This window comes from Cryptomeria japonica, chromosome 7 (assembly GCF_030272615.1).
Source record: "Cryptomeria japonica chromosome 7, Sugi_1.0, whole genome shotgun sequence".
NCBI lineage: Eukaryota > Viridiplantae > Streptophyta > Pinopsida > Cupressales > Cupressaceae > Cryptomeria > Cryptomeria japonica.
Window position 1 is genome coordinate 50375815 of NC_081411.1, and position 72089 is coordinate 50447903.

Genomic DNA, 72089 nt, shown 5'->3' on the forward strand with positions numbered 1-72089 from the left:
AGATAATAACCATACGTAGGGATGAAAAAAACCTTACAACCTGTTTACCAATACATTTTCTTTCTCAGAAAAAACTTGTTTACCAAGGATTTAGCCTGATGAACATCTCCAAGATTCTTCCAAAGATCTTTTGTAGTCTTCTCTTCATGGACATTCAATTATACAGAGTCTTCCAAACAAAGCCTTATAAGGCCCTTATCTTTTTCGATCGATTGTATCCAAACATCTTGCGAAGTAGTCTAAGGTTTTGTTCCAGATATTGTCACCCATAGATCTCGATCCACGAGCATATCCTCCATTTTCAACTTCCACAGTTCGAAGTTGCTACCATTAAACTTCTCCATATCAACTTTTGTGGATGTGCTTGTCATCTTCTTCTTGCAACAAGATTTTGAAAATACTCTGCAAAGGCTCCCACTCAAACTGAGATCAGTACAAAAAACGTGCTACCCAACAATGGAACCAAAACTAGCCAGGCTTTGATACCAACACAAAGGAAGCTAAGCTACACAAAATTCTTTGTAACACTAATCTAGTAGGGGAGATTCTACAAATTTTATTTATAAATATTCTATTACAGGAATAGAAACACAATCATAGGTAGAAAATAAACATGCATAAAGATAAACACAATGAACACAAGATATATCATAGGGAAAACCCTTTTGGGTGAAAAACCCACACTCCAAAAGCACAGTACTTTGTATTATAGTAATCAAATTCTTACAATATAATGCTCGCACTTAGCTTCTTCAACAACCTGGATTAATTTTGACAACATAACACTTCACCTGCAAACATTAAATTACATAACACTCCTCAAGACTACCTTTTATAGAAAAATACAACTCAAGAGGAAAATTCTATATGAAGCATCAAGATAGGGTCGTGCATAACATTCGGCCCTATTTTTTGGCCACCAAAAAGCATGCAAATGACACATGTACATCTCCAAATGACTCTTTGTTCAAACCTCCTAAGTTGGGCACTCAAAATTTACTATTTCGAGGTATGACAAATGCTCTTACGCATTTTACATGTGTCATAACTTACAACACTTATAGTTGTAAGAGAATCAGTCATAAATGACTACTTTTAGCTTATTCTCTTACAACTCATCATAACCCTCTTCATGCAAAAGGTATCTTTTACCACTTGTCCATTCTGTCATAGAATCTATCATAGGCTTACACTTGTCAAGATCCTCATGTGGGATGCCCCCAAGCCTGTGGATCCCACTAGATGATTAGACATTTGTAGGAAATAAAGAAAATAATAAATTAATAAATAAATACAAAAACAATTTTAGGATTTGCAAAGTTTGACACACCTTAATCACAACAAGTGGAAGAGTCATTTAAACTACCAAGAGTGGGTGATAGAGTGATTCAAGTGATAGAGTTATTCTATTTTTCTGCTCCAAATGATTGGTCCATCGCTTTTGAGAATTATCGTGCACATTCAATCACAAGAATAGAAATTTGATTTCAAATGTGTGACCAAAATGCATGATACAACCCTTGAGAAAAATATAATGGTACATTCACAAACTTCACTTTGTAGTGTTAGCGATTTTACTGATATACAAATATGATACACATTCAGACTAATATTGGGGTACCAAACACAATATTGGGTGAAAACCATGCGTTCTAGCCTAGTATGAAAATGTAATGTGTATATATATAGTTCGTCCCACCTAGATTTTACACAAATGCAACCAAGTGGTAAAGTAAAACCATAAGACTCAAAAGCCTAAGTTTACAAACCATTGACCCTGTATTTAATATTGAGTACAAATTTTTTACTTTATTAATATTTTCTCAATATAAAATGAAATATATTTCTCCAATATTACATACAACAAATAAAGTGACCCAAGCAATGTTTTTTATTAAGGAAAAACAGGTTTTAAGGGACCCGGAAGCCACTTACAAATCATAAAGAAAAGCATTAGAGAAGCAAGAAAGGATAGAATGAAGAAAGAAAGGCAACAAAAGATCAGCACAAAAGACAGTAGCTAGAGAAAAGTACAGCAAAAGACCAGCGAGAAACTGGCACACCTAAAACAAAATTAGAACATCTAGGTGAAAAATTTTATGGTCTCCTCAACATCCTTGACAAGCATCATCATTGCATTTGCTACCTCTTTAAGGTCTTTTCTAGTGATGCATGTTATTTTCTAGTGATGCAATAAAGTGACCCAAGGAATGTTATTTTCTAGTGATGCATGTCCATCTTGGTCCCCCTAGGTGCAACCCATACATATTAATAAAATAAATATTATAAACATTATGCAACGTGTACAACAACTTATATCCCAATAGTTGACACATGAGTATGGTGTGACTTTGTCAGTCGTGTCATAGCTAAGATGGTTCCTTCTATAGACATTCTACGACTAGTGGGGGACATTTATAGGCCTTATCAACATATTACAAACACAATGTACCTCTAGGAGTTACTCACATTCTACAACATCACATAGAAATGTATTCCTCTCACGACCACAATCAGTAGGACCCGAGGGTTTGTTCCAAATATGAGTTCATATTGTCATTGATTTCAAACTTGTTGGTTTGGATGTATCACTTAGTAGTATTCTAGATCTAGATGTACTTCAATGTAGTGCGGTAAAGTGAGTTGGTACAAAAGGTGTGCAAATGTATGAAGCTTACTCACCAACATTTGGGATAGCCTATAATGATGTATTCTAGAGTTTCCAGAGCTTTGGTGATGATATTTGAGGTCCACGATCGTAATGCAAGTAATTGTGACTGTTCTAGTGAACAGTTTGTCCATCTGATTTTTGGTCTAGAGTGTGCCAGATATGTGTTAGATATTCATGCAGTTGCAGTATAAGGTTAATGGATGTATATGCTATCATATTTCAGTTTTTAGATGGTCATGTGAACTACAGTTGAAGATACTTGGGTTTGAGTTCCGAACATTCCTCTACCTTTAGTTGATTAGAGTGATGCAGTTCATTAGAGTGATGCAGTTCATTGATCTAACTTCTTTGATTTATCTCTCTTCTAAATTTGTAGATATTGTTAACAAATTTATATCTCCACCTCTCCACAGGGAGACTCGGAAAAAGTGGGAATAAACAATTGACACTGAATTTTCTTAAAACTCACTCTTCCCTTTAATTCGCCATCTTCCTCGTCCAATATAAAATTTCCTTCAAACTTGTCGTTATCTCCAACGGCTGGCGTACGCGCGCTAAGATGAAAGACTCGGTCAAAACATTATCTAAATCTCATGTCATCTTATTGTTGTTTATTTCGCTTGAAAGTGGGTGAAGTAGTTCTTTAAACTTGGTGGACACTGATATCTTCATTGTCAGTAAGCATAGAAAACTAATATTAAAAGTGTCGAAAGATTCGTAGTATCTCAGTATTCTAACAACCATAGAAAACTAAAATAAAAGACTCAGTCCGAGCAATATTTAAATGGGAAGGAGTCCACAAAAAGATTCGTGATATCTCAGCGTTCTAACTACCATGGACTCTCTCCGAACAATATTTAACGAGTCCGAAGAAGTTTCTATCACTAAAACAACCAACCACATATTATTGTCATGGTAGAGTTTTGCAATTGCATATAAATTATGCTATTGTGCTATTAGTATTTACTATAAGACAATATTCTAATCAGTTATTATTAAATTGTTTGTAGATTAATAGAAGTCATAATTTTTTTCATTTTCAAAATAAATTTTAATTTTCTAGAGTTAAGATATTTATTTTCTAACTTTATAAATTGGGGAAAAAAAAATTCTACATTATGATTGGTTTAAACATTTGTAATCTTATAAATGAATTTATGAGAAGTACAAATGAATGAGAAATCATAAACAAATTTACACTATTTTTTAGTTTATTTTGTTATGTATCTTAATTTCTTCTAAGCATATATTTTATTTTTAAACATATATGAATGTACTAGAAATTGGAATTAGTTGAAAATATTTTTAAAAAATTAGTTGCAATATAGTTATGGAGTTGCAACATGTACTTAAGATGCAAACAAGAACTTAATCAAACATAAAGTAACTTGGGCTCAAAAGAAACATGGAATTGAGACTAAGAAAAAACACTTCCACTTTCTTCTAGTAGGTGGTGGGAAAGTCGCCTACTTAGCTTAGTTTATTAGTTGTTGATGTAGCTATCAATGGCATCCATCTATACGAAATACCACTACCCCACTGCACATTATATATGAGTTTGGAAATGTTGGGATAATGTGCTAGTAGAGATAGTTTATATTCACCCAAGTCAACAAAAAGGCTACCCCCAACTATTCTATGGGATTAGCTTCAACAAAATTATCTCCCCCCACCACCCACTCAATTATTATTAAACTATTTAGGAACTAATATGAAGTCATTATATTTTTCATGTCAAAATAAATTTTATTTTGATGTAGTAAAAATGTTTCTTTTTAAACCTTATAAATTATGAAAGTTAAAAGTACAAAAAATATTTCTCTACATTGTAATTGATTTAAACATTTAAAATCTTATAAATTGATTTATTACACATGTGTATAAGAGCATGACCATTTTAGTAACAAATAAATGTCATGTGGGATAATCATCTCCAACATGTATTAACAACTTTATCTCTACTAATTTAGTTATCCTCAACCATTAAAGAATTATATTGGAATGCTAAACCCAATTACTATTTATTTATGATTAGTCTTATTCATACATGAGGAATTTTCTATGGTATAACAATGTCTTATTTATCATATTTTCAATGTGTTACTATATTTGATGTCGAGGTGATCAATTGTGTACTATTGAATAATTAAATATCATGAAAATCTACTTATATGTTAAGACCATTCTCTTTTTAGTTCAAATACAATAGGACTACTAGTCTATCATGATACACATTTATCAATCTCAAAGAATTTTTAATTAAGTTGAAGAAAATAATTCAAAAACTACTCTTCAAAATATCCATTGTTGTATCATACTTTCTCTTAAAGAACCTTTCTAGCAAGTGGGATATCCAGCTAGTTATTTTGATTTTAGCAACCTATTGCACTATATATTGTATCTTCTTTGCAGTACTTAATATGTATGCCAAAATGTGAGTTCAAAAGGAGTGCAAATAACCAATAAAAGCACTCAAACACATAGATTAAAGAAACATCAAGATTAAGCTAAATAAGGTCATAAAGAGCATATAAAAATTATACTAAAACCACATTTTTTTAGTAGATTTGTCCTTGATTATTTCGTTGGATGTACACTCACACTAAATGTTGGTAGCATAACGACACTCAAATGCAAAAGGAGTAAGAGAGGTAAAAATGGTTAGGGGTTGGATTTATAGGATTTGGATGATATTGGATGAATGATCAAGATTAAATATCAAGATCTATAGTGGAGGATTAATAAGAGAAATAAATGAATTAAAAATTTATTTCAAGGGTACTTGAGGGGACAAGCCCATGTGCTTGTGTAAGAAGCCCATGTGCTTGATGTGATGGGAGGAGTTGACTTTCACTTAATCAAGGATTAAGTGTTTGCATGTAATTTGTGTAGAGGATTATGATAATAGTGCAAGTGGGAGAGTTAGGAGAATGCAAGTGGATGAGGATGAATAGGATTTGTAAATTAATTTTAATTCAAAATTGGAGAAAATGGGGGATGAAGATTTAATTAAATAAACAAAGGTATTTAGTTAATTAATAGATGAGGGTCTAAGGGGTATACTTGTTGAATAGGTAAATTAATTAAATTAATTGCCTTAAGAAATAGAGGAATAAGGATGATTAATTAAATAATAATGAATTACTTAATTAATAGAAATAGATATAATAGATGAAAAATATGAATCAATTGATCAAACATAGGTGATCAATTTTAGGTGTCTACATTTTTCCCATATAACTTAATATTGTAGATAACATCGTCTTTGAATGGATATCTTCAGTTCCACGTCAACTCTATAATTACTTACTTAAATGCACAATATTATCACATTGTCTTATTTATATTACTTATCTTACTTTTATGAGATTTCTAAATAGTCTTAATGAGACATAAGGTATAACAATATCTTATTTTTCATATTTTGAATTTGTTACTTTATTTGATGTTGAGGTGATCAATTGTGTACTATTGAATGATCAAATACCACAAAACTCTCATTTTACATTAAAAGCATTCTCTCTTTAGTTTAAATACAATAGGATTTCTAGTCTATCATGAAATAGATTTGTTGATCTAAAAGAAGTTTTAATTGAGTTACTACTCTTAAGAATATCCATAGTTCTATCACTTTCTCTTAAATTTCTATCATACTTTCTCTTAAAGAAGCTTTCTAGCTAGCAGGATATCCAGTTATTGATTTTGATTTTAGTAGCCACTTGCACTATATTAAAAATTATATCTTCTCTGCAATACTTACATATTCCAATCTAGGATTCATTTTACATTCATTAAGCAATGCATTATATCTGATGAGCATATTATAATTGGCTTAAGAGAAGTGTGACACAATGTCTACCATAAACATGATATGTTTTGTTAATTTTCCATGGCCATGTGCTATTTATTCTTTGGTATGTTACTATGTTAATATTATATTTCTTGGTATCCAGTCTCTCTAGCTACTTCCTGGAGATGATGGTTTATTCCTAATATTGGAAATCTTCAAAAAGAGAAACACGAAATAAATATACTTTACTTGTCTTTCTACCATGTAAGTGGCTCATTTTTGTAAATTAATTGAACATAGATTTTAAAGCTTGTTGACTAGCAAAGACTCTCCTTTCCTTAGGATGGGTTAAAATTGTAAAGTTAGAACTTGTTTTGCTAGGTAATTTATGCCAAATTATCATAGGCTACAACAGACCACAATATGCACTACCCTGGTATTGCTTTTATAGATCCTCATGTTTTCCTGAATAAAAATGCATAGCAAGTTAGTCTTTCTCAATGACCTGATAGCTCATATTGTTTTGTTGGTATTGATTGAGAAATTGACCCCTAGAATCAAAGACATGTTCTCTTTGGTCTTGATATTAATTAAGAAAGTGAACCCTAGTCTTCTCACATAAGACACTTGAGTACATAAGAAGAACTCTAGTAAAGTATCTTAAGTGCAAGGTCAGTTGTACAAAATGAACTAAACACAAAAATTGTCTTTGAAATATTAGAAGACAATGTACTATTCCATAGATAATGTGCACCTTAAGTAGATAGTCCATCATTCAATTATGAAAAGTAAAGCAATGAAAAGTGCTAGCATGAAAGAAGTCATTTTTATGAGGATGCATCTTAATTGTGGTTCAAACATGTATCTTAGATGAAAACAAGCAGTGCTAAAGTTGTAAGCATTACTTGTCATATTACCATCCACAAGAGAGATAAATGAAAGCACTTCAAACCATTAATAAGTACTACTCTATCCCTGTTGACCGGACAGTGAAAGTGCAATGTCTCATTGACCACTTGGCTAAGTTTTAGTTTTTCCTTTTAAAAGTATGGCTAATTTTAAAAGCATGCATTTGTTTTAGTTTCTAAAATCATTTGTCTCATTAAAATTGGCTATGTGCTCAAGCTAACTATATATTTTGTTGAAAGTTTCATCAACTAAAGTCTACTAAATTATGAACCAACACTCATTACCGGTGTTTCAATCAAAGTAATCGCTGAGTCTAAATTTAGTAGAGTTTCTTTTTATGATTACAATACAATAGTATATTCTAGATTGGATATGAACTTTGACATAAAGTTACTTGATAAAATTTATCTTTCTTTCATGCAATCTATTGATTACCAACAAATATTAAGGGCTATAGTTCTGTGAATATAAAATTTACCAAGTTTACAAGAGTTAATTATTACTTGATGTTTTATAAAGAAATATTTTTAGTCAATCTTATGTCTGTATTTAATGAATATTTTTATTCAATATTATTGGTCTATATTTCATGAGTATAATTCACGCAAACTCATTTCTCATGAGCATGAACCATCCACTTAGCACTCATTATATGCAAGTGATGTTCACAAGGGTGAACCATTAGAACTTCCTAGGAGGTCACTCATCTTAGTACTAATTAGAATCAAGAACACTTAACCTTAGATATCCCTCCAAGATAATGCCAACTTATCTTATTACCCCATTCGAAGAAAAAGTGTGGGAACTGGGGTGCCTTGCGTGACCTACTCCTGGGATAGGGGCATTATGCGCAACCTGCTCTTGACACTTTCTACTCCAACGAATTGCAGTTTGTAGGTTTTCACTTGATTAGCCTATACCTATTTTTGTAGATGCATCACTCATTTCTTCACAACAAAAAGAGGAAAATATTGGGGGTAAAGGGGTTTGTTCAAGTCAAACCCTCATTTTAGAATCAACCTTGAAATTGAAACATAAAAAGAAAGTATTTTGATATATAGGAAAGACTATATTTAAGAATAGAATTGTCTTGCAACTTGATGATGCAAATGTTTCTTTGAAGATGATCATAAATGTTGATGCAATAGCATGACTCCACACAAAAGATTTGAAAGAACATCATAAAAGACAAGCTTGCATGAAGGTTGTTGAAGGTTGCCATAATGAAGAATATAGTTGGATGAAATGTCTTGAAAGCTTTGTTATCTTATCCTTTGTATAGTAATGTTACCCAAAATGAGGGAGGATACCTTACTTATACACCTCTCCCAAGCATTCGGGGGGCAAACAATCAGAATGGGCCGACATATATACATACAAAGGCCACCAATATAAAGCAACCAAGATTGTCAAATACAACACATAAATCCTACCAAATGAAAAGAATCCTAAACCCTCCAACATTTGGAAACATCAAATAGGTCAATTTATTTCTCTTTTCTGAGTTAGTGATTCTTTGGGCTCAAGCACACCGACAACTACATCATCGGTTACCCAAGAATTTGTCTTTGTGAATGTGGAAACTAAGTTTTAGGATACTCCTAAGACAAAGTAGCTAGATGGAAAATTAAACTGGAACATGACACAGATTTGTCCATTTGTAATTAATCACATGCCATGAGTCTAAAACTACTATTAATTTGGATATAAATATTTTACATCCTTGCTAAGGGCAGAATTTGAGTTTAATCTCTACTCTTTCATAAGACAATTTCTTCTTCCCTTTCCCATAAAAGAGTGCATGATCATGCTTTCTAAAGGAAAATAAAATAAATGGGTTAAAGTCCATAACCTAATAAGCATAAAATCTAAAGGGATGAACTATATATATACACATTGCATTTTCATACTAGACTATAATGTGTGGTTTTCACCCAATATTGTGTTTGATACCCCAATATTAGTCTAAATGTGCATCATATTTGTATATTGGTAAAATCCCTACACATTGAAAAGAGAAGTTTTTGAATTTTCCATTATCTTTTTCTCAAGGGTTGTATCATGCATTTTGGTCACACAATTGAAATCAAATTTCTATTCTTGTGACTGAATGTGCGCGAGAATTCTCAAGACTGATGGACCAATCATTTAGAGTAGAAAAACAGAATAATTCTAGCACTTGAATCACTCTATCATCCACTCGTGGCAATTACAATGACTCTTCCACTTGTTGGGATTAAGATGTCCCAACCTTTGTAAATCCTAACATTGTTTTTGTATTTATTTATTAATTTATTATATTATTTATTGTTTACAAATGTCTAGTCATCTAGTGGGATCCATAGGCTTGGTGGCATCCTACTTGGCAATGACTATATTGTTAATGCATGATAGCTTCGGTAAGATAAATGATTGAATGAGAGATAAATAAAGTCTCTCATTCAATCATTTATCATATCGAATAACCATCAAGAAAACATCAAGATATTTTCATCTGACAATCATTCCTCTCTATATCAAATCTACTTAGTCAATTAATATCGATATCATGGTATATCGGTGATCACTGATGGTTATTCGGGTTAACTATGTATTCTGATTTACATCGGATGTGTTCCCTGCGATAAACAAATAATTATCAAGTGCGTTCGGGTGACAAAGTATGCACCGCTTGGGATGTATAACAGTTACTTAGTGATTGGTGTCAATTAACATAGACACTGATTCCCATCGGTTAATATGCCATTCCAATCGCATCGTAAATACTGATTAACATATACTCTATGTTACGTGAACCCCAATTAGTATCGGGTTGGTAATAAGTTAAACACTGGTTGACAACATATACCAAGGGGTGCGATCAAGTAGTGTCTTGCTCGGTCATGTCCATAAGACATGACCGGTCAAGGCACTGCTTGATCCTCCCTCTTGCATATATGTATCATTTGATATTTGTGAAGAGGATGTTGAAATCAAAAAATACTCCTCTCAACTGTCAAATAAAGAAGATAGTCATATTCATAATAGAGATAGAAAACTACATAGATATAGAGAATACATTAAGAATACATCTTGCATATTGAATTGTAAATTGCACATCATTCAACATGGTATCAGAGCTATAGTTAAATTGAACCTGAGGCTGTTCAATTTTATGTAAAATTCAAATGAAGAATATATTCAACATCGCAACTCTCTCAATGGATAGCACTATCAGATTTGAAGACAGACTGAGAGGAGGTGATGACTTCTCCACATGGAAATTCAGAATTCAAATGATTCTAAAAGAAAATAATGTTGAATCATTTGTAAAGACTGAAACTGCAAAACTTGAGACTGAACCTGACAAAGCAATTTCGAGAGAAGGAAATTATAAGGCCATTAAAATCATAGCTTATGGAGTAAGAAATAATATAATTCCCATTATAAGGAAACATGAAACAACCTGAACAACATGTTCAAAGCACTTGAAGATGCCTTTGAGATATGTAGAACCTTGGCTTTAAAATGAGAAATAAATCACATAGCCATGATAAAAGGAGAATCAATCAGTGCCTACTTCATGCGAATATCTACCCTAAGGGATGAGCTGGCAACCCTTGGATATGAGATCCAAAGCAAGGAATTAACCCTCGTTGCTCTAGATGTGTTGCCTAGCATATGGGAAACATTTGTCCAAGACAATAGTGCAAGGGATGAATTCCCAAAATTTGATAGGCTAAAGGCTGACTGTCTCCAAGAAGAATCAAGGCAAAATAAGAAAGGGATCAAACAGAAGAATATAGATGAAGATCTTCAAGTTCTAAATATGACCTCAAACAAGAAAGGCAAGTAGACACAATTCAGGAAGAGAAAAGGTTGTCACGGTAAGAAATCCTTCAAGAAGGACCTTTCTCAGATTCAGTGCTATAGATGTGATAAATTTGGGCACTATGTTGCCAAATGTCCAGAAAGAGCTAAGCAAGCCACATTTGCTAAAATAGGAAAATCTAAAAGGGAAGATGACTCTGAGAAGTATGTACTCTACTCAACACTTAAAAAACAAGCATCAAACAAGGTTAACTCCTAGGTGATCGACAGTGGCTCATCTAAACACATTACAGAGCTTAGTGAAGTGCTAGACTCCATGATAGAGGAGAATGATGAGGAAGTGACTATCGGAGATGATTCCACACATCGAGTCAGAGGAGTTAAAACCTGCACCATCAAACTAAAGTCAGGCGTATCATTACAACTTAAAGGAGTACTATATGTCCCAAACATCAAGAGAAACCTAGTCTCCATATTAGCACTAGAGGATAATGGGTACAGAGTGACCTTCATGGACAATAAGGTGTTGGCTTGGTCAAAGAATTCATCTATCAAGAAATCTAAAACCATTGGTCAAAGACAAGGCTACCTGTATGAGTTGTGCACAAAGATCAACCTAGCCCTAATCCATGAAACTACAGATGCTAATGAAGTTTGGCATAGAAGACTAGGTCACCTGAATTTTTAGAGCTTTATCATCAATGGGAAACCTTGTCACAAGCCTACCTAAGTTAAAGCAATATCATTCAAGGGCATGCAAGGGATGTGCACTAGGTAAAAATGCTAAAGGTGTTTTTCAAAATAGTAATAGGAAAACAAGCGAAGTTCTAGAGTTAGTTCATTCTAATATATCTGGACCTATGTTTGCACCTTCTTTAGGGGGATGTATGTATTATGTAATATTTGTTAACGACTACTCTAGGAAAACTTGGATCTACTTTCTAAAATGTAAAGAATCAGAAGAGATCCTTAATAGGTTTAAAGAATTCAAATCACTAACAAAGAACTACACAGGAAATAAAATTAAAACCCTAAGAACTGATAATGGGGGGAAATACACATCAAAATTATTTAAAGAGTTTTTTAAAAATTTAGGGATTAAGAGGGAGTTAACAATACCTTATAACTCTCAACAAAATGGAATAGCTGAAAGGAAAAATAGGACAATTGTTGAAGCCGCCGAAGCTATGATTCTTGATCAAAATCTAAATGTCAATCTTTGGCCAGAAGCAACTACCACTATTGTATATATTCAAAACATATGTCCTCACTCTCATCTTGAAGATAAGACCTCTGAGGAAGTATTTACTAAATCAAAACCTGACATTAGCCACCTTAGGATATTTGGATGCCCTATCTATATTCATGTACCTAAGGAGAAGAGATTAAAATTAGAGCCTTCTAGAAAAAGGGGAATACTTGTAGGATATAGTGAAACCTCCAAGGCCTACATAATTTATATACTTGGTCAGAGGAATATTAAACTGAGTAGGGATGTAATCTTTGAAGAAGACTTAGCCTTCAAAAGATCCCAAAGCTCAATAGAACCTAAAGTCTATATCCCCACCCCTAGAATAGAGGAAGACTCTACTCCTGAGCTTCAGAGGGAGATTCTTGAGGAAAATGTAGGTGAAACTCAAAACCCACCTAGAGAGAACCTCAAGAAAAGACCACTATGGGCCACCAAAACTGTAGAAGAAGCTCAGAAGTATGCTACTCCTTCAGGAACCTTCAGAAGAAGTATACCTAGAGCAACTTGAAGGGTTTGAAATTTATAATGCAGAGTCTCATGTGTGCAGACTCAAGAAAGCTCTCTATGGGCTTAAACAAGCTCTCAGGGCTTGGTATGAAGGAATTGACACCTATCTCTCAGGACTAGGTTTCTCTAAAAATAATGCAGATCCTAATCTCTACTACAAAAGAAATAAAGGTGATATGCTAATGTTGATTTTATATGTTGATGACTTATTAATCATAGGAAATGATCATCTTATAGATCAATGCAATAAAGATCTATCCAAAGAATTTGATATGAAGGACTTAGGACTCCTTCATTACTTCCTAGGATTGGAAGTATGGCAGAATCCTGACAACATTATACTAAACCAAGGAAAGTATACCTTGGATGTTTTGAAGAGATTCATAATGATAAATTGTAGGCCCATGACCTCTCCTATGGAAACCAATTTACATAAACTTAAAGAAGCAGCAACAGAGGCACAACCCACTAACTCTACTCAATACAAACAGATGATTGGGTCCTTGATGTACCTAGTGAATACAAGGCCAGATATCTGTTATGCAGTTAATGCCTTAAGTCAGTTCACATATGAATCTAAGGAGATACACCTGGTTGTAGTTAAACATATCATGAGATACCTATAAGGTACTCTAAACATTGGTCTCAAATATGAGAAAGTTGACATAAACCTACATGGATTTACAGATTCAGATTGGGTTGGATGTGTAACTAACAGAAAAAGAACTTCAAGGTGTTGCTTCAGTCTAGGTTCAACCATGATATCTTGGATCAATAGGAAGCAATCCTCTATCGCTCAAAGCTCCACCGAGGTAGAATACATTGTAGCTTCTATGGATGCTTGAGAGGCAGTATGGCTTAGGAAGTTGCTTGTGGGCTTATTTGGAGAACCTATGAAACCCACTATTATACATTGTGACAATCAAAGCTGCATAAAACTTTCAGTTAATCCAGTGTTCCATGACAGATCCAAACATATTGAGATCCCATACCACTATGTGTGAGATATGGTAGACAGAAATGTGATTCAATTAGAATATGTTTGTACAGGAGATCAAACGACAGATATTCTAACCAAACCTCTTTCCAGAGTGAAGGTTGATCACTTCAGAAAAGGTTTAGGTATGATAGAAAGGTAATTTGCTTTGTAATCTGTATTTAAATATCAATAAGATGTTTAATGTGTAAACCTCTTTGTTATGATAGGACATTTTGGATTTTTATCCCCTGGGTTCATATCTAAGAGGTGACTATCTCTCAAGATAATGAACACTTGTATGGAGACATTATAAGGTGATGATCTTATAATGTCCAAACCAGTTATCATGTTGGATCTCTAGTGTGTCATGGATGAGCCATGATTGTGTTGTGGTAAAACATTTATATGAGATGTTAGTGCACCTACCACAACTTGGATAAAGATGAGAATTGAATATTTTCTCATATGATTATCCTTAAGTATTGTGTGCTTAAGCAATACTGATATCACATGCTAAGGTGATATACTATCATCGCAAGATTGATGTGATTGACACTTTGTATCACGTGTTTAGGTGATACTTCATATCATGTGATTAGGTGATATGATTCCCTAGAAAGTTAGATTGTGTGAAGGAATGCTAACTATCATTTGAATTGTGATGCTTGATATACTGCTCTCATTTATCTTACCGAGCTAAGAGGGAGTGTTAATGCATGATGGCTTCGGTAAGATAAATGATTGAATGATAGATAAATGAAGTCTTTCATTTGATCATTTATCATATCGAATAACCATCAAGAAAACATCAAGCTATTTTCATCTGATAATCATTCCTCTCTATATCAAATCTACTTAGTCAATCAATATCGATAGCATGGTATATCGGTGATCATTGATGGTTATTCAGGTTAACTATGTATTTTGATTTACATCGGTTGTGTTCCCTACAATAAACAAATAATTATCAAGTGCGTTCAGGTGGAAAAGTATGCACCGCTTGGGATGTATAACCGTTAGTTAGTGATCGGTGTCAATTAACATAGACACTGATTCCCATTGGTTAATATGCCACGCCAACCCCATCGTAAATACCGATTAGCATATACTCTACGTTATGTGAACCCCGATTAGTATGAGGCTAGTAATATGTTAAACACTGGTTGATAACATATATGAAGGGGTGTGATCAAGTAGTGTCTTGATCGGTCATGTCCATAAGACATGACTGGTCAAGGCACTGCTTGATCCTCCCTCTTGCATATATGTATCATTTGATATTTGTGAAGAGGATATTGAAATCAAAAAATACTCCTCTCACTTGTCAAATAAAGAAGATAGTCAGATTCATAATAGAGATAGAAAACTACATAGATATAGAGAATACATTAAGAATACATCTTGCATATTGAATTGTAAATTGCACATCATTCAACATGTATGACACATATGTTGCACATGTGGAGGCAAGCATCCCACATGAGGATCTTGACAAGTGTAAGCCTATGATAGATTCTATGATAGAATGGACAAGTGGCAAAAGATAGCTTTTGCATGGAGAGGGTTATGATGAGTTGTAAGAGAATAAGCTAAAAGTAGTCATTTATGACAGATTCTCTTACAACTATAAGCGTTGTAAGTTATGACAACTGTAAAATGCATAATAGCATCTGTCATACCTCAAAATAGTAAATTTTGAGTGCCCAACTTAGGAGGTTTGAATGGGGAGTCATTTGGAGATGTACATGTGTCATTTTTATGCGTTTTGGTGGCCAAAAAATAGGGCCAAATGTTATGCATGACCCCATCTTGATACTTCATCTAGAAGTTTCCTCTTGAATTGTATTTTTCTATAAAAGGTAGTCTTGAGGAGTGTTATGTAATGTAATGTTTGCATGTGAAGTTTTATGCTATGAAATTAATCTAGGTTGTTGAATAAGCTAAGTGATAGCATTGTATTGTAATAATTTGATTATTGGGATACAAAGTACTATGCTTTTGGAGTGTGGGATTTTTCACCCGAAAGGGTTTTCCCCACGATATATCTTGTGTTTATCTTTATGCATGTTTATTTTCTACCTATGAATGTGTTTCTATTTTTTTAATAAAATATTTGTAAAGAAAATTTGTAGAATCTCCCCCACTAGATTAGTGTTAGGAAGCGTTTTCCGCACCTTAGCTTCCTTTCAGTTGGTATCAGAGCTTGGCCAGTTTTGGTTCTGTTGTTGGGTAGCGGGGTTTTTGTACTGATCTCAGTTTGAGTGGGAGCTTTTACGGAGTATTTTCAAAATCTTGTTGGAGGAAGAAGATGGCAAGCACATCCCTAAAAGTTGATGTGGAGAAGTTTAATAGTAGCAACTTTGAACTGTGGAATTTAAAAATGGAGGATATGCTCATGGATTGAAATCTATAGGCGACAATATCTATAACAAAACCTTAGACTACTATGCAAGATGTTTAGGATATAATTGATCGAAAAGATAAGAGCCTTATAAGGCTCTGTTTCGTAAACTCTGTATCATTGAATGTCCATGAAGAGAAGACTACAAAAGGTCTTTGGAAGAAGCTTGGAGATTTTTATCAAGCTTAATCCTTGGTAAACAATCTTTTTTTGAGAAAGAAAATATATTGGTAAACAGGTTGTATGGTTTTTTTACATCCCTATGTATGGTTATTATCCATGCCTATGCTCATACTAAAAAAAAAATGTAGGTCATGTAGGAAAATGCAAAACAAGTTTCCTAATAGTACTAGTAATCAACATTGGCAAAAACCATTGGATGTAAACAACCTCTAGATGGATTGAAAACACCACATGTGACACCTATGAATAGGGAGTATCCCACAACATCAAGCTTTCATATCTGTGAAGATCTTACCAAGAACATGTAGAAGGAATCCACTATGGGCATACATATCCACATTTTAGATCCATTCATGGTGTTGTCAATGCATGAGAGGGTGCAAATTTGCAATTTGATATATAAAAAGTTGCTCAAACAATATGAACAAATGTAACATGTATCTATCTATGTAAATGTAGAAGCATATAAACAAATAGATCCACAGTCACATACATATAACCATATAAAAAATTCAATTCACTTATACATATTTCATAAATTGATAAATGGAAACCAATATTAAAGGAAAAGCAATATATAAAATTATAGGAGCATCTGTACAAATTTGTTGCAAAGCATGCATAGAGCTTGGGCTGGTCGACATAGCAATAAGTATTCTAGAGTTCAATCAATAAAGGGACTTTGGATAGTGCTTGCATTCTCCTTTGATTGATATTCATGAATAAAAATAATCTATACATAATTATCATAAAATAAAAAATATATGTGAGACTCACCTACATATACTCTCATTACAATGAATTAATGTATGTAACTTTTTATAGATATCTTCACACTCTATTATTTTCATTATCATCTTCACAAAATGTTTTCCAAATAGAATTTATAACTTAATACATTCACATCTTCATGATATATAGAGGCATGTTTGACAATCATATATCAATGCTTCAAGGGATTTTTTCATGCTACCAATATTTTATTTTCTTGTCTTTATATCCTTTGTTTAGCATAAACTAACTTTTTATTCTCTACAAAATACACTTTTAACATAACACCAAGTACACCTTTATGATATAATAATTGTTTGTTCCAATGCATAGTAGCTATAAAAATAAACAAGTGAAAATTTCATTTGAAACTCATTTGATAGAAGCAAAGGAAGTTGTGGATTGAATTCCAAACAAAACTGAAGTTGTTACAAATTATGAATTCAATCAATTGTAAACAAATGTCATACAAACATTTATCAAATGTCGTAAGACAATGTTGTGTGTATTTGAAGGATTTACTTTTTGTATTAAGTATCATAGAACAACATTACAATCCATCTCCTTTCAAGCAAACTTATTACAAATACTAGCTCCTTTCGAGCACCAAACTAGAAACAACAATTGGAAGACCAAGAGTCACAACTTCGAAATCCACTTTAAACAATGTGACAAATACAACCAATGGAAGACCAAGAGTCATAACTTAGAATTCCACAAAGATGTCCCTCATGGGAGTTGAACTTAGGTCTCTACATTGAGAACTCAATGATTTAACCAACTAAGCTCAACCCCTTGGACGAAGGGTTTACTTAAATATTATATACACAAAAATATAATAAATTAAACTAATATATCTTCAATGCACATATCAATTTGTACTCTCTAGCATGTAAGCTTAGATATAATTTTTTGTCCGATATGGCCATTTTACCCCCTTCCAATGAAAGTGTTAGTTAAATTCAAAACTAACTCAAAGTCACACATCCCAATCTCCATTGTTAATCTCTAAATTCATATTTTTTTAATTTTCAAACCTATTTTTTCTACTATAAATTAAGTTCTTATATGTAAAGATTAATTAAATATGCCAAAATAAATTTATTGCAAAATAAAACATCGTACAAAATTTATTTTATTCTATCAAATACCTAAATAAAAATAGCCTTAAATACAACTTTAACACATAACATTAGTCACACATAAAAAATTTAATTAGTTTAAATAATTGCAAATGAACTTGAAGTTTGTCGGTATCATTGATCACGTTAAAAAAAGTTTACCCAATACTTTAAAAAATAGTATCCTCCTTAAAGTTGTCAAAAAATTGTTGCTACTATTATATTATAGGAGAGAAGATCTATTAGTCGACCATCATAATTTTGTCTCAAAATCATATGTAGCATTTTCAAATTATTCCAAATATTTTACAATGGCTTACTTGCAAGACTCTTGATTATAACTAAGATTTTAGGCCCAAATCATCAAATATGCATTGAGTTATATCAGTTACACATTTTATTTATTCTCAATGTGGCATCACATGATTTGACACTTTTAGATCTAAATAATTCGTTTCATTGAATTATGAATACTCAGACCAACACTAACAACTTTATTAAATCTCACAACTATTAATATTATATTATTAAAAATATACATTAAATAAAAAATATTATCACAACTATTAAAACATGTCCAAGTATGAATCCTATCCCCTATCCATAAAGATGTTTCTCCCTCTCAGTAACATTCCTTGTATATTTTGCTTTAATTTGACAACTTTATTAACTTTGGAAAAGCGGCAGTAGGCTGCAAACTGCCTCCATTACTGTTTGTACTTCCCCTGTCACAAATAAAGCTTTCTCCACTAGCGCTTGTTCTCCCCTCCTCACAACCAAACCTTTCTCCACTTCTTCGTACTCTCCTCCATCCTCTTCTTCGGACCCTTCGGTGTTTCCTTCTTCGGCGTCCTCTTCTTCGGACCCTTCGGTGTTTCCTTCTTCGGCGTCCTCTTCTTCGGACTCTCCTCCGTCCTCATCTTCGCAGTCCGCTGAGAACTCTGCAGTGTGCCATTTGTACTGGGAACGTTGAGTGAAGACACCTACCCATGCCCACCTACCTTTTGCAAAGTTTAGAGGAGCTCCAAGCAATCCACCGTCTTTTTTCCATGTCAACTGTCCGCTTATTGAAGAATGACAATTTATCACAAAATACAGCATAAAGGCATCGCCAATGGAAGAACGCTTTTGCACCAATTTTGAAATGGACTGAATGTTCTGGTTGGAGATGGAGTCAACGATCTGGAGATTCGAACCCAGCTTCGGAGAGAGTAAGGGTTCTACACGTGAGGCCGCATCAGGGACTGCTCTACCTAGTATTTTTAAATCATCTGGCCATTTCTGCAAATTCCTTTCACAAAATTCAGCCAATGCGTAATCCGATGAAAAACAGGAAGAAATTTTTACTCCTGGAAACTATTATTACCTTTATCTTTTGAATAAAACGTTCAATAACTGATCCCTTGCTTGCACTGAGTTCCACCTGCTTCAAATTCTGCATGTGTTCTAAGCTTTCTACATCCAGCACCTCGCAGCAGAACCTAACAGCCAACCTTTCCAATCTTGAGCAATTTTCTAAACCTTCGATTTTCTCAATTTTTTGGCAACCTGTTATCTGAAATTCTCTGAGAGAAGTTAATTGTGCAAAACTTGGAATGTGTTCCAGCATTGAACAGTTTTCCAAATATATTGACTCGAGGGTTTTTGGCAGGGCGTCAATCTCTACTAAAGGATAATTATTAAGAACACAGAGACTCTCCAAGTGGGGACAACAGTCTTTCGAAAATGAAATCCTGCACACTTCTGTTTCTCCTAAATATATCCGCTTCAGGCTGTTCAATGCAGAAGGTAATGATGCCGACCCAAAATACACTTCACCGATTAGACAGCCGTATAAGTGCAGTGTTTCAAGATTATTCAGTTGCCTAAATGATTTTGGTGAAACTTCCAGGTCAGGACAAAATTCAATTTCAAGATTCGTCAAGGAAGACAAATCACCAAGAGAGTCAGGTAGACGTTTCAGCTTAGAACAATCCCTAATGTCAAAATTAATCAATGAAGACAAATTTTCAAGAGAGTTGGGTAAACACTCCAGCTTAAGGCAATCACTAATTTCAAGATCCTTCAAAGAAGACAAATTTCCAAGAGACTCAGGTAGACATTCCAGCTCAGGACAACGACTAATTGTAAGGTTTGTCAAAGAACACAAATTTCCAAGAGACTGAGGTAGACATTCCAGCACAGGACAATGACTAATTTCAAGTCTTTTCAAAGAAGACAAATTTCCAAGAGAATCAGGTAGACATTTCAGAATAGGACAACTTTCAATAAAAAGTTTCGTCAAAGAAGACAAACCTCCAAAAGAGGTCGGCAATCTTGTAAACGGGCTTTCTATTATCAACATATTTCTCAACATACTGAGTCGACCGATATCATCTGGTAGCTCCCTCAGACTAGAGCCCATGAAATGGAGCTCTCTCAAGGACGCCTGATTTGTGATGTGACGAGGCAACTCTTCCAATTGCTGGCACTCAGAGAGGTTCACGTACTCAAGCTTTGTTATGATTTCCAGAAAGCTCAAGTCCTCCGACCTCAGTTGAGAACAACCCACTAAATTGAGAACTTTCAGAAGCTTTAAGTTTTTAAATGAAACCGGCAAGCTTCTCAACTCAGAGCAAGAAGACAAATCTAGATGCCGCAGATTGCTCAAATTGCCGAAATTGCTGGGTAGTGATGATAGCCTTGCACATTCTTCTAACACCAGGTGTTCCAGGGATCGGAGAAGGCAGAATTCATCTGGCAGACTCGTAACACTGTAGCCCCCAACAATTACTATCTTTTTCAAATGATTGAAATGTCTTATTGATTTTGGAAAACCTTGAAATTTGCGGCAATTAGAAATAAGCAACTCCCTTAAATGCAGAGGGGCCTGCAAGCACATTTTCGAGTAGAGAAATGTAAAGCATACATCAACTACAAAATTATTGAAATATAGATATAACACAAGTAAAACGAACGATACTTACGTCACCGTCAGTCTCCCCCCACAGCTCTTCTAAGTGATGTTCCCCTTTCTCATAGATTTCTAAGACCCTCAAATTTTTCAATGATAGCCCCGGAGAAAGATTTCGCTGCCCAATTTGGAACCAGCGTAGCCAGACTAGCTTTCTCGATACTTCACCCAGTACGTCGTTAAAAGAATCTCCACTAATCACTAAAAATTTTAGTCCAACTAAAGAAGGTGAGAGCGACCAAATTCCCTCGTTTGTGTTAACCATGAGTTCCCCGTGCGAGCAGCGAACGCGAGCCTCATCGACCTTACCAGACTCATCATTTACTTCGGCCATTTCTGGTAATTTCTCTTTCTGGAGAGAAAAAAATATATATTTACAAAATAAAATAAAATATAGAACTGTAAACTTCTACAAACAATTAAAATCATAGAAGGAAGTAGAGAAACAAAAGACATGGCAAACAAACCCCATCATTAATCCACTCTATTCGATTTGAGGTCGCCATTATTCCTTGAATGCCAATTCTTTTCTGAACCAAGAAAAATAGAAAATCGAAACTTACTGAATAGACGAGCTAATACAAGCCAACACATACTATTTGATTGTAAAATTAATAAAATTTAGTAGACAAAAACATTTATGTATCAAAATGGATGTCTTTATGATCTAATAAAAGAGTTAATTGTGAGACAATTGAAAAAATATTAATCTTACCTCATCTTCTCTCTGAATATTAATACATTGTTGGGGAAAGCAAAGCCGATAGGGTGATTGTTTATTTGAGATGTCCTTTCCCATATCCCTTATATGGTCATGCATTCTTATGCAATTGTCATCATCAAGCTCAACCAAACACCTATGCAGCAGCTTTTCCCAATTTAGTAGACCACTCCACCTCAATCCATTCCATATTTCAATTGCCAAACTACAATCTTCTCCAATGAAGAAACATGCAGCATCAAGGAACATCTCTTTTTCTTCATCATCCAGACTATCATAACTTATTTTGAGTATCTTTTGAATATCAAAAGGCAATATCCCCATGATCTGATGCAACAAAGACTTCCAATCTTCTTTATCTGACTTTCCATAGAGTTGTGCTCCAATTACCTTGAGAGATAGAGGCAATCCGTGACAAGCTTCTGAAAAAATTTCAACAAGCTCCTTAAATCCTTCCTGAGGAGAGGCTTGTATAAAAGCATGCCAACAAAAAAGTTGTTTGGCATAGTATGGATCAAGTGCTTTCATTTTATATATAGAAGTGATGCCCCAAGATTTAAGAACATCATATTCCCTTGTGGTAACAAGGATGAGACTACCCCATTCCAGTTTGTCTTTTGCAGGCAACAAAGCATTAAGTTGGTCCACATGACCCACATCATCGAGAACAATCAACACTCTAACAGATCTCAAATGCCGAGCAAGAGTTCTCATACCTTCCTCAATATTGTCAAATGGTACATTTTGGACACGAAGATTTTCGAGGATTTCTTTTTGCTTCTTATACAACAGACCTTTGGTTGAGGCCTCTCGAATATCAGACACAAAACTGCGTTTCTTAATCAAAGAGGATTTTCTATTGTATAACTCTTTGGCAAGGGTGGTCTTGCCAGAACCACCCATACCCCAAATTCCTATGATTTGTACACTCTGATCAGATCGGAATATATTCATCTCGAAGTCCTTCACTACTTCTTCCAGACCTACAGGATGATTTGCAACCTCTAATGGTACGTTTATTTCTTGCACAACCCAATCCCTAATTTTCTTCAGCGGCCTCCACTCATCGCTGAACACAGTAAAAGCATTGAAAAATCAAAATACTGACACGTTACTATGCCATGCCAAAGTTAAATTACACACATGAAAAAGAATAGACATTTGTTAAAATATGGAGGTCGAATGTTGTATCACTTACTCATTACTTTTTATGACTTCACCAGTGTAAAATGAGACGATGTGGAGTGCCTTCTTCCACTTCAGAAGTTCTTCCACGGGGTATCCACCTTTCTGCTCGTGCTCCTTAAAGGCCTGGTCATACACGCCTTTCCCTTTCTCTACCCATCTTAGATCACTAGGATCTACATCGTAGAAAATGGGAATAATTCTGGTGCCAGTTTCTAGCATAAGTGATAGCTCTGCCAAACACCGGGGTGATTCTGCATAGCTCTTGGAAAAAATAGCGATATAAAGCAAAGCGCTTCTCATTGCTGCTTCTATTGTTGGGGGCAAAAAATCACCATGCTCCAACTCTTGTGCATCCCAAAATACAGAGAGTGCCATTCCAGTAAGCATGCCATAGAGAGCAGTAGCTAAGGTGGATTTGACGTCTGGTCCACGATGATTGATGAATACATCGTAGGATGGCTTTTCCATGAGTTTTGAAGCAGAAGTAGACGCCATGGAACTGGGTCGCAGTGAAAGGCGATGAAAGAAAGAAAGGAAAGCAATGGAAGCAAGCTTACAGTCGGGAAGGTGAAGGTCTAAGTAAATGTGAAAAAGGTGTACGCAGGTTACCAAGAGAAGAAATTATCAGAGTATGACGAATCACTTCGTAGTTGTGAAAGAAGAGGGAGTCGGTGATGGAGATGAGAAATGACCAAAAGCGAGCAGCGATTTGCGGATTGAAGGATGAAAGGCGTAAATGCTCCTCCATAAAATCCCATCTTCCCTATTTCCATTGGAGACGGTTTAGAAGAAATGCAATAAAGTGCCCGGGGGTAATTGGCGTACGAAATTACGTTGAAGAAACACTTGACAGTGTTAATAAATAAGATTTGTGTCGAAACATCATGTAAGAGGTGGACCCGTTTCGTATAGAAAGCATGTGGAAGACAGATTGACGACCATACTTTTAGACACCGGCAGGAAATTTTCATTTGTCGTTTATTCTGAAATAAAGCGAGTATGCAGGTAGGGTTATTTGCCTACGAAACCCCGTAGAAAAAACGCGGAATAAGTTGTGAGTGGCGTGAGATTTGGAGTCTGAAAATTCGTAGAAGTAACGCAGAATGATGTGAGATTGGTATTGTCCCACTGTGCAACTTTTCACAATGCCATTTCTTCCACAAATCGAAGCCACTCATTTGTTGCCTAAATCACATCATGCTTTTAGTCATTTCTTACCAACCATCCAGTCTGTTTTCCACACGCTTTCTGTATGAAACGGGTCCACCTCTCACATGATTCGTCATTTCTTTCACAAATTTCCACATTTCTTTCACAAATTTCCACATTTCTTCCATGCTTAATTTACACATTTAACCATTTCATATCATTGTTACCCGTGTAGGGAGTGGCTATCCACTATAAAGTACGTATCCAAGCCAATATGGATGTCTAGGCGTGGAAAGATTATTTTGGACACATAAGTATATTTATAGAACATTGAAGACATCCATTTTTTTTAAAAAATAAAAAATTATCATATAGGTCAAAAATAGAAAAAGAAAAGAGTAGGTATTGTGTGCGGGAAAAGCGGGTCAATAGAACTTAAAATGTGAAAAATGAAACTTAAGCCTTGCTCACACATCCACAGGACTTCTTGGTGCAAGCTATGTAGTCACGAAGAATGATTCAGCGTCCCAAGGTTGGTTCCATGGTTCTCTATCTCATAAGGTCCCTCAAACCAATGTCTTTGCTCTCAGATCACTAAGCAAAGTGGTTTAGGGATAACAAATGCAAGAACGAGGGATGCTTTGATTGATTTTATTATAAAATGCATCCTAAGCTATGCATGATCTTACAAATACAATAAACTAGATTATAAGATGACAAGATTAGTAGCAAGACTATCCTAGCATGATATATTAGTCTATGATTACGCTAAATGATAAGGAAAATACTCTAAACATACATATTTAGATTAATTCCTTTTTAAAAGAGAGGCTAAATGATGAGCATAAAATGAGATATTAAAGCTTAGATGGATTTGAGTATAAGTATGATGCTAAAGACTTGGATATATGAAAATGGAGGAATGAGAGCTCTATTTATAGCAAAAATAGGGCAATGGATGGCCAGGATTGAAAGAGATAATCAAGAGTTGAGTTTGAAAGTTGGGAATCCATGTTTGCAATTTGCACCAATGAAATGGTGACCATTGTCAACATAAGGTTGGGTTGAGAAGAGAGGTAGGAAGCATTAAATGCTTGAGAAGACCTCATGGTTACCTTAGGGTTAAGGGTTAAGGTTAGGTTAAGGTTAAGTTAGGGTTATCCAATAGACAAAGGTTTTACCCAAAGGATAAACTTTTGTGCAAAAAATTTAGGACTAACCATGGTCAAAGCAATAAATGTTTGATGAGACCCTTGGGTTACATGGAGGTTGAGTTTAGAGAAAGTTTCTAATCATGCAAGAGGGTTGAGTTAACCATTAATGGTTTGAAGACTTTTGGGACAAATTTGTAAGAGTTTTTGTTGAATGGATAAAGACTTTAATGCATTTGGAAGACTTTCCTCCAAATTTGAGAAGTGACCTCCTTAAATTTAGGGAAAGGGGATGATGGATGAGTTTAGGCTAATTGATTAGGTTTAGAAGAATCTAGAAGAATTTAGGAAGGGGATTAGGATGCAAGTGGGAGATATAGGAAAATGCAAGTGGGTGAGGGATAATTTATTTTAATTTGGTTTCAAGTGGAGGTTTTTAAATAAATTAGATTTATTTAATTGGGATTCCCTATTTAATTAAATGTAAATTTAATTAAAAGATCTAGAAAAATATATTTAATTAAATAAAAAGATTTATTCAATTAAATGACCTAAAATGAGTTAATTGAATTTAATTAAATAAATTAACTAATTTACTTAATTAAATAAAGGAATGGAGATAATTTAATTAAATAAAAAAATGAACATAAAATATCTATTTAGAAATATAGTCATTTTTATATGTCTACAGTTATATAGTTATATACTGAAAAGTGAAAGGAAGTAGCAACATCTTTCCTTCATTTTTTATTTTATTTTAAAAGAATGCTTTGTATAGTACTGTGAAGTGAAAATCTTATCAATTCGATGCCTTTACATGCTCTTCTGTCTTCCACATCAAGGTAACTCACCTCTCCCATGATTCCGCGTTTTTTCCACGCGCTTTCGTACGCCCTCCACTATTTCTTCCGCAAATCTGTGTGCTTTTGTCATTCCTGGTCCCCATCGCTGATGCTCTCTTCTCTTATAAACAAGAAAAAGCGCTTCCTCCTGCTTTCATCTCTTCTTTTTAACAATTACTTAGCCCTTCACCTTCCCAACACCAAGCCTGCTTCCGTTGCTTTACTTTCTCCATCCCCTTACTCTGCAACCCAACTCCATGGCGTTCACTTCTACCACCGGGAGTAAAGAAAAGGCCGAGATTATGGACGCTTTTGATGGAATCGCACCATCTGCACCTACTTCTGCCTCAAACCTCATGAAAAAACCTTCCTATGATGTATTCATCAATCATCGTGGACCAGACGTCAAATCCACGTTAGCTAGCGCTCTGTATGGTATCCTTACTGGTATGGCACTTTCAGTTTTCTTGGATGCACCAGAATTGGAATATGGTGATTTTTTGCCCCGAACAATAGAAGCAGCAATGAGCAGCGCTTTGGTTCATATTGCTATTTTTTCCGAGAGGTATGCAGAATCACCCTGGTGTTTGGCGGAGCTATCATTCATGCTTAAATCTGGCGCCCCGATTATTCCTATTTTCTTTTGTGTCGATCCTGACGATCTCAGATGTGTAGATCAAGATGAAGGAAAGTATGTCGAGGCCTTTAAGCATCATAAGAAGAAGTGTAGATACAGTCCGGAACAACTTGAGGAGTGGAAGGTTGCTCTCTTCAAGGTCTCATATTACTCTGGTGAAGTCATAAGCAATAAAGAGTAAGTGCTACACTTTCGGCCTCCGTATTTTAACAAATATGCATTCTTTTTCATATGTATATGTATGAAATTTGACCTTTGGCATGGCATAATAACCTGTCAGTATTTTGATTTTTAAATGTTTTACGAATTCAGCTATGAGAAGAGCTTGCTGAAGACAATTACAAGTTGTGTATTGCGAGAAATAAACGTAAACGTGCCATTAGAGGTCGCAAAATATCCGGTAGGTCTGGAAGAAACAGTTAAAGACTTTGAGATGAATGCACTCCAATCTGCTGAGGGTGATCAGGGTGTACAAATTATTGGAATTTGGGGTATGGGTGGTTCTGGAAAGACCACCCTTGCAAAAGAGTTATACAACAAAAGATCCTCTTTGATTAAGAGGTCTAGTTTTGTGTTTAATGTTAGAGATGCCTCAAGCAAAGTCCTGTTGCTTAAGAAGCAGGAAAAAATCCTCAAAGATCTTAATTTTGAAGATGTATCATCTGACGATATCAAGAATGGTATGGATTTTCTTTCAAATTGTTTGAGATCCGTTAGGATATTGATTGTTCTGGATGATGTGGATAATGTAGAGCAACTGGATGCTCTGTTGCCAATGAAAGACAGCGTTGAAAGGGGTAGTCTTATCATTGTTACCACAAGGGATTATGATGTCCTTAAATCTTGGGGCATCAGCTCTATATATAAAATGAGAGCACTTGATGTGTTTCATGCCGAGCAACTTTTTTGTTGGCATGCTTTTGCACAACCTTTTCCTCGAAATGGATTTGAGAAACTTGTTCGACAGTTCTCAAAGGTGTGCAATGGATTACCTTTATCTCTCATGGTAGTTGGAGGGCAACTCTATGGGGAGCTTCGCAAAGAATGTTGGGAGGATTTGTTGCATAAAATATCTAAAATATTGCCTAATGTTATTCAGCATAGTCTCAAAATAAGTTATGACATTCTTGATGACAAAGAAAAAGAGATGTTTCTCGATATAGCTTGTTTCTTCGTTGGAGAAGAGATTAGCTTGGCAATTGAAGTATGGAATGGATTGGGGTGGAGTGGTCAACAAAGCTGGACAAGACTCCTGCATAAGTGTTTGATTGAGCTTGACAATAACAATTGCATTCAAATGCCTGAACATTTAAAGGATATGGGAAGGCACATTGCAAATAAACAATCCCCTTATAGGATTTGGTTTCCCCACCAGATTATTGATGTTCAAAAACAAAAAGAGGTAATATTAATATTTATTTTTTATTGTCTCATTTAACAGAGTTGAACCTAATTAATCCTTTTATTGTATCACTAAGCAAACCTTTCTGCTGAACACAAACGAACTTGTGTCCACAAAGTTTTATTAATTTTACAATCAAATAACTGTCTAAGATGACAGTCTGGTAGCTAGAACTATTTTGCAATCAATAGCCAAAATCAACTTACCAATTTACTCAAACGGTATGTTTAGCCAACAAATTTCTCTTGATCTCAGTTCTGACTCTATTAGCACTTCTATTTTATCAGCTTTTAATTTGGCGTATTTTAATAGTTTCTAATTTGGTGTTTTATCTCTTCAGGAAAGAATCAGCCTTCAAGGAATAATGGCCTCAACTCAAAAACAGTGGATTGATAATTTGGTGTTTCTTCACCTCCTCCTAGTCATTTTAATTCTTTGTCGAAGTTCTTTGTCGAAGTTCTTTGGCTTTGTGTATGTGCTTTTCTATTTTCTGATTTTTTTATGTTTTTCTTGTATTCAGAAGGGAGAAGGAAAACCTTTAACAATACTAACCGAAATAACTGAATCAAGTGATAAGGTTGATGAGTTCAGCTTTTGGTGCTCGAAAGGGAAACTCATGGTTGAAACAAGTAGAGGAATTTGGCGGCTCTCCCCCTCTTTAGTTGGACTAAAGTTTCTGGCGATAAGAGGAGATTATTTCAATCAAATAATCGGTGAAGTATCAAGAGAATTGGTCTGGCTTCGCTGGTTTCAAATTGGGCAGAAAAGTCTTCCACCAAAGCTTTCATTGGAAAAGTTGAGGGTTTTAGAACTCCATGAAGGCGAAGCAGGGGATCATCACTTAGAAAAACTCTGGACCGAGACTGACGGCGAGGTAAGTATTTTCCATGTCAGCTGTTTTAAATCTGTATTTCAATCTTTTTATAATTACTGTATGCTCTACATTCCTCTACTGGGTAATGTGCTGCAGGTTCTTGTGCAGTTGAGGGTACTGGTTATTTGTCAATGTTACAAATTGCAAGGTTTTCCAAACTCAATAGGAAGTCTCAATCATTTGAAAAAGATAGTAATCATAAAAGCCTACGAAGTGGTGAGTCTGCCAGAAGAATTTTCCCTTCTCCAGTCGCTGGAACACCTGGTGTTATGTGATTGTTCAATGCTATCATCACTACCCAGCAGTTTCGGCAATTTGAATAATCTACGACATCTATGTATCTTCGGTTGCGGAGAGTTGAGGAAGTTGCCAGTTTCTTTCAAGAACCTGATGCTCCTGGAATATCTCAATTTAGGGGGGTGCAGCGAACTCGGATTCACGCCAGAGGACCTGAACATTCTGGAAAACATGACAGAGATCAAAATATTGAGTCTGGTTGGTTGCGAGAAAGTGCAAGAGTTGCCTTATCACATCATAAATCAGGAGTCCTTGAAGGAGCTCTATTTAAGGGGAACCAGTTTAAGGGAGCTACCAGTTAACATCGGTCAACTCAGCGGGCTGAAGGAGATGGTTGTAGGTAGCGTGTTGCTCACAAGCTTGCCGGACTCTCTTGGAGATTTGTCTTCCTTGACCAATCTTTCAATTTGTGGTTGTCCGCAGCTTACATGTCTACCTGATTCTGTGGGTGATCTGAATCTCTTAAAGGAATTAGAGATAAATAATGTAGGAGTGAATTCTCTACCAAAATCAGTTAGGCAACTGAATGGTCTTCGAAGATTGATCATATCAGGTTGTCCAATCAGTAAATTGGATTTTGGGGCGGCATTTTTACCTTTTGCATTAAGCAACCTGAAGTGGATATCTTTAAAAGAAACCGAAGTCTGCAGAATTTCAATTTTTGAGAACTGTTGTCCCAGCTTGGAGACTCTCACAGTTGAGAATAATTGTCATTTAGTGGAAATAGATGCATTGCCAACGACGCTCAAGTCATTGAAATTGACTGAGTGTAAAATGCTTAAGAACATTCCGAGTTTTGTAAGAACAACTTCGCTCAGAGAATTGGAGGTAAGAGGTTGCCACCAAATTGAGAAAATTGAAGGTTTAGAATATTGCAGAACATTAGAAAACTTGAGAGTAGACACCTGCCGGGAGGTGCCTGGTATAGAAAGCTTGGAATACATGGAGAAACTGAAGGAGCTGCAACTCAGAGCAAACAAGGGGTCAGCTATCGAACGTTGCATTCAAACGATACAGGTAATAATAGTTTCTAAGAATCAAAAGGTTTTTACTTTTTTTCATTGGATTGCGCATTGACCAAATATTGTGAATTTTTTTTGCAGAAATGGCCAGATATAATGGCAATATGTACCCGAGCAGTCCCTGGTGCGTGCTCACTTGTAGACTCCTTACTCCCGCGGGGTCTCTTTGTCGTTGACTCCTTCTCAAACAAGAAAATTCAGTCCAGGCCGAGATTGCTGCACAGACATTCCTCCAATGGCAATGCTACTATCCTCTGTTTTGTTTTAAATTGTGTGTCTTCACAAATGACTCTCGGCTTAGACTGTCGTGACATGCGGGATGGGTTTTCCGGCGTTCTAACCAAGGTTGAAAAGGGTCGATGGGCATGGGTAGGTGTCTTCACACAACGTTACGAAGGCTCACTTTTTATTTCAGAGGAGTTGTCAATAAGTGGGTACGGAGGAAACTGCGCGGAAGAGGACGAGATGGAGAAAGGTTTGGTTGTGAGTGGGGAGGAGCAAACAGCAATGGAGGCTGTTCGTAGCTTATTGCCGCTTTTTGAAAGTTGTTCGGCCAACAATCACGACCAGGTGTAAAACATGTAAAATGAATGAACAGGCTTCTTCCTTCTGTTGTTAAGTGTGGTGGCGACACCTAGTGAAGCATCCACCGTTTGCATGAATATCATTAACTAGCATCCACTTTTTTCACAATTTTTGTTATTTAATGATATATAATGTATGTAGTTATCTAAGATTTCAAATATATTTCTTATATAAATGATATTATTAACTAGCAATTGCATCTTGGTGTGCAATGGGTATGTCAAAGAGGTATGGAATTTCAATTAGATAAAAAATTGGTCTTTTTTGTATACATTTGTGTACTACATGATGTCAATTATTGGATCATCTAGCAAATGATGTTGTTTGTGTAATGAATGTGTTAATGGAGAAGTGATAGCTTCAAACCAATTATGCATCTACTTACATAGATCCAAAGATGACTAAAACAAAACCTTTGAATCAAGATGATAATTAGGGTCCATTACCAGTAAGCTCATATAATGTTTGCAATCAATAAAGAGAGGGAGAGAGAGGGAGAATATATAACCTGACTTAAACATCACCCACTAAGCTATGACCATTTAGGTAGATGGTATGGACCCGCTTAATCCGTTCTGTTTTCTTATCCGTTTCCGTTCCAATAAACACTCTTGTTACAGTCAGTGGTAATGGTCAGCGATCAGCAGTTCCCGCGCGTGACAAAACCGAACTCAAATTCAAATGTCATTCCCGCGCTGCTCCAGTAGTTTGGTGGGAGCCATAAAGTGTCTTTGTGAGGCAATCGGAGTGTTTCACCAGTCTCCAAGCCGATCAGTTCACATTTTTACCAGCGTAATCGCAACCTGTGCAAAAATGGGGGCATTGAAACAGGATTTAGGTGTTCTGTAAAAGCATGAACAACAGGCTACTTTCATCCAATGTAGTTGAAATTTGTCTGGTAGACATGCATTCAAAATGGGGAAGTATAGACAAGGCGCGTGAGGTGTTTGACCGAATGGCTCAAAGAAATGCGGTTTCATGAAATGACAAGGTCATTGCTATAAAAGCTCCTCACAAACAATGTGAAGGATGAACAAATGTAGGTTTATTTAAACACACAAAACTTTATTTTCAGTTCATGACCGCCTATATAGCTTCTCTGCTTTTATCTTTGATCTTTTAATTTTAAAAATGAGCTCTATATGTACTGATTGTGCCTATATACAAGTATTTTTCTGCTTCTTTTTTTCAAGTCTTATATATTTATAAAGGGGCATGCATCCATTACTTGGCAAAAATCTGGTCTGTATAGTATATTGCACACTCATCAATTAATCATATGGGTGCCTTCAAGGATCTTGAAAAACTGGTGTGGTTTTAGTCAAACGTAATCAAACAAGGAATGTGGTGTATGAACAGGTCTGCTTTTTGTTTCTTAAAATATTTTATGTAGACCTTCAAATGCAGACACTTATAATGGGAAAAAGCTTACATCCAACTTTCATACACTCTTCTAGTGACTCTTGCAGCATTGCTAAACCATTTACTTAGCTTTGAAGTCCATTAGGTGTAGAGCATTTAACTTAAATAGTGAATTAGAGAAATTTGAACACATCTTTTTTCTTATAAATGGATTCATAATACGATATTTGAATTTCTGTAATATCACGTCAATAATCTAAACAATTTTATTTTATTTGTTACTTTTTTTATAAAAATATTGTAGATTCAAAACATATAATGGATAAAAAACTCACAATAAAGTGTTTGGAAAATTTGATTTTGAAGGAAATAAAGTATTGTCTCATTTAATAGAATCATTCACATATATGTGGTAATTAAGGTTTTTAATATCTAACTTTATTATCTTACATTGATTTTGAATTTATATCATACGACTTTTCATTGGATGTCACATAAGTGATATACTTGAGTAAAAATAAAACATTTACTGGTCTAGATTGTCCACTTGAATGCTAATCATTGTATCTTAAACCTTTACTTAGATGATACTATATGTAATTATGATAATAAAATATGATAAACTAATTTGCTAGAACTTGCAATGTTAAGGGATGTAATGCTTGTGTCAATAGGACACATTCTATGAATGGATATGTAATACAAAATTCTCCTTGTTTTCCACTAAAAAATGAACATTGGGGTAAAATGATAATTTTGAGGTAGAGGGAGAATATATATGGAAGTAAGTATGAATAAAGGGGCAACAATGATGACTAGATAATGAATGAATGGAAAATGACACAAACATGAGTGAAATGGGTGTTATAGGAATCTAGCCATGAACTAAGCTTAAAATAAGAGCATGTTGGATGTCATTAAGACATTCTCATCAAAGTGGGCACACAACTAAATGAGAAATACAATGGGCATACTAATATTTGAATAAATATCCCCATCGTGCAACACTTTGTAACAAACATTTCCTTTTGGCATAAATTGAAATTGTTAATTTACACTTAACTCATTTTCTATTTTTAGATATTATTGCAATTATAGTCATACATGTGTACTATTCATTCTAATGGTGCACTAATCATTCATAGTACTTTCCTTAAAACCTAGTGAATTATGTTGATATTCACAAATAAGAAATGTGAGTTGTTATTCTAGTTGACTCTTAATTTTTTTCATGTCTCACCAAGAATGCTTAAACTCTTCTTGAAACCATGAATTTTGGTTACATCTACACAAAAGAAACTCAATATAGTTATTTTTCCCAAGTCTACATCAATATATTCAATATGATCTTAATCTATGATGATGGTTGGTTTGATTAAATTTATTATTAAATTTGATTGTTTGATCATATAATGTTTCTCTAATGTCTTAATATTTGTAAAAGTGATGATTCTCCTATTTAGACAAGGTCATTAAATGTGTTGAGGACATTATGATAATGAAAGAAGGAAGAACCCTTTCCAAGCGTATCTTCTATTATATAAAATGTGTATTAACTGCCTAAGGCCTTTTTTTAATGTGCACAAACAAAGAACAAGTGCAATGGTCACTATTTATAATGGTTATGATTTTAAGGCATATGATAGATGAGGTTTATATAACCTTTAATATTGATAGCATAGATTTATTGATTTCATGTACATGAAATATTTGATGAGTTAGTTAGTACTTGACGAGAAATAATTTCCTCTATCAAATTATTGTACTACTCAAACTTTTAGAAGTGTCCCATCTATCAACAATTGAAAGTATCATAGAAAAAAATTATACACATTTTCTACTAAATAAAAACTATATAAATTGTATTACTTATAGATAGGCAGGTACAAATATATTTACAAACAATTCAAAAGAAAATACATATTCCTAGGTTTTGACAACAACAATCACAATATTATTAAGATTATCCTAATCATGATTGTTTTATTTAAGAGTTGGTATAGAATGTTCTAGAGAACAAAATATTTGGCTAAAGATGTAGCCACCTAGGATCTAGGAGCTTCAATAAAAGCACAAGACATATCAAATATGACAAAATAATGCTAATCTATCAAAGGATGCAAGTATACTGTGAGAATTGATGAAGAATACAAAGGGAACTCCTTGGTTACATAGACTAGAGTGAGACATAGGATTACATAAGATTATCATAGGTGTTCAAGGCTACATTTATGAAGATGCAATCCAAAAACTAATGTAGAACATTATACAAAGACAAAGACACCTCCTCCCAATGCTACTCAACGGTCTCCATACAATATTTGAAGTAGATGAAGCGATTTAATAGGAGCTAACATCAATCTACAAGATGAATATCATAAATAGTGTCCTCAAAGTCTACAAGATAAGGACTAACAAAATGAACCTACAATGTATATGAAATAATCATCCCAAGTAGCTACATAATTGGAAGATAATGAAAATATGGTTGCACTAAATCATTAGAAGCCATGGATGTAGCAACACTAGTTTTATTAGAAGCAGTAGTAGATGAAGATGAGTACTTAATGTATGTCATTCAACTACATTGTTCATCCTCCAACTTTTCATGTGATATATATTTTTCAATCTTATGAATATGTAATTCAATTAAATATCATGTTATCATAAAATCAATCTTTAATATACACCACAATAGTACATAATAGTGATCTGTATTACGCCCTATGGACGTTATAATTTTACAAAGCCAATGTCATAGTCCATAGTGCCATATTCTCAAAACAAATAATAAAAGAAAAAGAAATTTCTGAAAAAATTAATACTAAAATTTACTCCTTCAATATTAGTTTAGGTATAACATGGTGCACATTATTATAGTGCAATCTTATTTTCCATATCACTTCATTTACTATTAGCAATAATCTCCATAAAAAAAATCCTCCATGTTTAAATCATGGAAACAATTCACATGTCTTACAACAATTTTTCTTGTAGAAATTGTAGAGGTTGATTTCATTGTAGTGTGGTAATCAACACGTATTTGAAGGTTCTTCACAACTCCAATAAAGAAATTGCCCTTTTCACTATCATGGTAAATAAATAATTTTTTTTCCTTTTTTTCCACATCATTAAGTAAATGTCATGAATTTGAAAAATGCCCTCCTACTTTCATCTCCCAAGCCAACTTCTTCAAATTTGCATGAATCTCATTTTTCTGGATATGATTTGTCTCCTACACAAAATGAATCTACCATTTTATGGCCCTCAATCCAACTACATCTATGGATCTTTTAATTCTTCCATCATTCATTAATTTCCCTATCATTTGAACCTTGCACCATTTTTGCACATTTGTATAGATGGTTGAGAAAGTAATCATTTTTAGGATCCCAATCAAAAGTCATGTCACTTTAAATACTTCTAAGATTGAGGTCCCATGGAAAAGTTTCAAGAATTATTTCTTAAGGAAAAGGGAGTTCCATTAGACCAAAAAATGGTAGTAATTAAAATATTTTTTAATAAATAAGAAGCTCCACCTTGAAATTTTTTGTCACTTATTAATCATTGGAAGTTTTTAAATTCTCTCAAATTAACTTTGTTTTCATTTTATATTATTATATTTTATTATAAAAAATAAAAATAAATTCATAAAACCCTAAACATCTATAAATTTTCAAGGTTAAACTTTTAAACTTTAACTACCTACAAAATCATGAGACCACCCACTTTAAAATACTCTTAAACATTTTCAATATTACTGATTAATTTTTTTTTAAAAACCATCCAACTCTAATGCTTTCTTTGGTTTCTTTATAATAAGAATGCTTCAATAATTTTAAAATTTGAAGGCAATCTTGCAAAATTCATTTTGTGGCTATCCGAGATATCCTAAAATTAATGCATTCCACGAGGCCACATTTCTCTCAGGCATTTCTTCGAATAATTCACGTGCCTTATGTATGCTTTCATTTGTTGCACAGCAACTACATCTGACAAAATTCCTCTATGGTTAATGCTTTGATGGATACCCATACACTGCTTCAAAGCTTCGATGAAACCACATTTCTTTGAGCTATTCGGTGAAATACCTCATGCGCCTTGCCTATTTTCACCCATTTTGAATGCATGTCTACCAGACTATTTCCAAGTACATCAGATGAAAGCCCCCTATCGTTTATGCTTTTATGATTACCTAAACTCTGATCCAACGCTCGCATTTTTGCACTGGCAAATGTAGACTGATCGGCTTGGACACCTGTTAAACAGTTCGACTGCCTCTTGAGGACGCTTTATGGCACCCACTAAACTTCTGGAGCAGCGCGGGAACAACGTTTGAATTTTTGTTTGGTTTTGACACGCACGAGAACAACGTATGTCACACGCGGGAACTGCTGACCGCTGACCACTGGCTGTAACAAGAGTGTTTGTTTACCGGAACGAAAATGGGTAAGAGAACAGAACAGACTAAGCGGCCCACACCAGCCACTTAATCGGTCAAAGCTTAGTGTGTGATGTTTAAGGCTGGCCAGAATATATAGGGGTGAAAAGTGTGTGTGAGAAAGAGAAAGAGGGTAAGGAGATAGAAATAGTGATCAATATGGAGATGAATGTGGAGATGGAGGTGGACGGAGATGGAGGTGGACGAGAGAAATAGATAGAGATGGAAAAGAAATATATAAAAAGTGAGAGATAAGAAATGAGATATAAAGATAGAGAGAGAGGGAGATATACTGCAAGAACTGCAATAAAAAGGGGAATTTGATGAGAGCGATTATTTTTCTCATTGCATATAACCTGTTTTCCTACAAGAAAATATGTAAATAGATTTATTAAGTAGAATCAAAACGGGCAGAAAGCTTACTCTGAATTTTTGAATATGTGGCCTGCGGTGTATGAAACTTGTTGAAGGGCTTCCTTCCACTTCTCAATCTTGTCCAGATGCCTCTTGTCGCTTTCATGTTTACGAAAAGCCTCAGCATATACTCCCTTTTCTATGTGGCGGAGTTCCCACGGCTCCACTTCGTAGAACACATGAATAATCTTGGCCTTACTTTGTAACATAAGAACCAGCTCAGCCAGACACCAAGTTGACTCTGCATATTTTTTTGAAAATATTGCGATAAGCACTGAAGCAGAACTAATCGCGGTCTCAATGATTGAATGAAACGACTCTCCAAGCGTCGTCTCTTGCGAATCAACAAATACTTGTATGTCTCGCTCCTTGAGAAAATTGTAAATCTGAGTAGCCAGAGTTTGTTTGACATCGGGGCCTTCGTGGTTGATAAACACATCAAACGATCCCGAAGATTCTTCTACTTCTCTCATTTTGTTGGTTCTAGAGAAAGCATTTCGTTGATGAGATGAGGATGAAGAAGCCATAAATGCGAGGATGGGGTTGAAACACGAAATCCAAGCAAATCTCTGAAACGATGGATGTGTTTTGAGGAAGAATGAGGTGAATAGAGCTAGATCAAAGACTGCATATAAATGAATGCCACTGCATTCTCCTTCGAGGAAAGGTTGGTGAAATGAAAGACACCTTTCCCTTCTTTTTCTTGCCGCAAATAAAAAGGAAAATGTTGAGAGATTGACGAAAGACTGTTTGTTGAGAGCCAAGAGGATTGGTCTTCCCTCTTTCCTCGGAAGGACGCGGAAATAGCCGTTACCTTTTTCGCTCCTTCCTCGAATTGAAATTTAAGAAAAATAAATAATTAAAAGAAAACGAACGAGAGGAGGAATATTTTTTCTTAAATAAAAATGGCAGCCTAAAAGTGTTGCAAGAATGCAAGGTCAGGATATCATGTTCTAAGTTTGATTCCAAAAATTGTAATATGTCTACCATTATATTGAATTTTACAAATATGATTGATTCATTGTCTTATTTTTGTTTCTTAATCATATTTATTGTTATGTATGGGTTGTTAGTAGTTATGAACAATTTACAAGAGATTTAATTGGGTTTCTTCATATTTATGACAACTCCTAAATTAGTTTTTATGGTTTAGCTCAACAACACACTTTCCATCAAACTCACGATGCGGGATGGCTTAGGAAATCCATTACCTTGAAAATGAATTTAACCCCTCTTTGGATGGTGATTCCCTACACAAGTGAAACACATAATCAAAAAGACATGTCAGCAAGGGTTTTTATCCATCTTTATATAATATGATTTTATTCTTAAAATCAATAAAGATGATAGAATGGATGAGCATGAAGATTATCTATTATAGCATGCAGTTAAACATAAGTTCATGAAATTATTGTCCAAACTTACTAAACAACATGAGTGGATTTTAGAAAAATGAAAGTAGTGTATGGAAGATGAAATTTGCATTTACTGATATATTTGTGATTTTTTATTTTAAAAACCAATTCATTAAGGGACAAGAAATTCAATTTAAAATTTGGTCCTTTTGACTAAAGGGATGATTTGCTACACAATAATAGGCTTTGGCCTGTAAACCTCAAGCAAAGCCTTTTCATATGTTTTTATTTGGACAAGGCCACCTTGCTTACACTTACAATATTGTAAAGATTCAAAGCTAGAAATAATTGAGAATTTTCTTGAGATTTTTACAAAGAGGTCCTTATAGAGTGGAGCACCCTAACTTCACACATACAAAATTTGTCTTAGATATTTCAAATCACTTTCAATTTTTTATAGCTACTTACTTGTTAAGTCCACTACTTAAAAATTTTGGTTTCAATTCTACATGGTCAAATATGATGCCACATCACATGCTTTTTTTTTTCCCCCCCTAAGGTGTCCAAGATGGTCCAAAAAAGAAGTGAGACCCATAGTTGTGCACTAAGTCATATTTATTGGTGTGTTGATGTGGCATTACATAATAGATTTCCAAAATGGTCCCAAAAAGAAGTGAAACCTACAGTTGTGCACGAAACCACCAATTCTTCATTCAAAAGGACAGTTGATCTAAAACACAAAATTTGCAAATCACAATAGATTCTTACAGAATTTCTACTAGTTTGATCCTCTTAATATGTCTTCTCAATGTTGTAAAAATTCAAAAAATCTGATGAAAACAATTGTCATGCAAATTTGTGTTTTTGACAAGGTGTTGTTTTGTATGGAGAATAGGCTTGTGCACTAAGCCATGTTTATTTGGTGTATTGATGTGGCATCATATAATGTTTTTTTTTCAAATTTACTAAAATCTTTCTGAAGATAAATATTGATCATATGACATATTTTGTGTTCCAGTGAAAAACTAATTATACCCAAGTACAATCCCCAATATTTTACTCCATATTATATAAAAATATTCACAACTAAAAAAAACTTAATTTAAAAAAAAAAGAAAAGAAATTGTTAAATATGAAAAGTCGTTAGTACTAGTCCCTCTAACATTCAGCCTTGTAGTGGGATAAAATAAATATCAAGTGGTTCATAAAATAAATATCAAGTGGTTCTCTGATTAAATTGCAATTGATGGGATAGTGCAGCGCCTTACTCCCATTTCATTATTCCAAATGACCTTTTCTATGGCCCACTGTTCCACCCAATTTCTTTTTAGTAGCACTATACATTTCATTTTCTTTGTTGTAGATGACAAGTAAGTACTCTTTTCATTTTTTGCGTGGAATTGTTTGGTACGACTCGCATTATTCATGTGCAATCATCCTTATCTCTTTGGAATCTAACCACTTGTCTCACTATAACAAATATACTTTTTAAATTAATTGTGTGGAATCTTCCTCCGTTATGGTGGATGGCCCTTTGTTGGAATTAATATCTACAGATATGTTAAAACAAGTTGATTTATGCCCCTAGCCAGACTGTCTTTATATGCTTGACTTGTCAAGTACGGTGCGGAAGAAAGTCTGAAATTTACATTTTCTTTAATCGTTGTAAATCTTCTTTTTCATGACCGTGGATCCAAAACTAACAGCTCTTCATCCATCAAAAACGTAAGTCGGACGCAACAAGAAAATTAGGACATGACTGATTATTTTTTTGGTGCATTTTGTTTTCACAATGTTTTTTTAGTCTTTCATTTTCACTCTCGCCAAGAGAATTTTAAGTAATAAATTTAATCACTTCAAAAGGACATTTCCCCTAAAAAAATTGTTGGTGTAAATAAATATTCATCATATATATTATTAAACTTTACTTAAGTTAACTTAGGATAATACATCTCATCGTTGTTTGGATATGAGACACTTAAGGAAGTGTGCACATAGGGATATAGTTTGTAATAGAAATTCCACCTTTTGTGGTCTTATCTTGCTGTTACACTCCACATTTGGTGGGTCCTCCACCTCTTGTGGAATATTATACAGTTTTTCCTACCTACCCCTACTTTTTCTTACCTAACCTTGTTTCTCATTGAGCCAAATGTTATGATTGTGTGCTCGTATATCCATATGGTCTTGCCTATATAAGCAAGCTCATATTCATTGTATTGGTTAATCCAGTTGATCATTTGTATATTGATGAGAATACAGTTTGTTCTTGTCATTCTTTTATCTCTCTTTATGTTTTTCATTGTGCCCTTGATCTTGGCAAAATATCACATGGTATCAGAGCCATTGGGGCTTCATTGATTTGTTTTGGGAGACATCTTGGAAGGCTTCTATTTTCAGATCTGAGGGACTATTCTTTTTGGAGGCATCTTAGAGCGTTTTCGACCTCACCATTGCGTCTGGGAGGTCATTTCCATAAAAATCGAGTATAAACTCGACCTATTTTGGCAAAAGTCGAATTTTAGGTGAGGAGGAATTTTTTGCCCAATTCGGGTGGTATGGTACGAAATTTTTAGATTTGAAAAAAAAATTATTTTTTGAATTTTTTTTTTCTGAAAAAAAAGGGCATATTTTTTTCCAAAAAAAAAAAGGGAAAAAGAGGTTTTATTTCAAAAAATAAAAATAAAAAAAATATTTAAAAAACATGTTGTTTGGGGGTCCGTAGACCACCCCCCCCGCCTCGTCGTACCTTTCTGCAGGCTTTTCGCAGGTCCCCGTCGTCCGACAGCTGTGTAGACCCACAACCCCCCTCGGCCATCGCGACATGCAGCAGCCCCAATGACATCCCTCCCGCTGGCCCCTCCCCCACCTGCCTTTCGACAGATAGTAGTCATCGGCATCTCTGCCACTGGTCCTCCGATTGCCACTATCCGCTGGCCCGACCTGACCCTGCCACCGCCGGCCCTCCAAGCCCCAACCCCACACCTCCACCTACCACACAAGCAGTCTGACCCAGTCACCTGCCACGTCACCTGCAGGTGCCCAGTCAACACCACCTGGCATTTTTTGCACAATCAGCGTCCAATCAACAGTTTTTGAAAAAAGAAATTAGACCCCTCTCTGTTGAGTAGTTTGGATTTTTGGATCAACTTTGGAGGCTCATAAATTGCTCAATTTTGCTCCTTTTTGGGTGCAATTTTTTTTATTTGGGCTAATTTTTTCTACTCTTCGCAATTGTGTGGTTATTTTTTGGTTTTGGTGTACAAAATTTTCATAACTTTTAGATTCTCTCAGTTATACCTATCCAATCCTCAATTTTGCAACTTCAAAGGCTTCGTTTGAGCTCTTACGACCTCCTTTTTAGGGGTCGTTTTTGTTTAAAGTGCATTTTTTTTGTCTAATTTTATAATCTATGATTATTTTTCAGATATTTTGAGTGAATATTGTACTTTCAGACATTGGTCTTTTTTGGTGTACTTGGTACTTGTAATTTTCTTGGATCTTAATTTAGATCTTTTGCATTATCAGTTTGAGTCTCCTTTGGCTTTATTAAGGCAGTTGTAAAGTTGAAATCAGAAGTCCACTTTGCCATTTTTTGCAAGTAGCCCATTGTACACGCACTAAGTATAAAGTGTCAAATCATCATTTTTTTAATTTTTTTTTTGGGGGGGGGATGTTCTTTGATTGAGTGAATTTGGGGGGGTGTCTTGTGTGATTGTGTCTCATTCATTGTGCTCTTTCATTTTTGTTGCAATGAGTCTTCATAAATTTCCACCTTTAACTCCACATAATTATGCATCTTGGAAAATTAAAACATGGAGCAAATTAATGGAAAAAGGATTTACGCATTACATAGATGGAATAATAAAAGCACCACCTAATCCTAAGGATGATCCTAATGCTCAGTTAGAATGGCTCACTAAGAATTGCATGGCTCTTGGAACTTTGCATAAATATGTATTAGATGACCTCATTTTTCACATTGAGAAGTGTTCTACAATAAAAGAGGCTTGGAATATGTTTCAGAAATTGTATGGTCAAGTTGATGAAATCAAAGGTTACAAGATTGACAATGAGCTCACCAACTTGGATCCCAAGAGTTTTGATACAATCCAAGATTATGTCACCAAAGAAAATGAGCTAAGAGCAAAGCTTAACGATTGTGGTATTGACAAAAAGGATGCTCAGTTGATATTCAACTTGTTGGACAAGCTCGCACTAGAATATGCAGCATTTGTTTCTAGCTTCCAAACTCATTGTTTGACAGTGGGGAGTTCCTACACTATGCCTTCATTTGATGCTTTCACAGAAATATTGATATTGGAACAATCTAAGTTGTTGAACATGGGGCTTCTCAAGTCTTCAAAGTCCAAGTCTTTGGTGGCTAATCAAGGAAGTCAAGGGAGTCAAAGAAAAGATTCCAACAAGAAGAAGAAGCAATCTAAGTCAAAGCCACAACAGGAAAAAGGACAATCATCCTCTCCATCACAAGGTGATTTTTCATCCTCTTCCAAGAAGGGGGCTCCACCTATAAGAAGGATAAACCAACTTGTGCTTATTGCAAGAAGTATGGTCATGATGAGCATCGATGCCACACCAAGCAAGTTGATGAGTTGACAAATCTTCTCAAGAAAAACAACATCAACTTGCCATTCGCCTACACAAAGAAGGATTCAACTCCTTCCTCTTCCTCACAGTCTAAGGGAAAAGGGCAACCATTTGTGGCTACTACAGGTTCTTCACAACAGTGGATACTTGACTTGGGTGCCTCTTATCACATGGGTTCTACAAAGGAGTAGTTTTCTTCATTGGAGCCATCTAAAGTACCTCACATTTACATAGGTGATGATACACAAGTTGAGGTTGAAGGGAGGTTCAGTTGACATGGATGATGGAACATTTGAGAACGTTCTCTATGTTCCTAACTTGTCTACCAACCTTCTCTCTATCTACCAAATTACTCACTATGGGAATGAGAAAAAGGTTGAGTTTACACTTGATTCAGTTGTGGTAAAGGAACTTGATAATGATGCCTTGGTAGAAGTGGGACAAGTCAATGACAACTCAAGGCTTTATTCATTCTCCCATTTTGTGCCAATTTCTCCTTCTAGGGCCTTGCTTACTCATTCAAATTCAGAAAGTAAGCTATGGCATGAGCGGTTTGGTCACCTTAATTACTGCTATCTTCAACAGCTTAGCACTAAAGACATGGTCACAGGTCTACCTCGAATCAGTTTTTCAGAGGGTGTATGTTCAGGATGTTCCATGGGCAAGCATCCCGAGGAGAAGTTTGATAAGGGGAAAGCTTGGAGAGCTTTGGAAGTTCTTCAACTTGTTCATAGTGATGTAGTAGGTCCATTTCCATCACCTTCATTTAGTAAGGCCCGCTATGTCCTCACTTTCATTGATGACTACTCCCGCTTCACATGGGTCTACTTTCTTATTCATAAGAGTGAAGTATTTGACAGATTTGAAGACTTCAAGGCTCGTGTGGAGAAACAATCTGGGAAAGTGGTCAAGATTCTTCGCACAGATAATGGAAGGGAATATGTGAACAAAAGACTTGAGGTTTTTTGTACATTTGAGGGGATTGATCTTCAACATTCTGTTGCATACACTCCACAGCAGAGTGGAGTTGCAGAGCGCAAGAATCGAACTCTCAAAGAAATGACTAGCTATTTGATACATGCACGTTCTCTTGGTCCTGCCTTTTGGGCAGAGGCTATCAATTGTGCCACCTACATCCAGAATCGGATTCCTCACAAATTTTTACAAGGTATTACTTCTTTTGAGGCTTGGGTTGGTAGGAAACTAATCGTGAGACATTTTAGAGTCTTTGGGTGTCTAGCATGGGCTTGCATTCCTCCACAGAAACACAAGGCATTGGAAACTCATAGTAGGCCTTGCATATTTGTTGGATATCCCGAGGGTGTTAAGGCATATAGATTGATGGATCCCTAAACACATGAGGTGTTTATTGAGAGGAGTGTTCACTTTGAGGAAAGCTCTCCTAGCTTGGCATCTCTACCTCATCCACCTTCCTCCATTGTGGATAGTGATGTCAATGATTCAGATGATGAGGCTCCTTCAACTTCGACTCATAGGGTTACACCTCTACAGGGTCCACTTGCAGTTGAGGAGCCTCGTTCTTCACCTCCACCTAGACCTAGTTGGGCTCGATAGACACTTGAGTTAGTGAGTTCTCTTGTTGGGGATCCTTCAGATACACTGAGGACTTGATCACAACATCAGGACCTTCCACATGCATTCATTGCTACCACTTTCAATCCACAGACATTTCGGGAAGCATCAGGGGTTCCTGAGTGGGACCACACTATGGAGGAAGAGTATAGTTCCTTGATGAGAAACAACACATGGGAGTTAGTCCCTCTCCCTAAGGGGAGAAAGATGGTTCGACGTAAGTGGATCTATCGGACCAAGTTTGCAGGGGATGGTAGTGTGGATAAGTATAAGGCTTGTCTTGTTGCAAAAGGTTTCTCTCAGGTTCCAAGTGTTGACTATTCTGAGACCTTTGCGCCCATAGCCAAGATGAACTCCATTCGCTTGACACTTTCTATTGTTGCAACTCATGGTTGGGTTGTACATCAAATGGATGTGAATAGTGCTTTTCTTCTTGGGGATCTTGATGAGGAGATTTATATGGAGCAGCCATGAGGTTTCATCCAGGATACTTCCTTGGTTTGCAGACTAAGGAAATCTCTTTATGGCCTTAAGAAAGCCCCCAGGCCTTGGTACACCAAGATGGATTCCTTTCTTCTCTCAGTGGGGTTCACCAGGTCTCATTCTAATCTGAATGTCTACATTTTGTGACAGGATGACTCTCATTTGATACTTGGACTCTATGTTGATGATTTGATCATTATAGGGAGCACTGCAACCATCATTAGCAGGGTCAAATCTGCTTTGCATGACAGATTTGCTATGACTGACTTGGGTCTTTGGCACTATTTTCTCAAGATAGATATTTCACAATCACCTTTTGGGATTACACTATCGCAACCCAAGTATGCTCTTGATCTACTTGCATGCTTTCATATGGTTGATTGTAAGCTTGCACCGACTCCCTTTCTTTCAGGAGTCAATCTTGAGGCTCAGTGATCTTCTCCATGAGTTGATGCCACATTATATCCTCAGCTTGTGGGTAGTCTCATTTACTTGACTCATACACGCTCTGATATTTCATTTGTAGTTGGCATGGTTTCCCGCTTCATGCGGGAACCACATGAGCTTCATTGGAAAGCCATCAAAAGCATCCTTCATTACATCCAGGGTACACATCACTATGGGATTCACTATGCAGCAGGCATAGGACTTTGCTTGGTTGGTTACACAAACTCTGATTGGGTTGGCGATCTTGATGATCATAAGTCTACTTCAGGTTACAACTTCCACCTTGGTTTGGGCCCCATTTGTTGGTAGAGAAAGAAGCAACATGCTATTTCTCTCTCTTCGACCAAGGTTGAGTATTGAGGAGTTGTTAATGCAACAACTGAGACCATTTGGCTTCAACAAATTCTCACAGAGTTTGGGTTCACCACTCCATGCCCGACAACTCTACATTGTGACAATTAGAGTGCTATTGCAATCTTGAAGAACCCGGTTCAGCATCAGTGAACCAAACACATCGAGATTCATATGCACTACATTTGGGAGCTGATTCAAGAGTAGGTCATTAATTTGCAGTATTGTCCTACAATGAAGCAGGTTGCCGACATCTTTACCAAACCTTTCACCGAGAGTAAGTTCCAACAGTTGCAATCTCTCTTGGGGGTGTGGGATGTCTCATTAGGGGGGTCAGATGACTTCTCCTTTCTCTCTTATGGTGGGGGACTTTTTCCTCTTTGAGGTTTTGTCCTTCTTCTTTGAGAGTCTTTTGTACATTCATCTCTCTTTTGGGGGGGAGTTTTTTCCCACTTGGTTTTCTCCCTTTCTTTGTTTGTGAGAGATTGCATTGCATAGTTTTGCTTGCATTTGCATATTGTACATGGGTACCTATCATGGCCTAGTAGCTGAGACCCATCTTGCATTATTGACTTGAGTCTTCATTCCCCTAAGTTGCACTTAAGGGGGGTGTTGGTGTAAATAAATATTCATCATGGATATTATTACACTTTACTTAAGTTAACTTAGGATAATGCATCTCATCGTAGTTTGGATATGAGACACTTAAGGAAGTGTGCACATAGGAATATAGCTTGTAGGAGAAATTCCACCTTTTGTGGTCTTATCTTACTGTTACACTCCACATTCGGTGGGTCCTCCACCTCTTGTGGAATATTATACAGTTTCTCCTACCTACCCCTACTTTTTCTTAACTACCCTTGTTTCTCATTGAGCCACATGTCATGATTGTTTGCTCATATATCCACATGGCCTTACCTATATAAGCAAGATCATATTCATTGTATTGGTTAATCCAGTTGATCATTTGTATATTGATGAGAATATAGTTTGTTCTTGTCATTCTTTTGTCTCTCTTTATGCTTTCCATTGTGCCCTTGATCTTGAAAAAATCTCACAAAAATTATGCATACATTATTATTGGTAGCGAGTGACTTTAAATATTCAAGTTCTCTTAAAACAAACAAATTCTTACGTCAAATTGAAGGCTTGCAAACAACTTTATTCCACACTAATTTGATGTACTATATAATCTATTAGATTTTGTTTATTTACTAAACACATTCCTTTGTTCTTCTGTGCATCTTCTTTCCATGTACAGGGTATTGATTTTACATTCAATCAAATAAAACTTATAGTTGTCGGTTTTGCGATTAATGGTTAGCATTGCATCTGTAACTGTGTGTTATGCGCATTTTTTAGTATGTTAGATCGGTTTCAAAACCAAAATAGCCACAACCGATATTATATAGTCAAATAAACCTCATCATTATGATCATTGAAGCAATAGTCTAACAAAATTGGCCCAAATTACAACATGTCCACTTAGTTTCTTTATAAGTTCGTAAGTTTATTGTAATATCTTTCAAAAGGTTTTTCCGTTAAGCTTCCAAGTTATTCATAACTCACATAATATCAAGGATTTGCATGATTTTTGTCACACATTTTCAGTGATAAGTATTTGATTTGGAGGATCATGCTCAAGAAGCATGTTAAAACTTGCTTTCAAGTAAATACTGGAGATTATTGTAATATTTTCTGGATCAATAAGAATGTTACCATAATATTAATTTGAGGTCACATTATTGTAATGCAATGATGTTTTAAGGACCACTAGCTTTGTGTTGTATATTATTGTCTTAGATGGTTATTTCATTTTTTGAATATGTGAATGGAAAAGGGGTTGTTTTAGGGTCTATTTCTTGTGCAAAATCATGGGGGGAACCACATGTTAAAATCATAAAATCATTTCTCTTATGTAATTTTTTGTTTGTTGTTTGTTTTTCTTTTCTTTCCACTTCATACCAATGCTTGATAAAGAATAAAATGGATGTATTAGGGGAAGAGTACCAGTAGTCGTCATAGCTAACTTCGGGCACCCACAGATCCTAAACGGTACATCGAATTTTGAATTTGTTTTTGGGTTGTCTTCGTATGAGACTTAACTGCTTAAACAGTACATCGAATTAGGTTTTTCAGTAGGATATATACATAAATATAACATTTAAGTATAAGAAAGATAAAAGATTAAGTTATATTTTATGTATATATTATTAGGATGTTTGAGAGTGGTTCCAGATCTCTAAGAGTTATAGTGCAGATTTTAGTTTTTTGAGTGTTCTTATAAATTTCAGACAGTCAAATTTCAATAATCAGCATGCTGATATCAACATTATCTCTCTCATCTCTTCCCTACATTCCTCCTCTCTCTTCTTTAACCCCTCCCTTTTTGTCTCTTAGGCATCTCCCTCTCTACTTTCTTCCCTCTCTCGGGTATCTCTCCCTCTCTTTCTCATCTCCCTCACCCTTTTTCTCTCTTTCATATATCCCTCTCCCTCTCTCCCTCTCTCAATTATCTCTATCTCTCATTCTCTCTCCCTCTCTTTAGTCTCTCTCTCTCTCATTCTCTCCCTCTCCCTCCCTTTCTCTTCCTTTGTCAAGTATTTCTTTCCCTCTAACTCTCTTTCTCTCTCCCCCTCTCACTCCATTTATCTTTCTCTCAAGTTGCCCTCCTTCTCTCTATCATGTCTCTGGCTATCACTCTCTCTCTCTCTCTCTCTCTCCTCCTCTGTCAAGTGTATCTCTTTCTCACTCTCTCCCTACCTCGCCCCCTTCCTTTCTATTTTTCACTTAAGTCTCTCTCTCTCTCTCTCTCTCTCTCTCTCTCTCTCTCCCATTCTTTATCTCTGAAGTCTCTCCCTCTCATCGTCTTTATCTATCTCACTCTCTCCTTCTCTTAGGTGTATCTCTCTCTCATTCTCTCCCTCTCTCCTCCCCCTCTCTCTCCCTTTCTCATTACCTCTCTTTCTCACTCTCTCCCTCTCTTTGCACCTCTCTCTCTCTAGTCTCTTGTAATATCCTTCCATCCCTTCCTCCCTCTCACTCATAATATCTCTCTCTCACCCTCTCTTTCTCACTCTCTCACCTTCCCTCCCTCAACCTCTTAGGTCTCTCTTTCTCTCCCAATCTCTCTCTCTCTCTCTCTCTCTCTCTCTCTCTCTCTCTCTCTCATCTCTTGTCTCTCCCTCTTAGTCTCTATCTCTCTATCTCACTCTCCTCCTCTCTTAGGTGTATCTCTCTCCCATTCCCTCCCTCTCCTCCCCCTCTCTCCCTTTCTAGGGTCAAATGGTATTCTTAGGGGTCATATGGTATCCTACGGATCCATGCATTTCTCCTAAGGGGTCATAGGACACCATATGACCCATAGCAACACATAAGAGGTCATATGGAGTCCTAAGGGGTCATAGGACATGGAGAAATACCATAAGGAGTATAAGACATCACTAATATTGAGGAGTGAAAATCTCCCAATCTTAGGGTCTCAACTCACACCAACATACGCAAGAGAACACAAAACAAAAAGGCACAAGACACACACAAAAAAGACAAAGCGAAACAAGACACAAGATAAAAAAACTAATCATGACACAAAGACCAATGCCATTACATAAACACAAGTGATCACATTAAAGAGAAAAGTTGACATCATCCATGAACCATCAATAGTAAAACAATATGTTCATGAGAGGAAGAAGAGAGAGAACATGAATACACACTTTGGTGATCCATGAGAAGAAAGGTGAAGAAGAAAGAAACCATGGACGTCTCGCCCCTAAAACTTGGTGATCCATGGAGAGAAGGACATGGAAAATCTTGCCCCTAGAGCTTGTCTATGTGATCCATGTAAAGAGAGAGAGTGATAACACCGTTAGTTACACTCAACCTCATGTGTGTGTGTGCAAGTGAGGTTCGAAGCGCCTCATAGGAGTCTATGCCCTAGTACGCTACAACTTGTATCGAATGTATAGTACAAGTATCAAGAAAGGTGTGAGATTCCTCTCTAAGAGTCTGTGCTCTGGTTCCGAGAATAATCACCCCGCATAAGAGAAAAGTGGCGTCGTCTCTCTCTAAGAGACCATGCTCTAGTTTCGAGAATGACCCACTGTACAAGAGAAAAGTGTCGACATCTTGTTCTAAGAGATTTCCCTTTGGTTCCAAGAATGTCTCATTGTACAAGAAAAGTAATGACCCCTTTCTCTAAGAGGCCGCCCTTTGGTTCCAAGAATGTCCCACTGTATAAGAAAAGAGTTGACATCTTGCTCTAAGTGGCTTCCCTCTGGTTCCAAGAATTTCCCATTGTACAATGCATGAGAGAAGTATAGTACAAAGGAGCAGTGTGGGTCCCCCCCACTTAAGATGTCAATATAGGTTGACGTTGATATCTTAAGGAAATAAGAACAAGGATACCTAGCTTCATCACAAAGAAGATATTTGTTATGCAACAATGTCATAAATCTAAGAAAGAAAGGGAATACTCTTCAAGAAAGGGTAAGATAGTTGAAAGGATATATCTTATTCTAAGTGTAAAGGTGATCCTTGGAGGAGAAGAGATCATGTTTCAAAAGACATCTACCCCCAAGAAGAGTTGTCTTAGACAAATATAACATCTTCTAGAATAAGAAAAGTAAAGAACAAGAATGCAATCCTTCCTCCTATTTCTAGGTGAAAGGGATTATTGATGAGGGATGAATCACTTTTAGCCTCCAGAGGGATGGCTGAATATATCATAGATAAACCTTACCAAGTGTAAAAGAGGTCATAGTCAAGGACTAACACTTCTTGTATAAGAGAGAATCCTTGATCCAATTACCAACAACTATCCACAAGGAATGACATCAATTAATATAACTCACACCATACACTTAAGAGAGAAAAGTAGATCCCTAGAGAAAGAGAGAGAGAGAGAGAAAGATCATTGCCCCCAATTTAAGGAAAAATGAGAAGAGCTTACACAATCTACTAAAGACATTAGACATAAGCAAATGTGTGATGAACTTACATGAACACATGCAAGAAAAGACATTAGTAAATGTAAAATACATGTCTCAAGAATTGGTAATCTTCAAAAGGAAGAGAGAAAACGCATCATATATTCCCCAAGGGGGATTAATCATAAAACCATACCATTGTAAGAAATGATAATTTCACATATGAAAAATGCAACCCCTAAAAAAAATAATGATAAGAAAAGAAAGGGAAAGTTGTGAAAATCCTTGCCCCACAAGTGAGGAGAACAAGGAGAAACATTACACATTTTCTGATGGTGATTAGTTTCAAGTGATATGTCATCCTACTGGAACAAATCCTTTCAAGAAAGATATGCATACTTCTCAAGAGATCATTCCCTGCTAAGGGGCATATCATACTTGTGAATAATTGGAACCATAGAAGAGGTAAGAGTTCCAAGAGAATGAAGGAAAGAGAAGAAGTGAAATACTCATTAAAGATGCCCCTCTCCAACCAAAGAGGAAAACCAAAGAACAATTTTATTCTCACATAAGAATAACCCTATGCAAGTAAAGAGATCTAATAATGAATAATGCACAAAGATAGAGATAAATGTATAGAAAGAAGTAGAAAAATGGACTTCTTGTTGCTGCCCCAAAGTATGTGAAAATGAAACAATACCGCCACTAATGATAAAGAGCTCCTAATTATGCCATAGGGTGAAGAGCAACATGAAGGGAAACGAAGTGCTAAGGCACGATGTTTTTACCAAGAAATACAACTAGATATATTGTGAGACAAATGTGTGCAAGATCATATTGTAGTTGAACAAATTTCTTAATTGCATAACATTTTCCAAGAAAGTGTGAATATGAATCATGAAAAATGCAATATTCAATACCTTTCACTTGCTTAAGATTTTTGTTTTTATTTTGAGGAGGAAAGGAAATGTTCTTGTCATATTTCAATCTCCAATAGATTTTTGCAACTAATCTATTAGGATGGTAAATATCGTCTTGCCATGAAGGAGAGGGTTTATTAGGAGAAGAAGTTACATTATCCATAATTCTTATTTTGCCACTATCTATGCCATCTTGAATAGATTTTTGAAAATCGGGGCAATCATCAACATTATGGTCAAGGGTTTGATGAAATGAACAAAAAGGATGCTTTGAAGAAGAAGTATTATTGTGGGCTCTCTTGATTTGTTATTTTTGAAGATAATCTTGAAAGTTTTGAAGCCTAAGGAATTCATCCATAGAAAGAGGGGTACCACTTCCTAGGCCTCTTGTAGTAGTTTGTGTAGGAGGATTTATAGGGACAAGAAAAGGAAAGAACAAGAATGCAATCCTTCCTCCTATTTCTAGGTGAAAGGGATTCTTGATGAGGGATGACTCACTTTTAACCTCTAGAGGGATGGTTGAATTTATCATAGATAAACATTACCAAGTGTAAAAGAGGTCATAGTCAAGGACTAACACTTCTTGTATAAGAGAGAATCCTTGATCCAATAACCAACAACTATCCACAAGGAATGACATCAAGTATTATAACTCACACCATACACTTAATAGAGCAAAGTGGATCCGTAGAGAAAGAGAGAGAGAAAGATCATTTCCCCCAATCTAAGGGAAAATGAGAAGGGCTTACACAATCTACTAGAGAGAGATTAAACATAAGCAAATGTGTGATGAACTTACATGAACACATGCAAGAAAAGACATTAGTAAATGTAAAATACATGTCTCAAGAAGTGGTAATCTTCGAAAGGAAGAGAGAAAAAACATCATATATTCTCCAAGGGGGATTAATCATAAAAGCATACCATTGTAAGAAATGATAAACACATATGAAAAATGCAGCCCCTAAAAAAAATAATGATAAGAAAAGAAAGGGGAAGGAGTGAAAATCCTTGCCCCGCAAGTGAGGAGAACAAGGAGAAACATTACACATTTTCTGATGGTGATTAGTTTCAAGTGATATGTCGTCTTAGTGGAACAAATCCTTTCAAGGAAGAGATGCATACTTCTCAAGAGATCATTCCCTACTAAGGGGCATATCATACTTGCGAATAATCGAAACCATAGAAGAGGTAAGATTTCCAAGAGAATGAAGGAAAGAGAAGAAGTGCACTACTCATTAAAGATGCCCCTCTCCAAGCAAAGAGGAAAATCAAAGAACAATTATATGCTCACATAAGAATAACCCTATGCACGAAAAGAGATCTAATAATGAATAATGCACAAAGATAGAGATAAATGTATAGAAAGAAGTAGAAAAATGGACTTCATGTTGCTACCCCAAAGTATGTGAAAATGAAACAATACCACCACTAATGATAAAGAGCTCCCATTAAATGGGCTAATTATGCCATACGGTGAAGAGCAACATGAAGGGAAAAGAAGTGCTAAGGCACAATGTTTTTACCAAGAAATACAACTACATATGTTGTGAGACAAATGTGTGCAAGATTATATTGTAGTTGAACAAATTTCTTAAATGCATAACATTTTCCAAGAGAGTGTGAATATGAATCATGAAAAATGCAATATTCAATACCTTTCACTTGCTTAAGATTTTTGTTTTTATTTTGAGGAGGAAAGGAAATGTTCTTGTCATATTTCAATCTCCAATAGATTTTTGCAGCTAATCTATCAGGATGGTAAATATCGTCTTTCCAGGAAGGAGAGGGTTTGTTAGGAGAAGAAGTTACATTATCCATAATTATTATTTTGCCACTATCTATGCCATCTTGAATAGATTTTTGAAAATCAGGGAAATCATCAGCATTATGGTTAAGGGTTTGATGAAATGAACAAAAAGGATGCTTTGAAGAAGAAGCGTAATTGTGGGCTATCTTGATTTGTTGTTTTTGAAGATAATCTTGAAAGTTTTGAAGCCTAAGGAATTCATCCATAGAAAGAGGGGTACCACTTACTAGGCCTCTTGTAGTAGTTTTTGTAGGAGGATTTATAGGGACACGAATTCCATGCTCAAATTTCCCAATTCCTTGCCTTTTAAAACCTTTTTTTTTGTAATTATATGAAATCCACGACTATAAGAATGTTGCAGTTGACTAGATGGAGGAATAGGATCATGAATTTCTTTGAAATCTGATGTGTAAGGAGGTAGAAAAATATTTGTAGATGAAGGAGGAGTATAATGTGAAATGACAATCTCTTTTCCTTTATCAAGCTTCCTTTTTAGAAGATTGGGGAGGAACATCTTCATCTTCTAAAAGCTCATTTTTAGTGATTTCTATGCGAGGGGAAAGGTCATGAATAAAATGCATGACATCATCCTCCCTACATATACTTTGATGTTGAAGATAGGTCTTACGAGAATAAGGAGGATCTAAAGATGTAAGATTGTTGATATTTTGATTTTGCCCCCCTTGCTCAAGGGTATGTGTATGAGAAGAAGATGGATCCATGTTACTTTTCAATGCTTGCTCTTTTTTAGAGAGATCATTGGTTAAAGCATTGGGTCTCATCTCATTTACACAAGATACCCTAGGAGAGGTACTAAGATTAGGATCTTTCAGTTTAATATCTACAAAATATTTAAGGTGTTTAACATAGAAATGTATTTTGTTAACAACATCACCATAATGCAACATAAATGATACATGAAAGCTTTGAGATTTAATTGAAAAGGAAATAATTTTGAAATCCTAACAACACAATATGAGAAAGTGCTATGAATAAAGAGAAGCAACAAGAAATGAAAGAAACTCTTATCCGACACATGATTGTAGTGAATATATGCAAAAATAAATATAATCACATGCCAAAGAGCAAGTAAATCCAATCTATTAATTGCCATTAAAAGTCTCTTACATGAAATTTGAATTTGCATGAAAAGCAGATCTAAAATTAGGGACCTTTTTATGAAAATTAATTTTAAGATGTGAATTTGATGAATTTTGAATTTGTGTTTGACCTTAGAGAATGTTAAAATTGATAAAGTATGCTGATATTTTGGATTTGAGCAAAAAAATGCCGAGGACTGTGGCGGGAGTGCACACGGTCCGACCAAGTTTTTTAAATTTTGTTAGGGATGATAGAGATTATGATTTTAATGCAGAATCCAAAAAAACAACTAATTTGGAGATGTCTATATCAGTCAAACTTGCAGTCAAAGGTCGAAAATGAAAAGATCTTAAAAATTAGGGTTTTATGATTTAACCACTGAATTTTTAGAATAAAAAGTTTGATTTGAAATGCAATTTTAAAACAGAAATCAGATCTGTAACAAGCAATTAAAATTTTACACCTCACAAGCTTAATTTTCTCAAAATGAAAAATTAGGGGTTTTATGCAATAAACCTCTAAAATTTGCAAATAGATTAAACTTTGAAATGAAAATTTGAAATTTAAATTGCAATTAATCAGATCTAATAATGAGAAATCAAAATTAATGTGTAAGACGTTGAGTTCACCAAAATGTAAAGTGGAAAATTGGATCCTAGTGACTCCCCACCTAGGAGAGAGAAAGGAAACCACTAGGATGATTTTCACTTGGGAAGAACTTTACATTTAAAAAAGGGGCATGAATCCACTAGATCCAAATCCTAGGGGAGAAAGGATGTGAATTCCAAGTGGATTGCAAGGGTTGAAGTGTGATTTACCCTTTTTTGGAAACGAGAAAGTTGACTTGTTGGCTATGTGGAAAAGAGAGAGGAAATGAGTGAAATGAGGAGCTACTAGTTTGGGATCGTGTTGTAACTTCGGATTTGAGCTAATCAGATTGATACAGATCTTCCTTGAAAAATTTGGAGAAAATTCGTCGGAACCGTGGCGGGAATGTACATGTTCCTCCACAAAATCCGCAAAACAAAAAGGGTTCTTTCATCTCTACAAATGAAGCCCAAACCTGCAATTACAGTTGCTTACCTACAACCCACACATAGAAAAGAGAGGGAGAATGGTTGAGGATAGGGGTTTTCCTCAGTCAAACCCCTGTTGAGGAATCAACCTTGAAAGAAATTAATTGCAAATGCTTGAATGTAAACAATGTAAATGTATACCTTGTAGATCTACAACTTGTTGATGATGATTTCTTTGATTCTTGAATGTAACCACAAATGTTGTATGAAATGGCATGTAACATGACAAAACCCTAACACACACACATGCTTGCAAACGAATGTTATAATGTTTCTCCAATGGATGAATGAAAAAGACTTGAATGCTTGATGATGACCTTGAGATCCCATATCTTATCCTTATGCCTCTCATCCTCCTAAATGAGGGAATTGAATCCCCTTTTATACATGCTCAAGGATTAATATTCAACCACCAAAGGCCGACAAAGAGGAATTGCAAACCCCAAAGATAAATTATGCATAAGAGATCAAGAAAACTAAACCTAGGGCCACCCTAAGGGGTGGGGACAGGGGCGTCACGCCCCTATCCTGTCCTATTTTGGTGCTCGGACGAAGTCTAGAGCAGCCACTAGTCTTGGAGGAGGAAGGGTGAAGGGGTGAGAATGCAAAAATAGGTCTTGGTTAGGGAAGGAGTTATCGTGACCGAGGTGAGGACCTAAAATGTGGTTAAAATTGTAGAGGTCGCAATTTTATGACAATATAGGGAGCTAGTATCCTAAAGTGGTACATGAGTCCAACATTGGTGCTAGAGTTTACATTGAGAACCTATGTCTAATATGGGTGTCTGAATGTTATTTGGGTGCCTGAGTCTAGTTGGGAATACTAGTCAAACATGTGTCCATAGAGTTTTTCTTAAGATTTGGTGAATTTTATAAGAAATTTCTAGATGTATGAGGACCACTAATAGAATCTCTAATATTATTGCATGTCCCATTAGTGATGCTAGAACCTGTGAAAGGTCACATATATATACTATTAAATGATAAAGCATTTTCTATACGATTAGAGGACATAGTGCATCTTTGAGAGATAGTCTATGGTGGTCTACACCATGCTAAAGATGAGGTTCCATGTTGTGATGTTGATGGCACTCATGGAGTGATGGGACATAGATACTTCCACATTCCATCTTCTAGCAAGGTAGATGATTGTCATGGTAGAGAATGTATACATGATATTGTGGCTTCTAGTATAAGGAAAAAACAACAAGTCTAATAGGATACTGTAGTCTAACAAATCTATCCAGCTTAATTAAATAAATATTCGCTATTTATTTGATTAAAAATCCACTAGCCATCAATTAATTAAATTAATATTTAATTAATTTATTCCCAAACATTCTTCTATTAATTAAATAAATTATTCAATTTATTTTAATTAATTCATTAAATCAAATTCCAATCAATTAAATAAATAAAATCTATTTATTTAATTAAATCCCCCTATTCCTCTTTTAAATAAATTAAATTAAACATTTATTTAAATCATTATCCCCCCACTTGCATTTTCCTACAAATGAAACTTGCACACATTTATTGAAATAAATGAATTTTTATTTTAATAAAATTCTATTTTCCCTCACCCACCAAATCCACTTGCAAAATCTAATCCCCTTCTAGATTCTTCTAACCCCTTCCTAATTAGCCTAATCCATCCCCTAATTATTGTCACATTCTTAAGCAAAATGAAGTCACTTCTCAAAGACTTCAAAAGTCTTTGAAAAGCATTTAATGCTTTGTGTGTTCAACAAATTAACCCCCAAAGTCTTCCAAGACCACTAATGGCTCTTACATGACCATTTATGGCTCTTACATAACCATTTATGGTTATTTCAAACTTGTTTCCCTAAACATTTATTGTTTTGACCATATTTATCCATTTCACATTTGCACAAGAGTTTATCCATTGGATAAAAGCTTTATTCTTTGAATAAAGAGTTTATTCATTCAATTAACCTTGACTTTAACTCCCAAGGTCATATCAAGCATTTAATGCTTATTCCCTCTCCTCTCAACCTATCTCACATTGACACTTGTCATCCTGGGATTGGGTTGAAAGCCCTCACATGGATTTGAAATCATTCAATCCTGACCCTTGTTGAGATTACTCAATCTCAACCATCCATTGCTCCATTTTTCTTATAAATAGAGCCCATTTCTTCATAATCCAGATCCTGAAAACTTGTATGCATTTAACCTATAGGCATTTTAGAGAGCATTTAGCATAGCAAACTAATATCTTTGTTATTTTAGTTAAAATCAATCATTTTAATAGCATCTAGTATTTTAGTTTTTCATTTCCCATTTGAAGCAAAATACTCAAATCTCAATCCTCCATAAGCATCTATAGTGCAAAAAGCTGCTGAGAGCTACACTATTTTGGAACTTAGAGAGGAGACGAACAAGGGAGAAGAAGCTAAGAGCGTGTTAGGAGGTATTTGGAGATGCCTCATCATATTTGCTTCTTTAGTTAAATATGTTTTCATATTTTTAGTATCTCTTTTGATATGCCTATTTAGATTAGTTTTTGATTGACTAACACTAACGATTTTCTTGTGTCTTGTGTGTTGTTTGTCATTTGCTAACCTTGTCCATTTTGTAGAGCATCATTTGGTGAACCCGATGTGAATCCAAACACTTAAACAAACAATTGTTTTTTGACAACTAACATTTTTGAATGTTGAATTTGATACACAGGTCGCGCTTTGGCACTTTTGTCGCATTTTAGCGCTATTGTTTTTTGTCTTTTAGCGCTTTTGTTCTTACAATAGCGCTATTGTCAAAGAATTGGCGCTTTTGCCAGTATTTTAGCACTTTTGTTCATTAATTAGTGCTTTTGTATTTATATTAGTGCTTTTGTATTGCTGTAAAAATCTTTTCTTTTAGCTCTTTTGTAATATTTTAGCACGTTTGTGTTAAAGTAGCGCTTCTATTTTTGCACAGACTAGCGCTATTGTAATAGAACGTTATAAAAAAGGCCTTGTAACCAATAAAATTATTTTTCTTAGGTTTGTGGGAGGCACAATATATATAGAATATAACATTTAAGTATAAGAAAGAAGAGGAACTTATACTTTAAGTTATATTCCATATATATTGTCAGGATGTTTGAGAGGGGTTTTAGACCTCTAGGAGTTGAAATGCAAAATCTAGTTTTTTGAAGATCCTCCAAATTTCAGACTTAGTCAAATTTCAGGGCATTTTAGGATCAGGATTTGTAAAATTTGTAACCAAAATCAGAATTTAGGTTTGTGTAAGCCCACACTAACATTTGATCACTGATTGTGTGCAGGTTCTAATCTATTTTGTGCAGGGGAAGGAGTTAGTTTAGAGGCTTTAAGTTTTTTTTCTTTTACTTTCTTTCAACAAAAGTTGGTTAAAAAGAATCCATTCTCCCTTCTTGTACAAGTTAAAATAAACCTCACATTTTATTTTGGAGTGCATAAAATGAACCTCAAACTTGTTTTTGGTGCTTAAAAGAAAATTCATCTTTCTTTATTGCAAGGTAAAAAGAACAACAACTTCAAATTTGCTTTCATTGCAAGTTAGGACTCATTTTCTTTTGGTGCTTAAAATCAACAACACAAATTTGATTTCCTTGCATCAATTCAGACCTAAAATTTACAATCCACACTTCAAAATTTTGGTGCAAATAAAATTCACAATCAACTTGTCTCAATTTTGCAAAAGTGAATTACTTCAAGCAAACGTGTTTTTTATTAAGTTGACTAGGATTTCATTTTCCTAGTTACTCAAAACAATTGCCTTTGAAGTTAAAAAGAACATCATGATTGTTGGAGCAACATCTCCAAATAGTTAGACCACATTGCGATGATGGGTTAAAAAGAACAAGTGTTTTTCGTGCTTGACACACTTGTGCAAAGAGTTGGTCGAGTGGTCCTACTTCTAACACACACTATCCTCTCCCTTGGCTTTCGTGGTCCTAGGTGCAAGAGAAAAGTGTTAGTAACACTCAAATTTTTATCTTTTTAAGAGAGGCCTGCCAAGAGACACATCACTCTTGGGAACGACCTCGTACGGTAAATCCTTCGAGCCTCTATAGAAATCAGGTGAGAGAGAAAGTTGTAGCCTTGGGTATAGCTGTTCCTACAGTGTAACTGGCCAAAAGGACAAATGGGCCCCACCACCAGTTACAAGGCTCTTAAGTGAGTCACTGTAGAATGAACTTATGTCTTAAAACATCGAACATGACTAAACACCTTTAAGTAGTAGCCCACCCATTCTATTGTTCGAGGATATTTGCGATATAATTTAGTGCAAGAGCATAGATGGTTTTGCTCCCAAGATACTCACCATACATATTTCCTTGAGTAGAAACATAGCTTTTTGAAAAGTCACTTGTGGCTTGATAAAAGTGGTGACTCCCCCATCATAGGGATCATCTATTTGTTATGCTCGTGCAAGACTTAGTATATCACATCCTTACCTGCCATGGTAGGATTCATAAGGTATGTAGTACCAAAGTCAAAGAAATATCAAGATGTGGGCTAAATTTATCACAATTGGCCATTTGACCTTAGAGATAAAAAGTGTTTGAAGTGTGTTCGTTTTAAAGACCAAGTGCAAATTGAGCCGACTTCAGGCTTTGGAAATACACCTTAAAATACACTTAAAGGAAGGGTCATATAAAAGTCCAAGGATTGGGTTGATCTAGACCCATACTCATTTGTGCCTTTGAGGCTACATTCTTATGTTTGTGTGCTTGCTTTATTTTCTTGTCAAAGAAAAATCAGAAAATCACTTCCAAAAACAAAGTATTCATCCAACCAAACATTTCTCAAAACAACCAAACACATCAAAAACAAAGTGCAAACAACAAAGAGTCAAATTTTATGACCATTCTTCACATCTTGCGAAAGAAGAAGCGTCATTAGAATATCAACTTGAAAAGAAGACCATTAAGCTCAAAGGCTTTGATCAAAAGGAGGAAATTCTTCTATATAAATAGACAAATCTTTGTCTCACATAGAGTCTTTCTGCGTCACATGCATCTCTATCTTCAAGGCAAAAAAAATGAATTTGATTCAAAATTATTGAACCGTAGAGCTTTTATGCAATATAGGGCTCTGAGTTATCACAAAAACGAAGGAATAAAGATTAATCCCAACTTTTTCCCAAACATTTGTATCACATACAACACAGCTCGAGAAATACTACCAACACCCGAAAGGGAAGAGGTAGAGTTTGTCCCATTTGTAACACAAAGTTTTTATTGAAGTTGAAAACATTTTTCATCCATCATCTTATTCATCCATCATCACTTCATCATCAATCCATTCCAACTCTCAAAACATTAAGAGGTTCTTGTCCCAAGATCCCTTTTTAAATATTGCTTGAATCAAACACATCACATCACTTTTTAGATTGTTTCTACATCTAGGATAAGCTCATCCTAAGAGACACATCTACTCAGGTTAAAACTAGTTCATGAGTGAATCCTCTCATTACTAGGTAGTTCAATCTGTAACACATCTCAAATTTATCTACACCTTATCACATCAAAACTTATCAAAAACAAACAAGCAATTCAAAAGAAGGAATTTTGGTTACATCTACCTTAAAAGTGCTAGAGATCTACATGCAACACAAATCACCAACCATCAATCTTTCATTTCATCAAAAACTTATCATCATTTTCACTCAACTTCAACAAAAGTTTGTAAACAAAATGGCTCAAACCCATTCACGGTCAAGGCAACGAGAAATAGAAATGGAAGAAGAAGAAGAGGAAAATCTCAATGAATTTCAAGAAGCACTTGGAGGAAATCCAAATGACGAAAACCCAAGTACTCCTACTCCTGCAACAATAGAAAGGGCTCAGCATAACCCTCTCTTTAACAGACTGTTTGACGAAATACTCAGGAGCAATGCGGATGCTCACTTCTTAAATCTCACTCAAGAAGGAGAAAAACTCCCCTCTGACTTTGATCTTGCCCAATTAAGACAAGCATCAGAAAGACAAAGTCGCCATGAAGAGGAAACAGGTAGAGATCCCATCAGATATAACATTCCTCGAGGTAACCCACCACCTCCTCCAACTGAAATAGAGATGTTGCGGCAACAAGTTGAGAATCTCGCCCAACAACTTCATAGTGGTGTCAAAACTAACCAATTCTCACTCAATGACATCTGTCCCTATCCTTTTGATAGGAATCTTTATATGCCACCCTTTCCACGAGGATTCAAAACACCCAAATTCAAAAAATATAGAGGAAAGGGAGATCCCCATGATCATGTCAGAGAATTTCATTCCACTTGTCTTGAAGTGGCATATGAAGACACCTACCTAATGCGCCTTTTTCCCCAAAGCTTGGGAGGAACAACCACATCATGGTTTTCCCGACTATCAGGTGGCATTAGAACATTTGAGGAACTCATCCAGAAGTTTCTAGCTCATTACTCTCATAACATTGAATGCGACATCACCATGGCCGATCTGTGCAACACCAAACAAAAACCAGGTGAACTGTTCTCAGTATTCCTGCAACAATGGCACCAAATGTCTAGCAGACGTTCTCTTCAGTTACCTGAACGAGAACTAGTGGAAATATTTATTTCCAACTTAAATGAAGAAATGGAATTTCACCTAGATGTCAAAGACACAGACTCTTTTAATGATATGATCACCAAGGGTTTGAAATGTGAAAGGGCACTCATCAAGAAAGGATTCATCAAAATCTATAATGAACCCAAGGATGGTCCTCGCCCACGCTTCAATAGTGATAAACCAAGCTTCTGGAATAAAAACAAGAATATCACCAATGATGGGGTTGTGGATGCCAGGACTATACAAAATGCACAACCTGTGGTTCGATTTGTAGGACAAAATCCTCACACTCAGAACAACACAAATGTTCGTTCGATTCAAGGTTGCATCACATCTCACGATGAACCAAGACCTCGTCAGCAAAAACAAAAACACACATACACTCCCTTAGGGGAACCCATTGAAACAGTATTGCGACAACTCATTTCTCAAAATTTGGTCACTCTACCTAAAACATCAAACTATGAACCTCAGGTCAAACCCGCATGGTGGAGAGATACTGAACACTGTGATTTCCACCAAGGAAGAGGACACAAGACAAGTAATTGTTATCGATTAAAAGATCTTATTCAGGATCTTATTGACCGAGGAGAAATTGAAATTGAAGGACATGACCCAAAAACAACAAATAATGATCATCTGATGTTCAAAAATCCACTTCCATCACAAGATCAAAGGGGTCCTTCCACTTCCAGGCGAGGCACTGATACTACTGATTATACACAGGCTGCGTGTAATTACACTGTAAATCATCTATATGATGTCAGTGAACAAGTTGCAACTATAACCTTCAAAAATCCCAACTCAAATTACAATGTTGTTATGCGTCGCGACAAAGTTACCATCAAGGAAGCTCCACAAGGCACCACCTCCATCCCAAAGAAGTACAATCTTGTGGAACAATTAGACAAAACGCCTGCACTTATATCCATTCTAGAACTATTGCGCCTATTGCCATCTCATAAAACTATATTAGATCAAGCACTCCAAGAGGTGTCAGTCCCTGTGAATCCGAATATAGACCAATTTCAAGCCATGGTTGGAAGTCTAAAGTCATCACCTTGTCTCACTTTTTTCGAAAGTGACAACTCTTCCTTCCAGCAACCTCATAACGCCTCACTCCACATCAAAGGATTTATTAACCAACATAGGATCAAGCGAGTCTTGATAGATAATGGAGCAGGCCTGAACATTTGTACACTGCAGTTGGTCACAGCATTGAGATATGCAGTAGAATCAGTGGATCCTCATAAGAAGATCACAATCAAAGCCTATGACGATGCAGAGCGTTCATCCAAAGGAGTTGTGGTACTACCAATCCAAGTGGGCCTTGTGGTAAAACACATCATTTGTCAGGTTCTAGACCTTCCTCTGCCATACAATCTATGATTAGGAAGACTTTGGATACATGCCATGCAAGGCGTTCCATCTACCTACCATCAATGTATCAAGTTCCCACATAATGGTGTAGAGATCACAATCTTGGGCGATGCAAATCCCTTTGCGTATTTCCATAATATCAACCATCAACCAGAGATTACCATTCCTAATAATAGAGAAGCCATTTCTTCCACATCATATATAATTCCCGCCTCTCTTGCCAGTTCGAACACCACTATACCCAAGCAAGAAAAACTTAAAATGAAGATAGTAGAGGAAGGTCCTGGGGAATACAACTTGAGTCAACTCCTTTGTGTAGGACAAATGCCCACTTCTTCTAGAACACATGGTAAACCACAGTAGGTGTTGTTCACCAAAAGTGATAACCCAAGAACACCTGCAAATCTTTCTATGAAATGGCCAATTTCAGTCTACAAAACACATTAGGGCTTGGACAACATAACATAGGACCCTAATTGATCCTCCTGCACTTCAGGTTCTGCTAGACCTAGGGGGGGACACCCTTTTGATGCACTAAATACAACAATTACAGACACATAACTGCATCAACATTAAGCAGATAGATCATTTCACAAGCTCAACATATTAGGAAACATTACAGATTGGCTAGATCTGTACAAACAATAGGATGAAACAGAGCTTGGAAAGAATGGAACACAAACACCCCTAAACATGAAGGGAAAATAGATTTATCTTTTAAAATGTTGTTCTGAGACCATTCCCAAATTTGTCAGACCAGTGCCTTGTTCATTGGGCAGCAGAGTCACACACAGAACTATAAATATAAATCATAGATGCAAGTTTGTTTTCCTTAGACAAGATATTCATGCATCAATACCTTATATTAATGCACTATTTGATTCATTCACAAATTCATCAGATCTGGATACATATTTCATTATTTATGACTGACTATAGAATTTAAACTCTTCATTAAAGAATGCCTACAAAAAATCATACAATCTCCTTGAGATGACAAATTTCATCCTCCTTGAGGATTGAATTCATAATAATGAAAAAAAACATATCACAGAGACAATCTTGTGGGAAATTACTCATGCCTGACACAAGTAAGACCTGGAATCAAAACCATATTTACAACACTGCACTGCAATCTCTATACCCTGAAACCAAACATAAGCATTACAAACTTGGGTCAAAATCTTCAGAAAATGGAAGCCAACAAAGCTGGAGCATTTTCCAAATTTCTGGAACCCTTACAACTGAGAAGAATTGGGAATAAAAAGGGAGAGGGAACCAAATCAAATCTGCAACTGCATTGCCAAGTGTCTCCTCTCTAACTGAATTTTGTTCCCATGGAAACTGCCCCCAAAATATCCCACATTTATCAAAATTAACCTCATAATCAGATTCCTCACTCCGAGAGCTTTCCGGCGATATATAATACTTTATATTTTGGCCAAAATTTAGACCCTGGGCAAATTAATTCCCATTTGTGCTCAGTCATTTAAATATTTCGAATTTTAATATAGTCAGAACTATATCATTTATTCATTTTAATTTTGATTTTTTGCCTACATTTGGTCCTGACACTTTTGCCACGTGGTGGCCTCCGATTGGTCGATGGGGTTGACCGGACGCCACCTGGGATGACACCTCATCACTGCCACGTCATTTGCTTTGTCACTGCCACTTGGCCGCCACATCATCGCCACTGGACTGCCACCTGTGCGCCAACTATGTGCCACCTCACCGGGACCTGCCTGCTGGACTGCCACCTATCATGACACGTAGACGACTCTCGTTCACTTTCACTATTTCGCAGGGTGTAACTCGTGCGCATCTTCCCTTCGCGAAATAGCGCGCACCATCGATCCATCTCGAACTTGCTCACTCGTTAACCCGACCTTTCTCTACAAAATTTCACCTATCTGCCTCGAAAAGCGTGCCTACGTGGGGTCCACCTGGTCAACATCCAGTCAACTCCTCTGTCGCTTCGAGAAGCATGTTCGTGCATGGGCCCACCTTGGGCGCCATCAAGCACCATCCGTCAAAAGCCTTTATGGCTTAGACATTATAGTATGGTGGAGTCTTATATTTAAATACCAAAAAGTTACACTTCCCAGCCAATGTGGGATAAAGTGATTTGCCTGGGACGGTGCATTTTGAATCTTTTCTGAGACTTTAATGGTTTTTTTTTTGTGAAAGCTAACACCTCCTCCATCCATATTCAAACTCATGGCGGGGAGGGCTTCTGGAAAGGGGTGTTGAACTGGTCTTACCCCCTCCACTTGCATTTATTTGAAAATATTTATAAATGCCTTCACATTTTGCCATGGCTGGGAACATTGGAATTACACATGTTCTTGCACTTGTTTGAGGTTTTTATTGTTGCTGCCAGAAGGAGGCCATGTGAGAAAGGAGTCACCATTGAAGCACTCCAAACACCACGCAGCGTACACAACAATGTTCCACCATTTTGCATTTGCCATTGAAACTGGCTATGTTGCTTGCTGTTTACCATGCAAGGGAAAACAACATGGGGGCTTTGGACATTGCTTTACACCTGCTCTTGCAATTTCCTTTATTTGAAAATGTCTGTTGCTTTTAGAAGCCACGTGAAGGGAGGATCGGCCTTCATTTTCCATTTGAATTTCATTGCCTACTGCTAATTGCATTAAAGATTTTTTAAAAAATCTATTTGTTTTACCAATTACCATGGCTGGGAACATTGGCATTAAACTTGCCAATTGCAAATCTTGAAGTTTTTAATATGTATGCTGAAGGAGGGGGTTTTATACTTGCCAAATGCATTTGTTTTAAAACTTTATGCTGTCTCTTTCCATCCACACTCCACGAGCTGCTATTTCATTTTGCCTGGAGTTACATTACTTGGAAGTTTTAATGCTGCTGTTGCAATTGGCTGGAGTTTTATTTGCTGCAGTTTAAACTTCAGACTTTCACCATGCCACACAAGAGGAAGTTAATGCTCTAAATGCATTTGCTTGGAAGCCTTTCATGATGATCTTTAAATAGCCATGCGAGGAGGGGAAGTGCTGGTTTTACACCTACCATAATGCCATTTGCTCCTTGTTTCAATGTTTCAAACATCTACTCCAAAACCATTTCCTTCCATTGCATAAGTTTATAAAAGATTGGAATCTCTAATATGCCAATGTAGAACATTCAACATTGAGTAAGCCATAGCATCAATCACTTTCTTGATTATCTCTAGGGGTTGAAATACTGTGAAATTAGAATATTCCGCCACAAAATTAATGCACAGGCATGAGCCAGGTCGAGCCCCAAAGTGGGTGCGACTAAAATTTTTTTTTGTTTTCATGCAACTGACCCCTAGAATGCTTCACGGACCTCAAACATACCTCTGGAAATGATCGGCACCATTTTCAGATCATAAAAGTGCATTTTACATCCTTCAGGCAATTACGCCACAATTTTCGCATTTAATCGCGAAGACGTAATTTTCAAACCTGTCAAAACACCTTTCTGGAGCTCGCCATCTGACAGGCATGTACTTTGATATACAAGGATGACATCTACCAAACAGTTTCTCAAGACGAGTCCCGAGCGAAGAGATATTAATTTTCGAAAACGGCCAACTGGCTTTGTCGACACTGCGGACCTGATGAAGTCAATGTTCTGGCAACACATGATGCCTTTCTCAAAAATATCAAACGACCTCCGTAGGCCCTCAAATTTGGAACACAAGTACCTTTAAGTACACACTAAAACTTTGGATTCTCAGTTCGATCGCCAGACTGATAGGATGCAAACAACGCGCTCATGAAAATGACTACATTAACTGATATAACATTGGAGTGCGGATAACTGAATTTGATGGCAAAATGAGCTCTTTTGAAGAAACCGATCAAACGGATTGATAAAGGCTTGAAATTTGAAATGTATCTCACCACTTATACCAACATTAATCCGGAACAAACATTCTGACATGACGCTCACCATGACATTTTTACACTTGTGCAAACATCACAAACTACAAACGGATTGAGCTTTGAAAACTGAGCAAACGGATTCATAAGGACTGAAATTTTGCATGTTGACTCACATTTATGCATAAAATTCAATCCATTTTAAAATTCTTCATGAAAATCAACAGGGCAAAAGATGTAATCGCCCAAAGTAGGCTACTCAATAAAATTTGCACTTGTGCCTAGAATGCACTTTCAGCTCACCCCTCGAAATGGGTACCTAGTAAACTTCTCCAAACTGAATTTTGAAAGTTGCAACACACTAAATAGGCCAAATGAAAGGTGTGGGACATGAATCCCGAGCCTTACCCTCCGAAAATCAACCGGCTCCATTTTACCCCCTTGCTAACTAGGCAATTCAAACTGACTTATTTAGGTGCCTTTCTGACATGCAGGGCAAAATTTTGAAATGGGCCTTTAAACTTGATTCAATTTTAATCAGTCCCAACAGTGGCTCTGACTGGGGATGGTTGATTGTGAGATCAACACAAGAATCCAGATATCTTTGGTTATGCAGACCACCCAAATAACGGATCATTTCTCATTCTCTTCTCATTTCAAAAACAGGGCTTCCTTATTCTACCCAAACAGCAGGGCACCTTATTGAAAACCACACAACTGAAAGCAAAGCAACTGTACAAAATATACAACTTATCAATGGCCCCGGGCCATCAAAACTGAAATCTATTCTTACCTCTGTCAAACACTTGATTTTCATTTCCATTAACCGGAGGTAAGTTGAGATCATCATTCCAATCTGCCTGATAAAAAACACTTCCATTTCTAATCAGCTTGTCATATAAAGCATAATCATCAACATGTTTATAATCATGATATCTCTGGAAATCAAATACATGCTGAGAGGATTGGTCACTAGGCAACCAAAGAGTGCCACATTTTTTACCATTACTTCTCTGCTGAAATGAGAAGTAATCTGACTCCCTCTGAAAGTTGAAAACATCAGGCGCATCTATATTACTAGTTTGTTCAAATGATGAACACTCTTTCACAATAATATTTTGCAAACTAGAGAGGAAAACTTCCTCATAACATGACTGCACTTCAACTTGCTGATCACAAAAACTATCAGCATTTTGCACACATGAAAGTACATGATTTTTACTAGCCAATGGTTCATTTCCTCCTTGCAAATCTGAGAAAAACACCCCAGATCTATCATGTCTTCTAAAAGGTAGATCCTCATAATGCATATCAAAGCTAGAATTCATATCAACATATGAACCTTCATTATCATACCTATCAACCATATATGCATTATCATTTTGTCTATCAAACATAGGAAAATAATCAACATCATATGTATCATTTTTTACACCCTCAAAAACATCATCAGAATCAAAACATATACTGAGTGGGTATGAAAGATTGGGCACATTTTTGAATCCACATCTCTGAAAATCAGTAGCTAAGAGTTCTGAAATTTGCTCACTACATAGTGAACCTCCTTCATTTTCATTTTCCTTGGCTTCATCCTCTGAGCTGTAAACATTGTCCCAATCTGATAAGGGTATTGGATCTGCAGTGCTCACGTCTCTATGCACATTTGTTTCATCATCACAACAACTTGCATCTGCATCATATCCTTTATCATGCTGCTCATAATGTGTTGCTATATGTTGCAACATTGTTTCATAACTGGGGTTGCAAACATATTGTGGATTGAACTTAACAACAAGGTGATCCATACCATTAAGATCTGAAATCTCAACGGGCTCATGATTAGTTGAACAATCGCTGTTCTCATAAATTTCTTCTCGCTCTGAATACACATCTGAACTTTCATGCTGAGAATAATCACATTCAACATCATAGGAGGTACATCCACTCAGGGGCTCATCTCCTTCATTATTTTTAATCTTGTGTATATTTTCAGATTGGTTACTTTCAATCATATCTATCCATTTTTTAATAGATTCAACACATTCTTCTCTGAAGGCAGTAGACCAATTAACTGAGTTAGGCTCATAAAGCTCTAAGAATATCTCAATTAAAATAGACTCAGGGGGTCTATTATCAGTTGAAAGCTCATTCAATGCAGCTAAAAATCTTTCATAGAAGACATATGATGATTCTCCTTTACTTCTTAGCCCTACTTTCCCTTTTAACAACCAGACAAATCTCTCTTGGATCATTTGAAGACATTTTTCAATTTCTATATTGATCTCTTTCAAATTTGACAAAGGATTCTCGGATCTAGGAACAACATCTGGATCCATCAGGTTTATAGCATTCAATGAACCATTGTCATGCATCTTACTATTTTTTAAAATTTTTTAAAACCTTGCAGTCACTAATTTTCCAAATTTGCATACTACTGAAGATCATAAATATTGGATATTGCAGCAGCATAGATATGCAAATTAATCTTGAAATTCTTCTTTCCCTCGAGACTAGTGTTGTTCACTAAATGGGAAAACGACATTACACATTCTAATTTTCAGAACAAAAATCATTGCATTTGAAACCTTTGAAAATACCTGGAGATTTGCAGCTGTAAGACTTGTAGATTTGAAGATTTACTTCACACTTTAGCACTGTCTTTTACATCAGAGTCGCCACCTCTTGCATAGAGGATATTTTGAACAGCAGAACGCCATCCAACACTTGTTCAATTCTTTGTTACTCCTTCGATCTCGCTGCAATCAACACTCTTCTAGGCTGCTTAATACTGGTATGAACCACAGAGTCGCCACCCAACAAGGAATTGGGGAAAAATTCGCACACAGCTGCAAGAGCTTCTTACAACTTTGAACAAATACAATTTACTATTACTCCTTCATAAACTATGACATGATACACATATCATTATGCAGATCCAGAACAAGGAGCATTTTCTAACTCATAAATTCACTTTCACACTCTGTGCATACACAATGGACAGACTAACTGGATGAATTCTCGCAATTTCCATTCTCATTTCCCCAGCAGAGTCGCCATTTTTGTTGTGGTGACTCAGATGGGATAATCTCAACCTTATATGAATTAATTCTTTCTTAACCAGAGGCTCTTGATAGTTCATTTACTCCCCAGCAGAGTCGCCATTTTTGTTGTTCACTAAAAGTGATAACCTAAGAACACCTGCAAATCTTTCTATGAAATGGCCAATTTCAGTCTACAAAACACATCAGGGCTTGGACAACATAACATAGGACCCTAATTGATCCTCCTGCACTTCAGGTTTTGCTAGACCTAGGGGGGGACACCCTTTTGATGCAGTAAATATAACAATTACAGACACATAACTGCATCAACATTAAGCAGATAGATCATTTCACAAGCTCAACATATTAGGAAACATTACAGATTGGCTAGATCTGTACAAACAATAGGATGAAACAAAGCTTGGAAAGAATGGAACACAAACACCCCTAAACATGAAGGGAAAATAGATTTATCTTTTAAAATGTTGTTCTGAGACCATTCCCAAATCTGTCAGACCAGTGCCTTGTTCATTGGGCAACAGAGTCACACACAGAACTACAAATATAAATCATAGATGCAAGTTTGTTTTCCTTAGACAAGATATTCATGCATCAATACCTTATATTAATGCACTATTTGATTCATTCACAAATTCATCAGATCTGGATACATATTTCATTATTTATGACTGACTATATAGTTTAAACTCTTCATTGAAGAATGCCTACAAGCAATCATACAATCTCCTTGAGATATGACAAATTTCATCCTCCTTGAGGATTGAATTCATAATAATGAAAAAAAACATATCACAGAGACAATCTTGTGGGAAATTACTCATGCCTGACACAAGTAAGACCTGGAATCAAAACCATATTTACAACACTGCACTGCAATCTCTATACCTTGAAACCAAACAGAAGCATTACAAACTTAGGTCAAGATCTTTAGAAAATGGAAGCCAACAAATCTGGAGCATTTTCCAAATTTCTGGAACCCTTACAACTGAGAAGAATTGGGAATAAAAAGGGAGAGGGAACCAAATCAAATCTGCAACTGCATTGCCAAGTGTCTCCTCTCTAACTGAATTTTGTTCCCATGGA

General features: G+C 35.9%; 3 protein-coding genes across 8 annotated transcripts; 1 reads left to right on the forward strand and 2 right to left on the reverse strand.

Moving 5' to 3' along the window:
* Positions 1–18737: 18737 nt before the first annotated feature.
* LOC131046464 (disease resistance protein TAO1) lies at positions 18738–24090 on the reverse strand. 2 transcript variants are annotated; one of them, XM_057980219.2, is made up of 6 exons: positions 23267–24089; positions 22063–23137; positions 21815–21877; positions 21361–21699; positions 19761–21263; positions 18740–19675 (listed from the first exon to the last, which is right to left on the reverse strand). In XM_057980219.2, exons 1-6 carry the CDS (start codon positions 23749–23751, stop codon positions 19061–19063), a joined length of 4080 nt encoding a protein of 1359 aa, XP_057836202.2. In that variant the 5' UTR covers positions 23752–24089; the 3' UTR covers positions 18740–19060. The 2 variants fall into 2 exon arrangements, with proteins under 2 accessions (XP_057836203.2, XP_057836202.2); XM_057980220.2 differs by lacking the exon at positions 21815–21877 and having other exon boundaries at positions 18738–19675; positions 23267–24090.
* A 2387-nt stretch (positions 24091–26477) lies between these two features.
* Positions 26478–31414, forward strand: LOC131046465 (disease resistance protein RPV1). 5 transcript variants are annotated; one of them, XM_057980225.2, is made up of 6 exons: positions 26478–27212; positions 27348–28437; positions 28778–28837; positions 28958–29311; positions 29408–30625; positions 30712–31414. In XM_057980225.2, the coding sequence occupies exons 1-6, from the start codon at positions 26656–26658 to the stop codon at positions 31204–31206; spliced, it is 3774 nt and encodes a 1257-aa protein (XP_057836208.2). In that variant the 5' UTR covers positions 26478–26655; the 3' UTR covers positions 31207–31414. The 5 variants fall into 5 exon arrangements, with proteins under 5 accessions (XP_057836208.2, XP_057836205.2, XP_057836207.2 ...); XM_057980222.2 differs by having other exon boundaries at positions 28778–29311; XM_057980224.2 differs by having other exon boundaries at positions 28958–30625.
* Positions 31415–37437: 6023 nt separating this feature from the next.
* Positions 37438–37959, reverse strand: LOC131046512 (disease resistance protein Roq1-like). The gene has a single exon (XM_057980273.2). The coding sequence runs from the start codon at positions 37957–37959 to the stop codon at positions 37438–37440; it is 522 nt and encodes a 173-aa protein (XP_057836256.2).
* Positions 37960–72089: the final 34130 nt, after the last annotated feature.

What these genes read in the sequence shown, in the direction of transcription:
- LOC131046464 (XM_057980219.2), bottom strand. Translation starts at nt 23,751, where the DNA reads ATGGCGTCTACTTCTGCTTCAAAACTCATGGAAAAGCCATCCTACGAT. An exon ending in GGGGGGAGACTGACGGTGAC is followed by an intron (nt 21,264 to 21,360) that starts GTAAGTATCGTT and finishes ATGTGCTTGCAG; the next exon opens with GCCCCTCTGCATTTAAGGGA. An exon ending in GTTTTATTCAAAAGATAAAG is followed by an intron (nt 19,676 to 19,760) that starts GTAATAATAGTT and finishes AGGAATTTGCAG; the next exon opens with AAATGGCCAGATGATTTAAA.
- LOC131046465 (XM_057980221.2), top strand. Translation starts at nt 26,656, where the DNA reads ATGGCGTTCACTTCTACCACCGGGAGTAAAGAAAAGGCCGAGATTATG. An exon ending in GAAGTCATAAGCAATAAAGA is followed by an intron (nt 27,213 to 27,347) that starts GTAAGTGCTACA and finishes TTACGAATTCAG; the next exon opens with CTATGAGAAGAGCTTGCTGA. An exon ending in ATGTTCAAAAACAAAAAGAG is followed by an intron (nt 28,438 to 28,777) that starts GTAATATTAATA and finishes TTATCTCTTCAG; the next exon opens with GAAAGAATCAGCCTTCAAGG.
- LOC131046512 (XM_057980273.2), bottom strand. Translation starts at nt 37,959, where the DNA reads ATGGCTTCTTCATCCTCATCTCATCAACGAAATGCTTTCTCTAGAACC.